The 72,089-nt window shown below is 44.5% G+C and overlaps 3 protein-coding genes across 3 annotated transcripts; 2 read left to right on the plus strand and 1 right to left on the minus strand.

Annotated features, from left to right (window-relative positions):
- Positions 1 to 11,426: 11,426 nt before the first annotated feature.
- On the minus strand, positions 11,427 to 19,232 carry LOC140493934 (probable G-protein coupled receptor 139). The gene is made up of 2 exons (XM_072592892.1): positions 19,166 to 19,232; positions 11,427 to 12,337 (listed from the first exon to the last, which is right to left on the minus strand). The coding sequence occupies exons 1-2, from the start codon at positions 19,230 to 19,232 to the stop codon at positions 11,427 to 11,429; spliced, it is 978 nt and encodes a 325-aa protein (XP_072448993.1).
- Positions 19,233 to 33,922: 14,690 nt separating this feature from the next.
- LOC140493976 (histone H2A) lies at positions 33,923 to 34,875 on the plus strand. Its single transcript, XM_072592914.1, has one exon. It carries the CDS (start codon positions 33,941 to 33,943, stop codon positions 34,319 to 34,321), a length of 381 nt encoding a protein of 126 aa, XP_072449015.1. The 5' UTR covers positions 33,923 to 33,940; the 3' UTR covers positions 34,322 to 34,875.
- Positions 34,876 to 52,236: 17,361 nt separating this feature from the next.
- On the plus strand, positions 52,237 to 58,639 carry LOC140494054 (histone H2A). The gene is made up of 2 exons (XM_072592971.1): positions 52,237 to 52,980; positions 57,701 to 58,639. Exon 1 carries the CDS (start codon positions 52,255 to 52,257, stop codon positions 52,633 to 52,635), a length of 381 nt encoding a protein of 126 aa, XP_072449072.1. The 5' UTR covers positions 52,237 to 52,254; the 3' UTR covers positions 52,636 to 52,980; positions 57,701 to 58,639.
- Positions 58,640 to 72,089: the final 13,450 nt, after the last annotated feature.

Raw genomic sequence — 72,089 nt, forward strand, 5'->3', positions numbered from 1 at the left:
ATAAATGTCCGTGTTGATTCGGTCGCCAGAGATAGAAATGGAAAGGTCTAGGAAGGGGAGGGATGAGGCTGAGACGGTCCAGGTGAATTTGAGGTCGGGGTGGAAGGTGTTGGTAAAGTGGATGAACTGTGCAACCTCCTTGTGGGAGCACGAGGCAGCGCCGATACAGTCATCGATGTAGCGGAGGAAAAGGTGGGGGGTGGTGCCAGTGTAGCTGTGGAAGATGGACTATTCCACATATCCCATGAAGAGGCAGGCATAGCTGGGGCCCGTGCAGGTGCCCATGGCTACTCCTTTGGTTTGGAGGAAGTGGGAGGATTGGAAAGAGAAGTTGTTCAGGGTGAGGACCAGTTCAGTCAGTCGAAGGAGGGTGTCAGTGGAAGGGTACTGGTTGGTACGGCTGGAAAGGAAGAATCGGAGGGCTTTGTGCCCTTCGTGATGGGGGATGGAGGTGTACAGGGACTGGATGTCCATGGTGAAGATAAGGCGTTGGGGACCGGGGAAGTGAAAATCATGGAGGAGGTGGAGGGCGTGGATGGTATCCCGAACATAGGTGGGGATTTCTTGGACTAAGGGGGACAGGACCGTGTCGAGGTATGCAGAGATGAGTTCGGTGGGGCAGGAGCAGGCTGAGACAATGGGTCAACCGGGGCAGTCCAGTTTGTGGATTTTGGGCAGGAGGTAGAAACGGGCGGTGCGGGGTTGTGGGACTATGAGGTTGGAGGCGGTGGATGGGAGATCCCCTGAGGTGATGAGGTTATGGATGGTCTGGGAGATGATGGTTTGGTGGTGGGAGGTGGGGTCATGGTCAAGGGGGCAGTAGGAGGAGGTGTCCGCGAGCTGGCGTTTAGCCTCAGAGGTGTAAAGGTCGGTGCACCAAACTACTACCGTGCCTCCCTTGTCTGCCGTTTGATAGTGGGGTTGGGGTTGGAACAGCATTGGCATTGGGCCAATCAGATGAGGGAGTGACATTGAGACTCAAAGACTGGTGTGGGAGAAATGGGTCTGAGTTCTCTCATCACAGACCTGCTGAGGTTATATTTCAGATTTACAGGAACAGAACTTTTCTCTCTTTATGCATTTTCTGTTTTGTTTTAACTTAATGCGTCACTTGTAATATCTAAGATCCGAGATGTTTGCTAATTCCCCCTTCAGCACATCTTGTCACATTAAAAGACCAATGTACATGACCCTGTTCACACTTAAAACTCTCCACTTCAGTCGATGGTGCCCCTTCTTTAATCTTTCCTGCCAAACTCTGTTACTGCAGCCTTCAGCCTGTTAAATTCCCTCCAGCACTTTCTGCTATCTCCTGGTAATATTATTGTGACCCTATCTGTGCACCGAAGCAGTTGACCGATATCATCCTGATTATCTGCACCAAATAAACACTTGGCATCAAAGCATATGTCGATTTTATTTGTATATTTGAATATCATTTGTACACAGCAAAACAAATGAGAATGAAATACCATAACCTTGCATTAAAAAACCCTTCTGCTACCTGCAAGTTGCAGTAATTTATAATCACTCAGCATTGTTCTGTCCTAACACATTACTTCTCCATGGCAAAGCTGAACCATTGATTAAACTTGCTTTAGTTTTCATCCAGCTTCTTATGCAATAATTTGTGAAACACATTGCACGGCTTTGTCTTCATTAATCAACAATTCTTTTTAATCCGAAACAGTTGTTTGATTTTTAATCCACACTGACTCCCCTTAAACAGATCTGTCCTCTCCAGTTGGATTTGTGTTGATCTGCTCCTGGTTCTTCCCAGTGTACACAGCACTGGTGCCAAACTGAGCCACCTGTAGTGTTAGAAATGTACTCTCATGGTACTTGAGAGAAGCATATCACATTTTCAAGTTTGCCTGGTGGGGCGGAAGTATGGGGTTATGGTGTGGTTTGTCATGTAATGATGCAGAAAATAAAATGTGACACGGAGTTAGTGACAGAAATGCTGCTGATCTCATCAGCTTGACCCTGTTCTCTTGTTCTTCCTTCTTCAATCCATGGATTTTCCAGGTTCGACTACAGATTTCCTGGATCTCTGTGACTGGCCTGGAACAGTGTGCTGAATGGACTCCTCCAATTCACAAGAGGAGCTTTCCCCACTGCACTGCTACCATGGGTTGAATGCTGCATACTGAGGTCCCACAGGCCCACTCTCCTCCTCACTGACTGAAGACACTCACTAGAAACAGGTTGTGTCTCATAGGTTAGCCTGGAAGCATTGAATCTGTATCAGTGAATGAAGGCTGTACTCAGGAACAGAAATGAAATAAACTTTCTATCTGAGCAAAAGAATGCTGGCATGCAGGTGCAACAGGTAATTAAGAAGGCAAATGGGATTTTGTCCTTTATTGCTAAAGGAATTGAGTTTAAAAGCAGGGAGCTTATGTTGCAGCTGGATAGGGTGCTGGCGAGGGCACATCTGGAGTACTGTGGGCATTTTGAGAAAGGATGACAGGAAATGATATCACCATGGGAAATGATATCACCAACCCAAAGAAACCAAAATACATGAATAGAAAGCAGGAAGATCAGCAATGCTTTGTCCAGAGGCTCACTGATGTTGTTACCAAGTATGGTGACGAAATGTCTGAACATGAACCATCCAGCGTAGTGAGAAAACCTGCATCCAGAACCTCAACCTGAGCTACAAATCTTCTCAAAACTCAGTAAAGACTATACGGGCACTACGGGAGGTGAAGGGAGAGGTGAAGGTGTGGTAGGAGGAGGGCAGGTGCTGAGGAAAGTGACATGGCTGTAGTACCGGGTTTGATTCAGGATGTGGCTGAAGATTGGAACAGAGGAAGTTCACTGGGTTGATTCTGGAGTTGAGGGGGATTGCTTATGAGGAGAGACTGGGTAGACTGGGATTATATTCGTTGGAACTTAGAAGAATCTGGTGGGGGAGATCTCAAAGAAACATATGAAATTATGAAGGGAATCGATCAGCTAGAAGTAGAAAGGATGTTTCTACTGACGGGTGAAACTCAGCCAGGAGGGCATAGCCTCAAAATTATAGGAAGCAGATTTAGTACTGAATAGAGAAGGAATGTCTTCACCCAGAGGGTTGTGAATCTGTAGAATTCCCTGTCCACTAAGGTAGTTGAGGCTTCCTTAGTAAATGTTTTTAAAGCAAAGATAACTAATTTCTTGAACAGTAAAGGAATTAAGGGTTATGGTGGGAGGATGGGTAAGCGGAGTTGAAGACACGAAAAGATCAGCCGTGATCTTCTTGAAGGGCCAGACAGCCTCCTCCTGCTCCTAGTTGGTGTATGTTCTCATGTTCTTCTTATTATCGCTCTTAATGATCCACTTGTCTGAGGTGAAGTCATTTAATTGGGGAATGAAGGCAGAGGGCATGAAGGCAGAGGAGAATGAAGGCAAAATGAATGACATTTTGAGAATTCTGGAGGAGCTCACTGAAGGGCATCTCTGAAAGTTAGAATCAGAAAAATGCTGTTCTGCATTTTAAGAGTTTCAGGTGAATCATAGTTACATGGAGATCGCAAACGTAGATTCTTTCAAAATTGCCTTTGAACGAGAAAGGAAGAAACAATCTCAATTTGTTCATCCAGTTGTAATACTGTGATATTGTGAAGACTTTTTCCTCTAGTATCCCTCACCCTTCAGGTTTAATGCACTGCATACAGGTTCAGAAAAACCTCGTGGTTTGGACAAAGTAAGTCCATATTTTTAAAGTTTGTTACAATGTGCTGTTACAACAACTACCTGATGAAGGAGCAGTGCTTTGAAAGCTAGTGCTTTCAAATAAACCTGTTGGACTTTAAGCTAGTGTTGTGTGATGTTAAACCTGTTACAACGTGACAGTGAACCCCTCTGTTGATTTATCCAAACACGCAGAAAAGTTTACCTTGTAATCTGTTAACGTATGAGTTACAGAGAACTCCTCAAATTCCACTATTAGATTAGATTAGATTACTTACAGTGTGGAAACAGGCCCTTCGGCCCAACAGGTCTACACCGACCCTCCGAAGAGCAACTCACCCAGACCCAATACCCTACATTTACCCCTTCACCTAACACTATGGGCAATTCAGCGTGGCCAATTCACTTAACCTGCACATTTTTTGGACTTTGGGAGGAAACCAGAGCACACGGAGGAAACTCATGCAGAAACGAGGAGAATGTGCAAACTCCACACACACAGTTGCCTGAGGCAGGAATTGAATCCAGGTCTCTGGTGCTGTGAGGCAACAGTGCTAACCACTGTGCATATCAATTTAAGCATTAAAGCATATCAATTTATTCTTTAACTCTAAAAGTGAGCATTAAACAACAACCACAAGGTGTATTTACAACGCTAAAGCTCCTTTCCCTTAAATACTTGTTACCTACATCTCACATGATAACAACGTACTGGTCCAATAAAAGCCCTTGTTAAAATTACATCAACTTAATTTTCAAAACCACACATCGGTTGTTGTCTCTGTTGTCTGTCTTCCTCTAGCTGTGGATCTCCCTGGCTCGTCATCAGTCTTTTGTAACAAAGATGTTTCACATGAAAAAAATACCTTCGATAAGGAGTGTTTTGAATGGCAGGTTGTCACTCCGGATGGCAGGTTGTCATTCTCTCTGGCTAATTCTCAAAATGCCTCCTTATTTATATCCCAAACATCAGATATTGGCAAAACAGTAAAATTCAAGTTAGATTGGGTTTTCGTCTCCTGGGGCATAATTTAAACTGATGGTTTAAATTCAACTGCTTGTCAAAACAACTGAGGTATTTAGTTTACACCAACTGTTGCATATTTTCAATTTTCCAGTCCATTTTGAGACTGCTAGTCAGTCACATGACAGTTGCCTGCATTCTTTCACTGCCAAAACAACTTTCACTCTCTCTTAAAGGTACAGTACACACCTTCAACTTCACAACAGTGAAGCCAAACAAACAAGAAATGATATTCTCCACTTCTACATTTTCAAGCTGCCAACAATCATTTATGTGTTAATTCTCCATATACCTCCTATCCATTGTCAAAAGTAAATTGGAGCATGTATTTGTCTGGGTTTACATCTTTTACTGGGCACTGAATATTATTTCTCAGTAAAGTTCTAACAGTGTCCTGGTTACATTGGACCCTCTGATATTCCATTGGTTTGTAGTTTCCTGACCCAGCTGAGAGTCAGTACAATTGAATTTTGAGCTGTTAGTAGGTAACTAACCAGAGGCCTGTCTACCAAACATGCACACAAGAAACAAGCGGAGGCCATTTGGCCCTTCGAACCTGCTCGCCATTCTGTAAGATCGTGGCTGATTTGAGTTTAGATGCAACTCTACATTCCTGCAAAATACATTGCCTCACACTTCCCCACATTTCTATAGCTACATTCATATTCACTCTGAAGAAGCCCCACCTAACAATGGATCTCCTCTGGACCTTGTATTGAATGAAATACTGACCTACATTTGTATGAGGGCACTCTCAGTCAGTAACAGAGAGACCACAGGGAGCCTGTTTTAGGATGGTCTGGAGTAGTTGGAACAGATGCAACAACTTGAAATAACATAGCGACCAGTCAGTGAGAGAATTTCAAAGGAGAGCAGAAACTTTCAAGAAGGGGCTGCAAAGAGAAAAAGAAAAGTCCTGGGAACTATCACTCAGTGAGCTGGATTGGAGTGTATCAGCTCAAACAGGTTTCACAACTTCCTTTTTATTCAAAGGAGTACAGAGGCTGATGGGTGACCTGATAGAAGTACATAAAATTGTGAGAGGGATAGATAGCGTGGGTAATCGGAGTCCTTTCCCCTGGGAGGCAATGGCAAACACTAAGAGGTATCGTTTTAAGTGAGAGGTGGAAACTTTAAATAAGATGTAAAAGACAAGTTCTTTAAACAGAGGGTGTCTAGAACACGCTGCCTGGAGAGGTTGGAGAAGTGGTTCCAGTAGCAACGTTTAAGAAGGGTAACACCATGAGCAGAGAGATGGAGTTGGTTGCCATGGCATCATGGTTGGCACAGATGCAATGAGTTGAAGGCCTGTTCCTGTGATGTACTGTTCTATTCTCTATGATTGGCAGGTTTCCAATGTAACACCTTCATTTAAAATAGGAAGGAGATTATGTTACAGATGGAACAAATATAGATTGGATGGCAAGTGCACAGGGGAACAGATAAGTGGCCAAAAGCACTCCAGATAAAATGTAATATGGGAAGATGTGATGTCATGCACTTTGACAGGAAAAATGGACAAGCTGAATATTACTTAAATGAAGAAAACAAGGTAACATCCATGTTCAGCAAGCACTAAAAAAGCAAAGAAGCACTGGCCAATTTTTGAAAAGAAATGGAGTATAAAAATAGGTCGATCTCACTATAATTATATCAGGTACTAATTAGATGACAATTGGAATATTGTGAAATGCTATGTGCCCCTTCTGTAAGGAAGTACATATTGGCATTGGAGACAGTCCAGGGAAGGAACACTGGGTTGAACCCAGTTATGAAGAGACTATCTGATGAGGAAAGGTTGGGTAGGTGTGGACCTCTACACACTGGAGTTGAGAAGAATGAGAGACTACCCTACAGAAACCTCTCAGAGTCTTAGGACACATTACAAGGCAGATGTGGAAATATTATTTCTCATTCCAGGCAGTTATAGGGTCAGTAGGTGTAATCTCTGCAAGGTGTTTCCTATTTAAAACAGAGATGAAGAGGGACTTCTCCCCTGTCTCTGAACCACTAGGCCCTGGTTCAACTCCCACCTGCTTTAGAGGTGTGTCTTCACATTGCTGAGCAGGTTGGGTAGAAAATAGGTTTAAAACAACTAGACTGCAGCTAAGGTAAAGCAGTTTTTTTAAAAATTACTTACCGGTAGCGGACAGCAGTGTTTTCCCTTTCATCGAAGGAGCGGGAGCAGTGGGGGAAGTGACGGGGACCAGAGAGGCAGCCGGGAAGGAAAGCAGTGACTATATATATCAGCAAGGTGGCTATGGGTGGAAATTCGGAACAGCAAGGGAGTAGTCACCTCGTTAGGGGTTTACGACAGGCCCCTCAATAGCAGCAGGGAGATGGAAGAAAGCATAGGTCGGCAGATTTTGGAAAAGTGTGGTGGTAGTAGGATTGTTGTAATGGGTGACTTTAACTTTCCCAATATTGATTGGAACCTCCTTCGAGCAGAAGATTTGAATGGAGCTGTTTTTATAAGGTGTGTTCAGGAGGGTTTCCTAACTCAGTACGTTGACAGGCCGATGAGGGGAGAGGCCATTCTGGACTTGGTGCTCAGAAACGAACCGGGGAAGGTATCAAATCTTGTGGTGGGAGAGCATTTTGGTGACAGTGACCACAACTGCCTCACATTCTACATAGTTATGGAGAAGGAGAGGATTAGGCAAAATGGGAGGATATTTAATTGGGGAGGAGGAAACTATGATGCGATTAGACATGAGTTAGGAAGCATGGATTGGGAGCAATTGTTCCATGGTAAAGGTATTATAGACATGTGGAGACCGTTTAAGGAACAGTTTTTGCAAGTGATGAATAAATATGTCCCTCTGAGACAGGCAAGAAGGGGTAAGATAAAGGAACCTTGGATGACGAGAGTGGTGGAGCTTCTCATCAAAAGGAAGAAGGTAGCTTACATAAGGTGGAGGAAGCTAGGGTCAAGCTCAGCTCTAGACAATTACAGGCAGGCGAGGAAGGAGCTCAAAAATGGTCTGAGGAGAGCCAGGAGGGGGCATGAGAAAGGCTTGACAGAAAGGATTAGGGAGAACACAAAGGCATTTTACACTTATGTGAGGAATAAGAGAATGGTCAATGAAAGAGTAGGGCCGATCAGGGATAGTACTTGTGTGTGGAGTCTGAGGAGGTAGGGGAAGCTCTAAATGAGTTTGTTGCTTCTGTCTTTACGAAAAAAATAAACTTTGTAGTGAATTAAACCTTTGAAGAGCAGCTGTGCATACTGAAATGGATAGGGATAGAGGAAGCTGATGTGCTGAAAATTTTTTCAAACATTAAGATTGACAAGTTGCCAGGCCCAGACCAGATTTATCCTCGGCTGCTTTGGGAAACGAGAAATGCAATTGCTTCACCACTTGCGAAGATCTTTTCATCCTCGCTCTCCACTGGAGTCGTATCTGAGGACTGGAGAGAGGCAAATGCAATTCCTCTCTTCAAGAAAGGAAATAGGGAAATCCCTGGCAATTACAGACCAGTAAGTCTCATATCTGTCATCCGCAAGGTGTTAGAAAGGATTCTGAGGAATAGGATTTATGACCATCTGGAAGAGCATGGCTTGGTTAAATGCAGTCAACACGGCTTTGTGAGGGGCAGGTCATGCTTCACAAACCTTATCGAGTTCTTTGAGGATGTGACTAAAAAAGTGGATGAGGGTCGAGCTATGGATGTGGTGTAAATGGACTTCAGCAATGCATTTGATAAGGTTCCCCATGAATGATCTCCTCATTCAGAAGGCCAGGAGGAATGGGATACAGGGGAAGTTAGCTGTCTGGATGCAGAATTGGCTGGCCAACTGTAGACAGTGAGTGGTAGTAGAAGAAATGCATTCTGCCTGGAAGTCTGTGGTGAGTGGTGTTCCACAAGGATCTGTCCTTGGGCCTCTACTGATTGTAATTTTTATTAATGACCTGGATGAGGGGATTAAAGGATGGGTTAGCAAGTTTGCAGATGACACAAAGGTTGGTGGTGTCGATGACAGTATAGAGAGCTGTTGTAGGCTGCAGCGGGACATTGACAGGATGCAGAGATGGGCTGAGAGGTGGCAGATGGAGTTCAACCTGGAAAAATGTGAGGTGATGCATTTTGGAAGGTCGAATTTGAAAGCTGAGTACAGGATTAAGGATAAGATTGTTGGCACTGTGGAGGAACAGAGGGTACATCATCAATTAAATGGCCACCCAAGTGGACATGGTTGTTAAGAAAGCATATGGTGTTTTGGCTTTCATTAACAGGGGTATTGAGTTTAAGAGTCGTGAGATCTTGTTGCAGCTCTATAAAACTTTGGTTAGACCGCACTTGGAATACTGCGTCCAGTTCTGCTTGCCTTATTATAGGAAAGATGTGGATGCTATGGAGAGGGTTCAAAGGAGGTTTACCAGGATGCTGCCTGGACTGGAGGGCTTATCTTATGAAGAGAGGTTGACTGAGCTCTGATTTTTTTCATTGGAGAAAAGGAGGAGGAGAGGGGACCTAATTAAGGTATACAAGATAATGAGAGGCACAGGTAGAGTCGATAGCCAGAGACTATTTCCCAGGGCAGAAATGACTAACACGAGGGGTCATAGTTTTAAGCTGGTTGGAGGAAAGTATAGAGGGGATGTCAGAGGCGGGTTCTTTACACAGGGAGTTGTGAGATCATGGAATGCGTTGCCATCAGCAGTTGTGGAAGCAAGGTCACTGGGGACATTTAAGAGACTGCTGGACATGCATATGGTCACAGAAATTTGAGGGTGCATACATGAGGATCAGTGGTCGATATAACATCGTGGGCTGAAGGGCCCGTTCTGTGCTGTACTGTTCTATGTTCTAAGTTCTAAACAAACTTCTCTCAGAGTGTATCTGTGGAATTCTTTAATGTAGAAGGCTGCAGAGTCCTCGGTGTCTTTTTTTTATGGTTCATTTAGAGATCAATAACTTTAGTTCCAATACTTTGTAACTAATGGCATAGTCCAATTATGCAAAGAAATGCTCTTTTAATCGCAAATAATCAATATACATTCAGCACCATTCAGTTTGAACAGGGTTATGAAGTATATGGAAATTTAAGCTAATCAGATTTCTAATTCGTAAAAGGTTAATATGGTCAGTACTGCAAACTGTGTGATTAACGATTATCACTGCAACCATGAGCTTATTGAAGGAAGGAAGAGATTCAATTGGCTAAATTGTCTAATTCTTCTCCTTCCCCCAGTGGTCTTATGGTCTCAATAGCGATAAAAGAAACACGATATTGTGATGATAAGAGTCCAACCATCCGACAATTAATAGCAGAACCAGTGCCTTCCAAAGGCAAGACACAGCATGAAGATATAAATGTTGGCTTTCATGCTTCAGGTTTTTTTAAAGGTTCATTTGGAGACATATAACTTGAGTTCACATATTTTATAACAAACAGTATGGTCCAATTATTCAAGGAATTTATCCGTCAATCAAAATTCAGCAACCATTCAGATTGGACAGGTTTCTAGAAGATAAAGTATCACCTGTAAATGTGAGTTAAGGACATTTGTGTAGAAGACAGGGCCACAAATTAGAATGACTTTCAGAAACAGAACAGCTGAAGGAGGGAGGTCATGTGCAGATAGAAACACTTTTGCGTCTTCACTTTGCTGAACAGCCAAGTCATCAATAAATATCAAAATACATTCATGATTTATTTGCATCTGTGCAAAATTGAAAAAGAAAAGAGTTGAAGTTATATTATCATGATAGAACATCAGTGTCAGCTGTAAATTAGAGTTTATACCTTTGATTCTCATACTCAAGAACGCAAAGGTAAAGAACCACTGGAAAAAGCAGAATAAAAGATTTCCAAGATGACAGCACATCAGAGAGTTCACAGCTGTCTGAAAAGATTGCAAATGTTTGTATTTGGTCCCTTGTTTTCGAAAGTGAGACACCAGAATTACAAGACGATGACTAATAGATACAATAGAGCAATAGGAGAAAAATGTTCCATTAGCCAAGAGGTTACAAAGTGGAACTCACTGCCACGTGGTATGATAGAAACACATAACTTTCAATTCATTAGCAGAAAGTTGGAAACATATCGACAAGATCAAGAAAATGGTTGAATTGGAGTATTCTGTAGACCATTGACAAAAGCATGGAATAATAGAACAAATTTTCCATAATCTGTTATAAAAGTGAAAGTGCTGACAAAACTCAGCAGGTCTGTGAATGCCTGTGGAGAGAGAAATAGAGTTGACATTTGGAGTCTAATATAACTGTCCTTCATAACAGAAGAACTGCACATTTGTCTTATACAGCCAAATTCTACATTGTATGTATCTGGTGATTTACGCCTCTGAACTGTAACTCAGATGTATTGACCAAGCAAAAGATGAATTAATTACAAAAGGAATGTGATATCCATTTCAGTACAAAATAGTTGAATCAGAGAGCAAAAGTCACGATGTCCTTCCACAAACAAAATGGTATAAACATTATTAAATTCTTGAATTCCTGAAGAAGGGCTCATGCCCGAAACATCGATTCTCCTGTTCCTTGGATACTGCCTGACCTGCTGCGCTTTTCCAGCAACACATTTTCAGCTCTAAACATTACTAAAGAAAATCATGCTATTTCCTAAAGCATGCAATTGTTCTGCTATTGTTCAACATTTCAGAATACTAGTAATTCCTGGTATCACTCATTCTGTGGAATTGGGCTACACATTTCATTCAATGACTGGAAACAACAGGATAGCTTGTGCTCAGTTCCTTACTTTATTGATTAATTCAACAAATGACAACAATGGATATTTCAATGCATTCATGAACTGCTCTCTAAACTTTGACTGAGTCACCCCATAAATAAAAGTATTGGTGCAGCAACTCAAACTCAGCAGCATAAATCCAGCCTGCTGAAATAAATATAATGAGCCCTCATAATGTTCAGGATTTGTTCCTGTAATATTATAGTATAAAAAATGTAGAACAGCCACTGACCACAGCAGTATGAAGCTGGCTGATATACTGAATAGTAAAATTGCTGATTTCCGTCTGCTCTCCACCTCTGGGTCTTTGTGATTTCCTCCCTTACACTGCCCCCTCAGTTGCTTACGGACTCGACTGGCTACCAAGATGTGTCTGACTGTCAGTGCATTGAGCAATAAAATTAAAGCAAATGGAAGCAATGGGGTTAAAACTGTGGCAAACCAATCAAAACCCACCCATCCTGGCTCAGTATAATAGCTTGCTTTTGAATCACAAAACCATGACACATTGTCTATTATTTCTTTGGGTTCAATTACAAAATACAAAGGAATATTTTTTAAACTGAGCAAAATCCAGGTTGATGCTAGAACCACAGCTGCAGTTCTGTTTGTACAATATTTAGTTTTCAGCTTCTGGCAACAAATGGCAACAAATCGGTCAAAGGAGAAAGTGATGGTGAACCAGACTGAACAATCTATTGATGTATGAACTAGAAGAGTGAGAAAACTACACACAGGAGTGATTTCCAGAAAAGATCGTGGAAAATAATAATGGGTCACCTGTGACAGTATGACATCAGTTATAATGACCAAAAGATCTGCAGCTGCCATAGCCACGAGATAATATGTAGTACACGTGGATAGTCCACATTTCCCTTGGGACAGGATCATAATCGCAACTAAGTTAACTGTAAGAAAGACAAGAGGAAAGAGGCACTAAATTACTTATAAAACAATCACCACATCTGAGTCCAGAGAATAGAGATTGGATACTTACCCTTAAAATTCATTGATTTGGGAGAGTAAAGAGAATCTTTTTAAAATGTAAATTTCCACACTGGCATGATACAACCTTCTTTCTTTTCCTTTTAACAGTGTCAAGATGCAATGTTATTGAAAAGGAGAATTGGCTGCATTATTTCAATGTGACTGGCACCGTGCAAGGTAACCTTTAGCTGTGATCTACCCACACTCACTGACTTTGAAAACTGGGTCACTGAAGAGATGCAGAAGCAATTTTTCTCACTATTTGAAATTTCAAGGATGGCCAGACAATGAAGTGCCAGACTAAAGTAAGGTTTTTTCATAGATATTCAGTACAATTTTGTTCGAGATCCAGCAAAAGAAAATGTAAGCATAAGTAGGTTTTAGACCAAAACTGGAAGGGGAGAGGCAGTTGCTGAAGGAATAAGGATCATGTGCTGAAGGAGCATCGAATGGTCAACAACTCAGTCACTGAATTTATGTCTAGACTTGGCAGATGCACAGGAAACCTCTTCAGGACTAGAGAAGTGAACATATTAAATTCATAGAAGTAGAATTACTTAGTTATTTCAACCAGAAGGACTTTGTGGCCTGGGCTCCTGGACAGGAAGGAGGTGAACATTTACCCAAAGGTAACAGAAGGAACACTCTACTATAAATAAGAGTTTGTTCTCCAACAGGGGAGTTCTGATTCCACTAATATTAAATTATGTGAATACAAATCGTAAAGAGACAATTAACATCATTGTGTTCATGTTACATACTTTCTTTCCTAATTGGTAAGACGCCACACATACAGGTCACGACTTTAACTGAGTTTGGGGATAACGCTAAAACATTCAACAAGCTGCCTGTTAACATTTTATTTTGCAAATTGCTGAATGAGGATAAATGGAGCTTCATCAAAGTTGGTATTGGGACAATATTTGCTCACCATTAGTACAAACAGATCATTCAAGCAGTTGGATGTATTAAAATAGTTTATTCAATGAACCAAGCATTTCATTATTAAGAGTTTACCATTATCATTTATGGCTCTGGGACTCACATCATTATTGTGAAAAGACAGCACATTTGTACTTCAGTTACACTTTCCTGAACTCAGAGGGACACTTCATTGAGTTATACCTGAAAGTGTGAAAGCCTATATGAAAGTTGGTTGAATCCTATTAAAGGACTGGTTTATCCAATCTTACTTCCAGAAGTGGAATGAGCAAGAAATAAAACAAAAGCTTCACTCAATATATTAGTGAGAGAAAAAGACACACTTATGGCTGAGAGATTGGAGCGTCTCCATGTGCATAAAAAAATAACATTATTATTTAATTAGATTAGATTCCCGACAGTATGAAAGAGGCCCTTTGGCCCAACAAGTCCACACCAACCCTCCAAAGACCAACCCATCCAGACCATACCTATAGCCTATATTAACCCCAGACTAATACACCTAATACTATGAGCAATTTAGAATGGCCAATTCACCTGACCTACATACTTGGGGGAGGAAGGGTAGGAATGAAGGGTATGTTGATGAGTTTGATCTTAGAGTATGATAGAGTAGCATTGATGGCTGAAGGATCTGTACTGTGCTATACTGTTCTATATTCTTAGAATCACTGTTACTTTAATATTTTTGCAAGTAAGCGCATTAAGGGATTCAATGTTAACTACTCGCTGGCAATTAAAACATTTAGGGCAATACCCAGAGGAAGCCCACACAGACACGGGAAGAATGTGCAAACTCCACACAAACAGTTGCCAGAGGCGAGAATCAAACCAGGATCCCTGGCACTGTGAGGCAGCAGTGCTAAACATGCTGCCCCTATACTGGGAAAAACATGTCATTGCATTGGTAATTTGACTACTGTAAGAGTACTGAGTGTGATGTTGGAAAAGCACTGCAGGTCAGGCAGCATCCAAGGAGCAGGGGAATCGATGTTTCGGGGTTTGTCCTGCTCCTCGCATGCTGCCTGACCTGCTGTGCTTTTCCAGCATCACATTTTAAACTCTGATTTCCAGCATCTGCAGTCGTCACTCTCTCCTACTACAGGAGTATTGCCCTGAATGTTTTAATTGTCAGCGAGTAGTTAACATTGAATCCCTTAATGTGCTTATTAGCAAAAATATTAAAGTAACAGTGATTCTAAGAATATCGAACAGTATAGTACAGTACAGATCCTTCAGCCATCAATGCTACTCTATCCTACTCTAAGATCAAACTCATCAACATACCCTTCATTACTATCATCCAAGTGCCTCTCCAAGAGTCGCTTAAATGTCCCTAATGTCTCTCGCTCTGCTACCACTGCCGGCAGTGCATTCCACTCTCTGTGTAAAGAATCTTCCTCTCAGATCTCCCCTAAACCTTCCTCCAATCACTTAATAATTACACCCCTTATGATACACATTTCCTCCCGGGGTAAAAGTCTCTGGTTATTCAGTCTATCTATGTCTCTCATTATCTTGTACACCTTTATCAAGTCTCCTCTCATCCTTCTCCGCTCAAATGAGAAAAGCCCCAGCACCCTCAGACTTTTTTCATTCGATATATGCTCCAGTTCAGGCAGCATCCTGGTAAATCTTCTACATAGAACATAGAACATAGAAAAATACAGCGCAGTACAGGCCCTTCGGCCCTCGATGTTGCGCCGATCCAAGCCCACCTAACCTACAGTAGCCCACTATCCTCCATATGCCTATCCAATGCCCGTTTAAATGCCCATAAAGAGGGAGAGTCCACCACTGCTACTGGCAGGGCATTCCATGAACACTTGACTCGCTGAGTAAAGAATCTACCCCTAACATCTGTCCTATACCAACCTCCCCTTAATTTAAAGCAATGCCCCCTTGTAATAGCTGGCTCCATATGTGGAAAAAGGTTCTCATAGTCAACCCTATCTAAACCCCTAATCATCTTGTACACCTCTATCAAGTCACCCCAAACCTTCTTTTCTCCAATGAGAACAGCCCCAAGTGCCTCAGCATTTCCTCATACGATCTTCCTACCATACCAGGCAACATCCTGGTAAACCTCCTCTGCACTCGTTCCAGTGCCTCCACATCCTTCCTATAGTATGGCGACCAAAACTGCACACAATACTCCAGATGCAGCCACACCAGAGTCTTATACAACTGCAACATGACCTCAGGACTCCGGAACTCAATTCCTCTACCAATAAAAGCCAGTACGCCATATGCCTTCTTCACCGCACTATTTACGTGGGTGGCAACTTTCAGAGATCTGTGTACATGGACACCAAGATCCCTCTGCTCATCCACACTACCAAGTATCCGACCATTAGCCCAGTACCCCATCTTTTTGTTACTCATACCAAAGTGAATCACCTCACACTTACCCACATTGAACTCCATTTGCCACCTTTCTGCCCAGCTCTGCAGCTTATCTATATCCCGCTGTAACCTGACACATCCTTCCTCACTGTCAACAACTCCACTGACTTTTGTATCATCCGCAAACTTGCTCACCCAACCTTCTAGCCCCTCCTCCAGGTCATTTATAAAACTGACAAACAGCAATGGTCCCAAAACAGATTCTTGCGGAACACCGCTGGTAACTGCACTCCAAGATGAACCTTTACCATCAACTCCTACCCTCTGTCTTCTTCCAGCCAGCCAATTCCTAATTCAAACCTCCAACTCACCCTCAATGCCATACCTTCATATTTTTTGCAGTAGCCTACCATGGGGAACCTTATCAAACGCCTTACTAAAATCCATATACACTATGCACTCTCTCTGGAGCTTACACATCCTTCCTATAATGAGGGGACTAGAACTGACACAAATTTCTAAGTATGATCTAACCAAGGCTTAATAGAGATGCAGCATGACTGCATGATTTTAAACTCAATCCCCCTGCTAATGAAAGCCTACACACCACACCCCTTCTTAACAACGTTATCAACTTGGCTCGCAAGTTTTAGGGATCCAATATCCCTCTGTTCCTCCACACTGCCAAGAATCCTGTAGTTAGCCCTGTACACTGCATTCAAATTTGACCTTCCGAAGTGAATCACCTCACACTTCTCCAGGTTGAACTCTATCTGTCAATTCTCAGCCCATTCTGCACCCTGTCAACGTCTCCCTGTAACCTACGACAGCCCTCCACACTATCCACAATTTCACCAACCTTCATGTCATTGGCAAAATTACTAATCCACACTTCCCCTTCCTCATCCAAGTCATTTCTAAAAATCACAAAGAGCGCAGGCCCCCAAACAGATACCTACGGAATACCCCGGTCACCGAGCTCCAAGCTGAATACTTTCCATCTGCTATTACACTCTGCCTTCTATAGGGCAGCCCATTCTATATCCAGCTGGCTAACTTGCCCAATATCCCATGCCTCCTTATTTTCTGAATGAGCCTACATTGGGGAACCTTATCAAGCGCCTTGCTAAAATCCATATACACCACATCCACTGCTCTCCCTTCATCAATGTCTTTTGTCACATCCTCAAAGAATTCTGTAGGGCTTGTGAGGCATGACCTGCCCTTCACAAAGCCAAGCTGACTATCCCTAATCAAGCTTTGCTTTTCCAAATAAACATAGATCTTGTCTCTCAGAATCCTCGCCAATAATTTATCCACCACAGATTGGTGATTAAGACTGACTGGTCTTTAATGCCAGGGTTATCCTTATTCCCTATCTTGAACAAGGGAATAACATTTGCCACCTTCCAATCATCTGGTACTACTCCTGTGGGCAGTGAGGATGCGAAGATTATCAGCAAAGATGCAGCAATCTCTTCCCTTGCTTCCGGTAGCAACTTTGGTTATATCCCGTCTGGCCCAGGGGACTTCAATATCCTTATTTTTAAAAGCATTTCCACTACATTCTCCATCTTACCACCAACATGTTTGAGCATATCAGCCTGTTTCACACTGTCCTCACAAATGACAAGGTCCCTTTCACTAGTGGATGCTGAAGCAAAGTATTCATTAAGGACCTCCCCACCTCCTCCAACTCCAGGCATAACTTTCCGTCATTATCCCAGATCTGGCCATCTACTGTAATTCTGGATATCCTCTTGTTCCTCACATAAGTATAGAATGCCTTGGGGTTTTCCCTAATGCTACCCGCCAAGGCTTTTCATATCCCCTTCTAGCACTTCTTCAGCTCTTTCTTCAGTTCCTTCCTGGCTACCTTGTAACTCTCTAGAGCCCTGTCTCATCCCTTGTCACCCAAGGTTCCTTCACCCTACCAACCTTTCCTTGCCGGAGTGGGACAAACCTATCCAGCACTCACAGTAAGAGTTTCCTAAACAACTTCCAGATTTCCGTCCTGCATTTCTCGAAGAACAACTGTTTCCAATTTATTCTCCACAGCCCCTGCTTAATATCACTATAATTCCCCCTCCCCTAATTAAATACTTTCCCAAACCATCTACTCCTATCCCTCTCCATGACTATAGTAAAGGTCAGGGAGTTGTGATCACTATCACTGAAATGTCCTCCCACCAAGAGAGCTGATGCCTGACTTGGTTCATGGCCAAGCATTCAATCCAATATGGCCTTCCCTCTTGTTGATTCCTTCCTGAACATACCTGACAAAATCTGCTCCATCCAAACTATTTGCACTCAAAAGGTTCTAACCAATATTCACGAAGTTAAAAATCACACAACACCAGGTTTTAGTCCAACAGGTTTATTTGGAAGGACTAGTTTTCGAGGTGCTGCCTCTTCATCAGGTGGTTGTCACTTTTTACCTTTGTCCACCCCAGCCCAACCCGACTCCTCCAAATCATGAATATTAGCGAAGTTGAAGTCACCCACAACAAATCTGTTACTTCTGCACCTTTCCAAAATCTGTCTCTCCATCTGCTTCTCCTGGTCTCTGTTGTGATTTGGGGGTCTGTGGAAAGCTCCCAACAAAGTGACTGCTCCCTTCCTGTTTTCTGACTTCCAGCCTCTTTGATGACCTCCCTTTCTGCTGCTGTGATACTATCTCTGATGAGCAATGCCACGCCCCTCTCTCTTTTACCTCCCTCCCTCTTCCTTTCGAAACATCTGAGCCCCGGACCATCCAACAACAATTCCTGTCCCTCTGATACCCAACTATTAAAATAAAATCTTAAATTGCCCATTGTTACCTTCATTGAACAAGAATGAAAATCTGTGGATGAGAAATCAATCATCTGCAACCTGGTACCATCGTAACTTCATGTCTATACTGAACCAAGCAGTATTGGAGAAATTGAATACATTTCACACCAGTGGGTAACCTGCACTCAGTACTGTTCGACAAAGGGAAATGTGGTTAATACACAAATACTATTGCAAGGTGTTCCCCTCCTGTTGGCCAACCACACTCAATATAATTTGACAGTAACAAAAATGCTCAGCTATTCCTTCATCATAAGGGCTGACTGAGCTAAGATCTGAGTCAATGATGCAAAATGTTTCAGCACAGACAGAAGGTTATTCAGTATACACAGGAAGTTAACAAAAAATAGAGTTTTATATTCACTAGAACATAATTAAGAAAAAAAACTCTGTTAGCAATTCAGGACACTTGAGTTCAAGAAAAACTATTTTGCTGAATGCATATACAAAGCTGGTCAGTGGAACACCATGTTCCAGTATAAATCTGAAAAGTAGGGATAATCTTCACCCACCAGATGTACGCACATACTCTCTCACACACACACACACGGGCAGACACACACGGACAGACGGACCCACACAAACAAAAGCATATTTAAAGACCATCAATTATTACCCACACTTACCAGGAACACCAATAACAGCAATAATGGTGTTGTATATTTTTTCAACCTGTTCAAGTGTATCAATCATTCTCTCCTGCCAATTCTCTGAAATCCGTTCTGAAGGTATATATGCCTGCAACTGGTAATTTATGTACAGTGGGTTAGACATGGGCCATTGAGTTTACATAGAGGCGTAAAAATTAGATTGTTTCTGTCTAACTGAGCGGATGACGACAGCCTAACTAAATCCCTTCTGTGATTCATAATAATGAAGCAATTGAATTGAAAATTTAAAAAAAACAACAGGCTGGAGAATTCTGTTTGCACTTGTCAGGTAATGATAATTGCAGCATATATTTTCCAGCAATGGCTCTGTCCTTTGTAATATGACCAGTGTCAATTCTAGATTTCATTGTTTCAGGGTTGCCTTCACTGTATTGTGTATATTAATTAAGTGATTATCAGATCACAGAGCCCCCTCTTTGTCATATGACACTGAGTACTTCATGTCTATGGAAACTTTTATTGATATGAAATCACGACATATTACAATACCTTGAGCAAACAGATTTGACTGATACAGCATCTCAGGCTAACAGAATTGCCAAAGAGGCAATGCAGAATTGGCAAAATAAAAACTAGCATTATGGAGCCATTATTGCGAGGGTTTCCCTGTCACTAAAGAAAGAGAAGGTTGCTGATTGTTTCTCTAAGAAATAGAAGGCAAAAGGGTGGCCTTATAGAATCAATATGAACACAATATGAAAGTGTGTGATGGGGCAAGGGAGGACAATATGGTTTCTGTTACAGGCAGGACTAACATGCACAGCCATAAATATTAAATAGTCATTCCAAAAAGGAATGGAAGATTACTCAGGGAGTGGCTATTGTGGCAATTCTCTTTCATAAGTGTCAATTGATACAGGAGCATTGTGCCATCATGAGGAAGCACATCAGGAACAAGCAGAAGAAAAGATTATTTACCCCCTTTGACCATGTTCCACAATGCAAGTTAGTTACAGCAATTCTGCAGCATTCCTTAGGTTGGCTGCCTTTGCCTCATATTCCTTACTGCTTGTGCTGATTAAAACAAAACTGACAAACATAGTTCACATGGATCAATTAATCAAGGATTCATTTCTGATTGGTGGCAGAATGTACTAAACATCTTTATGGGTTAAAATGTTTCCAAATTTCCTCCCTGTAATATCTGTTTGCAGATTTTAGATTATTCTCCTGAGTTTTAGATTCTGAGCAGATGGAAATTGTTGCTCACTCCTGAAGTGATTATAATGTGGCCGGCCAGATGGACTCCGTGGAATCTGAGTTCCCTGATTGGGGCTGTTAATCTGGTCCAATCAAGGAGTCCTGGCTGACAGATATAAACAGGAATGCGAGGGGTTCTGCTCACTCTAGGCTCTGAGCTAGCTGGGTCAGTGTCATGTACTATGCATGGGTCAGTAAAAGGTGACTTGGTGATGGGATACCAGCCTTCATGGAGATTCTTTTTCAGTTTTCATCTGTGCCTCCAATATCAGAGACGCCTCATTGATGACACTGCCCCGTCTTCTCTCACTGAGGCCTTTCATTATCTTATCCAGTGACCCTGTATAAAGGCCATAAGTCTGGCTTTGAGCATCTGCTGCATGTAACTGTCAACCCCTTTGAGCCATCTTGTGTTAACTAAAAAAAACCCTGGCAGCTATTTTAAGTCAATTTTAGTCATAGGTAGCTGCAAGAACCACCCCCCCCCCCCCCCCCAAAAGTCCCTTGGCCCAGACACCAGGTGAGCGTATGTAACTTATGGGACATACCTGCTACCTCTGCTATCATAACCAGTAGTGGGGGGGGGGGGGGGGGGGGGGTCCCGTGTTATCATTCTTTGATACTTCAAATGATCATACAGACCAGTGTTACCAACACAATCTAAATTACAAATCGTGTTACTATAGTTACAGGAGTTATGATCTTGATCCATGGGTGTACTTGGGTATTGAGTCCCAAATCTGATTCATTCAGCTTGTTTTTTTCAGATGCACTGTCAGCCTGATCTATATGAGGTATAATCTCCTTGGTATGTGCTGACCATTGATGAATAACTTCTTTGGCTCTTTCCATGACCTTTACCCAATCTGCCGTCACATGCAGGATCGGTGGTAATTCCTTTGCCATGTATTGTATTCATTCTAAAACTGCACCAGTTTGTTGGATGGTGAGATTAATCACTGCTTGTCTTACCAGCTTAGACAGGGTCTGTCCATTCATAGTGAGACTCTCGGTCAGGTTACTGAGAGCAGGGTTACATCTGTTCAAGTTGCATCACTTTGTCCCTTCTGATAATAGCTGGCTGCTGTAGGTTGGTAATGCACTGATCTGGATTAGTGGTGCTGGAAGAGCACAGCAGTTCAGGCAGCATCCAACGAGCAGCGAAATCAACGTGTGTGAGTGCGTGTTTGTCAGTGTATGTGTGTGTGTGTCAGTGTGTGAATGAGTGCGTGTGTATGTGTGTTTGTCACTATATGTGTGGGTGTCAGTGTGTGAGTGAATGTGTGTGTGTCAGTGCATGTGTGAGTGTGTGTTTGTCAGTGAATGTGTGTGTGTCAGTGTATGTATGTGTGTGTGTTTCAGTGTGTGTGTGTGAGCATGTCAGTGTGTGTGTGTGTGTCAGTGCGTGTGTGTGTGTTTGTGTGTGTCAGTGTGTGAGTGAGTGTGTGTGTGAGTGTGTGTATGTGTGTGTGTGTCAGTGTGTGAGTGTGTGTATGTGTGTGTGTGTCAGTGTATGTGTGTTTGAGGTTTATTTTATAGGGGTTTTTGGGTTTTAGCAGTAGAGTTATATGTTGACAGTTTGTAATTATTTATCTGGAGGTAGGATCTATGGAAGTGTCAAAAAATGTAATTATTCAGGACAGCAATGTGGTCTGTGCTTTCTGTCAACCTGAAAGACAAGTAGATTAGGGTTTATTCCTTGCCCTTATAAAGCCTTCATCTTTTGGGACTACTCCAGGAACAGGAAGGTGTGATTTCCAGCATGCCACCCAGGTAAGGCATAACACATTTTGAACATTTATTTCTTCTTTTGAGTGGGAGCAGCGGCCGAGGAAAAACGAACCCGGGAGACTACAGCTAAGGTAAGACAGTTTGTTTCAAAATTACTTACCTGTAGCGGGCAGCGGTTTTTTTTTCTCTCTTCACAAAAAGAGCGGGAGCAGCAGAGGAAGTGACGGTAAACAGAGGGGCAGCCGGGAAGGAGAACGGTGAGTATAAATACTCCCCCTTTAATTCACCAACGGTCATTTGAGTGGGAGCAGCGGCCGAGGAAAAACGAACCCGGGAGACTACAGCTAAGGTAAGACAGTTTGTTTCAAAATTACTTACCTGTAGCGGGCAGCGGAAGTGAGGTTGGAGCGCATAGCTGGGCGGGAAGGCAAGTGATTAGTATTTGAGTGGGTGTGTTCTAGACCCCAGGTCCTACCTTCGTAGGGCCTCCTCTAACCTAACTTTAAAGTCCACAGGTTATTGACTCAGTGTTCTTGTTTTTGGAGACAGTGTACAGTCATGGCAGCACAGGCGGTGGAATGTTCCTCCTGCAGGATGTTTGAGGTAGGGGTGACCACCGATACTCCTGCCGACTTCGTCTGCAGGAAATGCAGTCAGATCCTGATCCTCACCGAACGAGTTAGGGAACTGGAACTGGAGCTGGATGAGCTGAGGATTATTCGAGAGGCTGAGAGGGTGATCGATAGAAGCTACAGGGACATAGTTATGCCGGAGAACAGAGGTAGCTGGGTAACAGTTAGAGGTGGGAAGGGGAAGAAACAGGCAGTGCAGGGTTCCCCTGTAGTCGTTCCCCTAAAAAATAAGTATGCAGCTTTGGAAACTGTTGGGGGGGACAGCCTTGCAGGTGTAAGCTGCAGTGAAGGGGTCTGTGGCTCTGAGATTCAGAAGGGAAAGGGGGAGAAGAAGAGAGCGCTAGTTATAGGGGACTCTCTAGTTAGAGGGACGGACAGGCGGTTCTGTGGACATGGGCGAGACTCTCGGATGGTTTGTTGCCTCCCGGGTGCTAGGGTCCGAGACGTCTCGGACCGTGTCTTCAGAATCCTTAAGGGGGAGGGTGTGCAGCCAGAAGTCGTGGTACACATTGGCACCAACGACATAGGTAGGAAGAGGGGCGGGGAGGTCATTCAAGAGCTCAAGGAGTTAGGCTGGAAGCTAAAAGCTAGGACAGACAGAGTCGTCATCTCTGGGTTGTTGCCGGTGCCACGTGACAGAGAGGCAAAGAATAGGGAGAGAGTGCAGTTGAACACGTGGCTGCAAGGATGGTGTAGGAGGGAGGGCTTCAGATATTTGGACAATTGGACTGCATTCTGGGGAAGGTGGGACCTGTATAAACAGGACGGGTTGCACCTGAACCAGAAGGGCACCAATATCCTGGGGGGTAGGTTTGCTAGCACTCTTCGGGGGGGTTTAAACTAATTTGGCAGGGGGATGGGATCCGGACTTGTAGTCCAGCAAGTAAGCTAGCTGTGTGTCAGGATGTCCAAGACTGTAGGGAGGCTGTGGAGAAGGTAGCACTGACAGGGACTACTTACAGACACAGAGATGGGCTCAAGTGCGTATACTTCAATGCAAGGAGTATCAGAAATAAGGTGGGTGAACTTAAGGCATGGATCGGTACCTGGGACTACGATGTTGTAGCCATCACGGAAACATGGATAGATGAGGGACAGGAATGGCTGTTGGAGGTTCCTGGGTACAGATGTTTCAGTAAGATTAGGGAGGGTGGTAAAAAAGGAGGGGGGGTGGCATTGCTAATTAGAAATGGTATAACGGCTGCAGAAAGGAAGTTTGAGGGGGATCTGCCTCTGGAAGTAGTATGGGCTGAAGTCAGAAATAGGAAAGGTGCAGTCACCTTGTTGGGTGTTTATTATAGGCCCCCCAATAGCAGCAGAGATGTGGAGAAACAGATTGGGAAACCGATTTTGGAAAGGTGCAGAAGCTCACTATCCACATGGTTAAAAGGTGTAGCTGAAGCTCACTATCCATATTGTTAAAGGGTGTAACTAAAGCTCACTATCCACATGGTTAAATCCCACATAATGTTTTTATTTCATGATAGCAATACAATCAGAGAGTTTTGGCACCATCATACCACAAAGTGGACCAGAACATATGGCCTTGCAAAAATCATTTGGTACGATAGAAGTATGACTGTAACAGTAGCATAAATAACTCCGAATCACAACAGTAAAGCATAAGATAGCAGCTCACTAAGAACTCCAAACACTGCAAGGATTGGATAGTAAACATTTTTGATCTGAATCATTACTGAATCCATGTATCCCATTTCTGTGTTCAGAAGTAACTTTCACACATCTGGAAACAAGAGCGCTGAGAAATACTCTAGGCTGAGACCTCCTAATGAGACCCCATTTATACAGAGTGTAGGTCTCCACTGGAACGGTTCTCCTCTTGCTAACAATTACAATCATTGAAAACAAAACAAATTGCATCATTAATATTGAAGTTTGTCAAAATGACTAAAAGACACCTCAACATCCAAGATATTGTCCTAAAGAGCAAGCAGGTTGATGAGCTTCCCTTTCTTGGCTGTTTTTCACCTTCATGAAGAAATTTTCACTGATCTTCTGAATGTCGACAGAAAACAAACTGAATCCAAGACCAGAACAGGACAAGTTTTATTCTGTTCATGAAAATTTGCAGTTGGAATCCACAACAATATAGGGTATAACTGAAGCTCACTATCCACATGGTTAAAGGGTATAACTAAAGCTAACTGTCCACATGGTTAAAGGGTATAACTGAAGCTCACTATCCACATGGTTAAAGGGTATAACTAAAGCTCACTGTCCACATGGTTAAAGGGTATAACTGAAGCTCACTATCCACATGGTTAAAGGGTATAACTAAAGCTAACTGTCCACATGGTTAAAGGGTATAACTGAAGCTCACTATCCACATGGTTAAAGGGTATAACTGAAGCTCACTATCCACATGGTTAAAGGGTGTAACTAAAGCTCACTATCCACATGGTTAAAGGGTGTAACTAAAGCTCACTATCCACATGGTTAAAGGGTGTAACTAAAGCTCACTATCCACATGGTTAAAGCGTGTAACTAAAGCTCACTATCCACATGGTTAAAGCGTGTAACTAAAGCTCACTATCCACATTGTTAAGGGGTATAGCTAAAGCTCACTATTCACATTGTTATAGGGTGTAGCTAATTGTAGGAGAGAGGAGAGAGGGAAAGTGAGAACCTGCACAGTTACTGCCTTTGCTGTTTTTGATTTTATGTGTCACTGGACATCGGAGTGCACCTGGGGAATTTAAGAAACAGTGAATTTCACAACTAATCTTGGAAGAACCGGTTTGGGCAAAGTTCACTAACACAGAATCAGATAAGTTAATTGTTGTTTTAGGTGTGTCCAAGAGAAAGGCTCTATTTGTAAGTACAGTGGGTTCTTTCTTGATTATGTTTTTGGAGATAAGTATCTTGATTAAACTTAAAATATAAGTCGTAGCTATTATTTTAACCTGGTGCAGTGTTTGTAGAGGAATTAGACGGTGTTATTGTCTGGGTCTGTAGATTGTGAAGGAGCAAAAATGGCCTTTGCAGTGATATCTACTTCTTGTCAGATGTGGGAATTTAAAGAGAGTTTAAGGGTTACTGCAGATTATATCTGCCATAAATGCTGTTGGATGCGAATCTTATCAGAACGAACGGGTCAGTTGGAGAGACAGATAGAAGCGATGAGGAATTTGCAACAGCAACAGTATGTGATGGATGGCAGTTATAGGAAGGAGGGAAAGTCTCAGATACAATCACATAGATGGGTTAACTCCAGGAAGGGTAAGAGAGGTGGCACCTAGTGCAAGAGTCTTTTGTGGATATACCCATTTCAAACGGGTATGCTGTTTTGGAAAATGTAGGGAGTGATGGATTCTCAGGAGAATGTCGCACAAACAGCCAAGTTTCTGGTATTGAGACTGGCTCGAATGCAATGAAGACACGTCAGCTTCCAAGAGATCAATTGTGTTCGGGGATTCTGTAGTCAGAGGTACAGACAGACGTTTTTGTGGCCAGCAGAGAAAAAGCAGAATGGTGTGTTGTTTCCCTGGTGCCAGGATCAAGGATGTCTCCGAGAGGGTGCAGAATGCTCTCACGGGGGAGAGGGGCCAGCAAGAGGTCATTGTCCACATTAGAACCAATGATATAGGAAGGCAAATGGTTGAGATTCTGAAGGGAGATTACAGAGGGTTAGGCAGAAATTTAAAAAGGAGGTCCTCGAGGGTATTAATATCTGGATTACTCCCAGTGGTACGAGCCAGTGAGGGCAGGAATAGGAGGATAGAGCAGATGAATGCATGGCTGAGGAGCTGGTGTATGGGAGAAGGATTCACATTTTTGGATCATTGGAATCTCTTTTGGGATAGAAGTGACCTGTACAAGAAGGATGGATTGCACCTAAATTGGAAGGGGACTAACATCCTGTCAGGGAAATTTGCTAGAACTGCTTGGGAGGATTTAAACTAGTAAGGTGGGACCCAGGGAGATAGCGAGGAAAGAGATCGATCTGAGACGGGTACAGCTGAGAACAGAAGTGAGTCAAACAGTCAGGGCAGGCAGGGACAAGGTAGGACTAATAAATTAAACTGCATTTATTTCAATACAAGGGGCCTAACAGGGAAGGCAGATGAACTCAGGATATGGTTAGGAACATGGGACTAGGATATCATAGCAATTACGGAAACATGGCTCAGGGATGGGCAGGACTGGCAGCTTAATGTTCCAGGATACAAATGCTACAGGAAGGATAGAAAGGGAGGCAAGAGAGGAGAGGGAGTGGCATTTTTGATAAGGGATAGCATTACAGCTGTGCAGATGGAGGATATTCCCGGAAATACATCCAGGGAAGTTATTTGGGTGGAACTGAGGAATAAGAAAGGGATGATCACCTTATTGGGATTGTATTATAGACCCCCTAATAGTCAGAGGGAAATTGAGAAGCAAATTTGTAAGGAGATCTCAGCTATCTGTAAGAATAATAGGGTAGTTATGGTCGGGGATTTTAACTTTCCAAACATCAACTAGGGCTGCCATAGTGTTAAAGGTTTAGATGGAGAGGAATTTGTTAAGTGTGTACAAGACAATTTTCTGATTCAGTATGTGGATGTACCTACTAGAGAAGGTGCAAAACTTGACCTACTCTTGGAAAATAAGGCAGGGCAGGTGACTGAGGTGTCAGTGAGGAGGCATTTTGGGGCCAGCGACAATAATTCTATTCCTTTTAAAATAATGATGGAAAAGGATAGACCAGATCTAAAAGTTGAAGTTCTAAATTGGAGAAAGGCTAATTTTGATGGTATTATGCAAGATCTTTTGAAAGCTGATTGAAGGCAGATGTTCGCAGGTAAAGGGACGGCTGGAAAATGGGAAGCCTTCAGAAATGAGATGACAAGAATCCAGAGAAAGTATATTCCTGTCAGGGTGAAATGGAAGGCTGGTAGGTATAGGGAATGCTGGATGACGAAAGAAGGGCTTATGCCCAAAACGTCGATTCTCCTGCTCCTCGGATGCTGCCTGCCTGATGTGTTTTTCCAGCACCACATTTTTCAACTCTGGAACTCCAGTATCTGCAGTCCTCACTTTCTCCTAAAGAAATTGAGCGTTTGGTTAAGAAAAAGAAGAAAGCATACGTCAGGTAAAGACAGGATAGATCGAGTGAATCCTTAGAAGAGTATAAAAGAGGTAGGAGTATACTTAAGAGGGAAATCAGGAGGGCAAAATGGGGACATGAGATAGCTTTGGCAAATAGAATTAAGGAGAATCCAAAGGGTTTTTACAAATGTATTAAGGACAAAAGGGTAACTAGGGAGAGAATAGGGCTCCTCAAACATCAGCAAGGCGGCCTTTGTATGGAGCCACTGAAAATAGGGGAGATACTAAATGAATATTTTACAAAGGAGGAAGTGCTGGATGTCTTCAAAGGGTTAAAGGTGGATAAATCCTCAGGACCTGATCAGGTGTATCCAAGACCTCTGTGGGAAGCTAGAGAAGTGATTGCTGGGCCTCTTGCTGAGATATTTGTATCATCGATAGTCACAGGTGAGGTGCCGGAAGACTGGAGGTTGGCAAACGTGGTGCCACTGTTTAAGAAGGGCGGTAAAGACAAGCCAGGGAACTATAGACCGGTGAGCCTGACCTCGGTAGTGGGCAAGTTGTTGGAGGGAATCCTGAGGGACAGGATGTACATGTATTTGGAAAGGCAAGGACTGATTAGGGATAGTCAACATGGCTTTGTGTGTGGGAAATCATGTCTCTCAAACTTGATTGAGTTTTTTGAAGAAGTAACAAAGAGGATTGATGAGGGCAGAGCAGTAGATGTGATCTATATGGACTTCAGTAAGGCATTTGACAAGGTTCCCCATGGGAGACTGATTAGCAAGGTTAGATTTCCTGGAATACAGGGGGAACTAGCCATTTGGATACAGAACTGGCTCAAAGGTGGTGATGGAGGGTTGTTTTTCGACTGGAGGCTGTGACCAGTGGAGTGCCACAAGTATCGGTGCTGGGTCCTCTACCTTTTGTCATTTACATAAATGATTTTGATGCAAGCATAAGAGGTACAGTTAGTAAGTTTGCGGATGACACCAAAATTGGGGGTGTAGTGGACAGCAAAGAGGGTTACCTCAGATTACAACAGGATCTTCACCAGATGGGCCAATGGGCTGAGATAAATGCGATGTGCTGCATTTTGGGAAAGCAAATTTTAGCAGGACTTAATGATAAGGTCCTAGGGAATGTTGCTGAACAAAGAGATCTTGGAGTGCAGGTTCATAGCTCCTTGAAAGTGGAGTTGCAGTTAGATAGGATAGTGAAGAAGGTGTTTGGTATGCTTTGTTTTATTGGTCAGAGTATTGAGTACAGAAGTTGGGAAGTCAATGTGCGGCTGTACGGGACATCGGTTAGGCCACTGTTGGAACATTGCATGCAATTCTGGTCTCCTTCCTATTGGAAAGATGTTGTGAAACTTGAAAGGGTTCAGAAAAGATTTACAAGGATGTTGCCAGGGTTGGAGGATTTGAGCTACAGGGAGAGGCTGAACAGGCTGGGGCTGTTTTCCCTGGAGCATCGGAGGCTGAGGGGTGACCTTATAGAGGTTTACAAAATTATGAGGAGCATAGATAGGATAAATAGACAAAGTCTTTTCCCTGGGGTCGGGGAGTCCAGAATGAGAGGGCATAGGTGTAGGGTGAGAGGGGAAAGATATAAAAGAGACCCACGGGGCAACTTTTTCACACAGAGAGTGGTACGTGTATGGAATGAGCTGCCAGAGGAAGTGGTGGAGGCTGGTACAGTTGCAACATTTAATAGGCATTTGGATGGGTATATGAATAGGGAGGATTTGGACGGATATGGGCTGGGTGCTGACAGGTGAGACTAGATTAGGTTGGGATATCTGGTCAGCATGGACCGAAGGGTCTGTTTCTATGCTGTACATCTCTATGACTCTATGACCTGGGCCATCTTCCATTCTATATGGAGGTCAAAGATGGACCAGGTCCAAAGGGACTCGATGTATAAAGATCTGGGCAACGGGGGAAAAAATACACCCAATGCCACCCTCACCCTGATGGCCACCCTTGTGTGTGGCTGCATCAAGCTGTGCATGGAATCCTGGTACGCAAACACCAAGTGTCACTATGTACTGAGGTTCTACCTGTCCCCGGTGTTGTGAAGGATGTGCCTGGCCTCGTTGCCACGGAACGCTCCGAGTAGTTGGATCGTTCCGTATCACCTGTCCTTTGTGGAGAAGTTTATGAAGAATGCAGTGGTGTTTGTCGAGGTTCTTTCCGAGCAGCTTAGTGACACAGGGCTCTGTGGTCTACGGTCTGTTCCCCAGGAAGCACACCGATACGAGCTGTGCCTGTAGGATCATCAACTCAGTGAAAGACGCTCTTTGGTGTGTCCGAAACCTGTTGATCTTCCAGCTGAAGGTGTTGACCCCAGCTGAGTGTTGTGGACTGGCACATTCCAAGGTCCAGGACTACGTGTTGAGGGACACAGCTGCCACCAAAGTGCGATGAGGAAAGGCCATCGTGCAACATCCGTCTGCCTAAAGAGGAACAGGGGGCCCACCCAGTATGTGGGTTCCGCTAAAGCCTCAGCTAGGAATATGGATAGTAAACGTACGGACCTGTATATACAAATGATTAATTCCCAACTCTGTATGTAAAGAAATGCAAGGTGCATCTATGAATGGCACCACCAATTGTACAGATCATCCAAATATTTTTTACGAATAAAGTGTATTTTTGAAATAAATAAAACTTTTGGGCAAAAGCCCTTCATCAGGAATACAGGCTGGGAGCCTCCCTGGCCTCATTCCTGATGAAGGGCTTTTCCCCGAAACGTCAATTTTCCTGATCCTCAGATGCTGCCTGACCTGCTGGGCTTTTCCAGCGCCACACTGATCTCCAGCATCTGCAGTCCTCACTTTCGCCTATATGCCGATTAATAGCTATGCTCACACAGTGACAACAGAAACTGAATAATGACTGTCACGTTCACACAGCAAAAACTGCCAGGTACAGTTTGAAAACTACACTCAGACAATCACCTAGCATAAACTGACAGAAAAACTTATAATCACACACATTAATACAGCAAAATCTGACAGGTACAACTTGATAAACGCCTTCACATGTTCAAAAACCAGAAACTGATGTGCAGACCAATAATGAGACTCTCAGATTCACTCAGTTGAAACTGTCAGGGACAGATGAGTACATACGCTCTCACATTCATATTGCAGAGACTGATATGGATAGGTTGATGACTAAACTCACTCTCCGATAGCAGAAACTTCCAGGATAGATGGATAACTCTCAAGCATAGTCACCAAGCATAAACTGACCGGTAGAGACTGACAACACCTTCTCACAGCTGAAACTGGCAGATAGAAGAAGCTGAGAGGTACAGATTAATAACTACACTCTCGGATACGCACAGCAGAAACTGACAGGCAAAGGCCAGTAAATAAGCTCACACGTGCACATAGCATTAAATATCAGAGAAAGACGGATAACTGTACTCTTACATTCAAGGAGCAGGGTTGACAGGGACAGTAGATAACTTCACTCACATTCAAGCAGCTACAAATTGATTATTTGTCTCTCCCATTCATAGAGCAGAATCTGACAGGTACAGATCGATAACTACATCCTAATTTCATATAGAAGGGACTTATTGGTAGAGGAATTGAGTTCCGGAGTCCTGAGGTCATGCCGCAGTTGTATAAGACTCTGGTGCGGCCGCATCTGGAGTATTGTGTGCAGTTTTGGTCGCCATACTATAGGAAGGATGTGGAGGCACTGGAACGGGTGCAGAGGAAGTTTACCAGGATGTTGCCTGGTATGGTAGGAAGATCGTATGAGGAAAGGCTGAGGCACTTGGGGTTGTTTTCATTGGAGAAAAGAAGGTTTAGGGGTGACTTGATAGAGGTGTACAAGATGATTAGGGGGTTAGATAGGGTTGACAGTGAGAACCTTTTTCCACGTATGGAGTCAGCAATTACAAGGGGGCATAGCTTTAAATTAAGGGGGGGGGGGGGGGGGTAGATATAGGACTGATGTTAGGGGTAGGTTCTTCACTCAGCGAGTCGTAAGTTCATGGAATGCCCTGCCAGTAACAGTAGTGGACTCTCCCTCTTTATGGGTATTTAAGTGGGCATTGGATAGGTATATGGAGGATAGTGGGTTAGTGTAGGTTAGGTGGGCTTTGATCGGCGCAACATCGAGGGCCGAAGGGCCTGTACTGCGCTGTATTCTTCTATGTTCTATGTTCTATGAGATGGATAGGGCAAACCAACCCTCAATAATCCTGAAACTCTAAGCAGCATAATACAGATCATGCTAATCCAGAAATCGCAGGCTGTGATAAAACAAAATAACACACTTCGACACAAGAGGTTGTCATAAGCCGGATAGAATCAATGTTAAATTGTATGGATTTATCAGAAAGTGATATTTTTGTTAATTAAAGTCAGTGCAGAAGACCAGTTACTGGCATGTACAGCTAGAAACACAAACTCCCACATCATCATAACAAAGAGCAAAAGGTACAAACCAATAACACAGTGTTATTCAGTGTCAGAGACACAGAATAAAACTCCCTCAATCAGATTGACAGGAATAAAAACAAGTTCCACTTCACATTTCATTGCAGAACCTGACAGATTCACTGGGAGTCAAACAAGAGACTACACTAACCAATCAGGAACGGGTCTTTCCCCATCCCTCATTTGCATTGCTGACGCTGTCAGGTTAGAAATAGCCAGCTCCAGGCCTGGGTTCTCTCAGTCTGTGTCTGACATTATCTGGTAACATGGTTGAGGCAGGACAAGTTCCCAAGAAGGCCGCTAAGAAAGTGTTGAAGAAGGTGTCAGCGAAGGGCGGCAAGAGGAAGCGAAGGTCCAGGAGAGAAAGTTACTCCATCTACATCTACAAAGTGTTGAAGTAGGTTCACCCCGACACCGGTATCTCCTCCAAGGCCATGAGCGTCATGAACTCGTTCATCAGCGATCTTTTCGAGCAGATCGCGAGGGAACCTTCCCGTCTGGCCCAGTACAACAAGCGCTGCACCATCAGCTCCCGGGAGATCCAGACCTCCGTGTGGCGGCTGCTGCTGCCCGGGGAGCTGGCCAAGCACGCCGTGTCAGAGGGTACAAAGGCAGTGACCAAGTACACCAGCTCCAAGTGAAACACCGCATTGGACTGAAACACACACCCATCCAGAACCCAACGGCTCTTTTCAGAGCCACCCACCACTTCCCTGAAACAGCTGAACCGTTTTAGTTTGCAAATGATACTGGGAATGTATAACTCATGTCTCCATGAGATTTGTGTTTTTATAAATGTGCTATACATTAATGAGTGCCCGCTGACCCAGTGCATTCCTTAGTCTCTAACGCATTCGTATGAAATCCTGTTTTCCGGCCTGTAGAGAGACAGCATAGAACACACAGCGGGGAGTTATTCTTCAGCGACTTCCCCAGTCCACGTTACCCTGGGACACTCGGTCAGTTCAGGAGCGATCAGCCCCTGTGGGGAATGAACCATGATTATCCCCCAGGGCAAACAAAGAAAAAAATCCCCTCTCCTTGGGTCCTACGGATAGATTTTACATTTGAGTTCTGTTTTTTTTTTATTTCCAAATGAGAGACTTTCAAACTGAACCGAGATAAAGCCAGAACAGCTGCCGAACTGGAACCGCAAAGGGGAGCTTTTGCTGAATTCAGATCGAGTGCAAGAAAACAGAATTAGTTGTGGAGTGCAGATTTGGCGCTCTTGTATTTCCGCTTGTTTTAAAGGTTCTGAAAACCGCACTCAATGTCAGAAATGGAGAGATTCAAGTAGATAAGGGAAAGAGATAAAGGCAGATTCTATATTTGTAACCTAAAGTAAATTATCTCTTAAGTATTGATCCATTGTACTTTGTAAAATTCCCTTTTTTGTACATATTGACAGGTCTTTAAATTGGAGAGAAAGTGGTTGATGATTTGATGTTGATGTTTTCCGCCCTCCCTCTCCGTGCCCCCTCCGGATTGGGCAATGAAGCAACTATCTGATTGGCTACTGAAACAACTTTAGGAAATGCTGAACAATGTGACCAATCAGCAACGGCCGCCCCACCATTCCTCCCGAAGGTATAAACAGGGCGCAATGTGGGCGGATTGGAGTATTCTCGGTGACAGTGTTTCTGGGATTAGGGAGTAATGTCTGGAAGAGGAAAGGGCGGTATGAAAGCGCGCACCAAGGCGAAGTCTCGGTCGTCCCGGGCTGGCCTGCAGTTCCCGGTGGGCCGTATTCACAGATTCCTGAGAAAGGGGAACTATGCTGAGCGTGTGGGGGCCGGAGCCCCGGTCTATCTGGCTGCGGTGCTGGAGTATCTGGCGGCTGAAGTCCTCGAACTGGCCGGGAACGCGGCCCGGGACAACAAGAAAACCCGCATCATCCCCAGGCACCTGCAGCTGGCCGTGCGCAACGACGAGGAGCTCAACAAGCTGCTGGGAGGGGTGACCATCGCTCAGGGAGGGGTGCTGCCTAATATCCAGGCCGTGCTGCTGCCCAAGAAAACCGCCCCCACGAAAAAGTGAAGAGACTGATCTTGATTCTGACAACCCAAAGGCTCTTTTCAGAGCCGCTCACAATATCAGAGAAAGAAACTAGACCCCCACCTCTGTCAGGTTGATTTTTCCTTTTGATTACTAACAGTTAGTTATTGCTCTGTTAATATGAATATTGGAGAGTCAGTGTGTGTGTTTTCTAATATCCACATCCTCTTGACCGCCTGCAGTCAGCCAGGTTCACAGTCAGAGCTCGGAGGCAAGGAGTTTGAGGCGTTTATGATGATATATTATACATTGCTATTGTAATGGAGTGGGGTGTGCATTATTTACTATTGTACTGTGTCTCTTTATTCCTTGTCCTGTGCATGTGTCACCTAGCCCCTGTGCACCTCGTTCACAGCCAGTTTCACATTTCCTTTAACCACATTCGGAATAGCTGAAACGACCCAGTACCACAAATAGGCCACGAATTGATCATAACGGGTGGGCGCTGTCCCTCTGCGGTTTATTTTCGGGTGAATTCATGTCCACTGTTGTACCTTGCCCGTTGACAGAGAGCACATTAAACCTTTACTGAGTCATTTTCAGATCGGTCCATGTTCCTCTTTAACACTCGATCATTTCAGGAGCTCCAGCTCCCAGTGGGGCATGAAGCCTGGGTTTCACCCCTGGCCAATTAAAGAAGTGTCCCATTTTTGAGTCCCACGGACAGATACAATGTACATGTTGTTACTTAATTCCCAAAACTCCGCGCCGGGGTCTGTCCGGTTGCAGAATGAGGCTTTCTGCTGTTAGATAGAAACTTTCAAAACGAACCGAGAGCAAAGCAGAACAGCTGTGAGACTGCAATACTTTAATATGGAGTCAATTTGCAAGGAAGGAGGGGTCTTAAAAACTGTCCATATTAATATGCTCCCGGGAAGAATGTTGGTGGAGTCCCTGCGAAGCACACAGGACACTCGGCCCATCGAGTTTGTACCGACCGTCCGTAGAACATCTAGTCAGGGAGACTGGGGAAGGGGAGATTGGGTGAACGAGTGTACACTTTCGTTATCTGAAAGCAAGTCAATCAAATGCGTCTTCTCCGTCAAACTGCCACTTCCTTTGTCGGGCTTTTCAAATCTGAAAGAAAGTGGTTGATTATTTGGCGCTAATTTGTTTCCATTCCATTATGTAACTCATGCAACATAAATGCAACAGGCAGATCGTATTTACTGAATTCTCAGCCAAGTTCATTTCCTTCAATGACACCTGCATTAACCCAGTGCAACAGCAGCAACTCTTCGCTTTATACCTATCCAGAAGCAGCTCCGGAAGATTCCTGGAGGCCGATTGGTTCACTTGAAATGACGGTGTATCAATTTCAAAAAGCCCACTGATTTCATGTTCAGTATTCCTGAGATTCAATTAAAGATTAAAACACAGACCGCCAGCAATTATGATCAAACCTGACCTTTTATAAGGGATTGTTTAAAACTCGGAGTGCAGACAGGTCTCGGGAGCACTGTGTGATCATGTCTGTGAGAGGCAGGAGGAGAGAGGGAGTGTTAAAACAGCCCAGACAAACTGTACAGCCCAGTATTTAACCGCCGTTCATCAAACAAACCCTCCGAGTGAAGCACCTTAATACAATGTACCCCGATAAAGTTACAGAAACTCACTCCATCAGTACATTATTTTACCCAGATTATAAGGAGGCCGAACACAATTTGCAATTGCTGTCAGTCACAGGAAACTGGAAATAATACCTCCCTAAAACATCTGCAAACCCAAGAATCAAAACGGAACACAGTAACACTCCTGGAAGGGGGGGGGGGGGGGGGGGAGAAAGTACAAACACCCCAAGATTGAACATTAGTGTCTGGGCGGTGTGGCAGGTCGCGCTGTGATACATCATACCTGAAATAACCTACTGCAGTGTATTATACCCTCCCTGTGTGCTGCCATACCCATGACCAGGTCTCCGCTCTCAATGGGAGGGGTGGGGTGGGCTCTGAAAACAGCCTTGGGTTCCGCTGGAGAAAGGGTGGATTTGTTCCGCCGCCGAATCCATAGAGAGTGCGGCCCTGGCGTTTCAGAGTGTACACAACATCCATGGGGGGGAACCGTCTTGCGTTCAGCGTGCTCAGTGTAGGCGACTATATCCCTGATCACATTCTCCAGGAAAACCCTTTAATACCCCGCGGCTCTCCTCGTCGATCGAGCCCGAGATGCGCTGGACCCCGCCACGGCGAGCCAGGCGCCGGGTGGCTGGTTTCGTGATGCTCTGGATGTTATCCCGGAGCACTTTGCGGTGTCGCTTCACTCCACCTTTCCCCAGGCCCTTTACCTCTCCCAGACATCACGCTTCTTCACTCAAACCGCTGCTGAATGAGAGCGGAGCTGCCTCCCCTTCCCTGATGATACAGCCTGGCTCGGGCCCTGACTGAGAAAGGGACAGAGAGTGAGAGACAGTCCCGGCAGGAAAGTGAGGGACAGACAGAGCCCATGAATGGCTCTGACCATCCAGCTCCTCCTCCAGCTCCTCCTCCAGCCCCGAACTGTGTCTGTAACTGAACCTTTGCACACAGTGGCCGGGGACTCAGTGCTCAGCCTCATGTTCATGGAGAGGAAAAACAAGAGCTTCATAAAAACAGTTTGTTCCGATTAATCGCCATGTGCCGGCCTCCCTCTAACAAGAGGAGAGTGAGGACTGCAGATGCTGGAGATCAGAGCTGAAAATGTGTTGCTGGAAAAGCGCAGCAGGTCAGGCAGCATCAAAGGAGCAGGAGAATCGACATTTTGGTCATAAGCCCGTCTTCAGGATTCCTGAAGGAGGGCTCATGTCCGAATAGTCGATTCTCCTGCTCCATTGATGCTGTCTGACCTGCTGCGTTTTTCCAGCAACACATTTTCAGCTCTCTCTAACAAGACAACACCGCTGTTCCCATTTCAATACCAGCTTCTCCTCCTGCCGCTGAATTCCACCAAGTCATTTCTTGGGGACTCTGTGTGAAGCGGGGTTTCTGCCCCAGTGTTCCTCTTCTTAAGGCACTGTTTCTCTGAATGTGGGAAATGGAAACACTGGAAGTGTCCCTGAGCTGGTGGTCAATGACAGTGAGAACGGGACCTCACGCTGATTTATTGTAGAGGGTGGGAGAGGGGCTGGATTAGGATCAGGGCAGGGTTGACATCGATGAACATCAAAGGGCTGTCTGTACTGGGTGGCGGGACAGGGATCATTAGATCGGGCCTGAGCTCTTCTCTGAGAGGTGTGTGCGTGTCAGTGTGTGTCAGTGTGTGTGTCAGTGTGTGTGTGTCAGTGTGTGTGTATGTGTGTGTGTGTGTCAGTGTGTGTGTCAGTGTCTGTGTGTGTGTGTGTCAGTGTGTGTGTCAGTATCTGTGTGTGTATGTGTGTGTGTGTGTGCGTTTGTGTGTATGTGTGAGTGCGTGTGTATGTGTTTGTGTGAGTGTATGTATCAGTGTGTATATGTCTGTGTGTGTGTCAGTGTGTATGTGTGTGTGTCAGTGTGTGTGTGTCTGTGTGTGTGTCTGTGAGTGTGTGTGTCTGTGTGTGTGTGTGTGTGTGCATGTGTGTGTATGTGTGTGTGACTGTGTGTGTTTGTGAGTGTGTCTGTATGTGTGTGTGTGTATGTTTGTGTCTGTGTGTGTGTGTGTGTCAGTGTGTATGTGTATGAGTATGTGTGTGCGTCTGTGTGTGTGTGTATGTCAGTGTAAATGTGTGTTAGTATGTGTGTGTGTCTCTGTGTGTGTCTGTGTGAGTGTGTGTATATGTGTGTGAGTATGTGTGTGTGTGTCAGTGTGTAAGTGTATGACTATGTGTGTGTGTGCGTGTGCGTCTGTGTGTGTGTGTCTGTGTGTGTGTGTGTGTCTGTGTGTATGTGTATGTGTATGTGTGTGTATGTGTGCGTGTGTGTGTCTGTTTGTGTGTGTCTGTGTGTGTGTATGTGTGTGTGTGTGAGTATGTGTGTGTGATTGTGTGTGTGTGTGTATGTGTGTGTGTGTGAGTATGTGTGTGGGTGTGAGTGTGAGTGTGAATGTGTGTGTGTCAGTGTGTATGTGTGTGTGAGTGTGAGTGTGTGTGTGTGAGTGTGTGTGTGTGTGTGTGTGTGTGAACTGGGTCAGTAATGAAGCTGCTGATGGCGACACTGAACAACTTCAAGGCAGCGAGCGGTCGGCGCCGACACACCATTGGGTAAAAACAGTGACTGCAGATACTGGAAACCAGATTCTGGATTAGTGGTGCTGGAAGAGCACAGCAGTTCAGGCAGCATCCGAGGAGCAGTAAAATCGATGTTTCAGGCAAAAGCCCTTCATCAGCCGACACACCATTGCCCTTCTGCCCCTCTGTGTTCCTCACTCAGCCAAAACTCTCCAATTCCTGTGGAATTCGGCATCTCCAGACGGTTCGGGCTGGATCTTCCTGTTCCAGACACGGGAAGTTACCCGCCAGAAAGGTTTTATTCGAATTGACGGCTCCGTTTTCCGTGTGAAACCCATTTTGCTGCTGTTCTGATCGCGCTCTCTGAGCCGAGTGCTCACATTGTCGCTACTTTCCGACTGAAATCTTGAAATCAACAAATATATTGTCTTGATTTCTGCCTTTGGGGTTTAGGAGGGGAGCAAGGGGATAACTTCAAATGAAAACCTTTCTGATTTGCGCGAGAGAGACTCGGAGATTCAGTGATATGAACGTCCTCACAAACATAACTAGGTTGGACGAACCCACCCGCCCTCTTCCTCAGTCTGTCTTACACAATGTTCACACCCACACATTCACAGGCCAGAAATATCACCAAATATGAACGTGAATGAATAGAATGAAGGACAGTGACTATCTTAGCTGTAACACACCAGGATTGTTTCCAGGGTGAGTACTACATGTTCTGTCACTCACAAGTGCCGATGCAGCACCACGGAGAGTTGGGGCTGTGGATACAGTGAGGAGTTTGGATTTGAACCATGGGATTGCACATCAAGCATTCCCAATGTATCACTGTAAACCTGAGTGAAAACACTGCAGCAGAATGCACCATTAAAACAGTTTGGGAGGGTACCAGTCTCCTGGAGCAGATCACGGCCCAATTCAACAAGATCTGGAGAAAGGCAGCCTTGGGCTGCAAAATCACAAGGTTATATTCCCATCACAGAAATTACTGCAACACCCAGCTCCGATAAGAAACTGTCTCACCACAACATGTTTTAGAAAATAGGTTTTTGGTACCTGGACAGTTCGTGAACTTGCTCAGATCTGTACTCTTTTTACTTACAGATGGCAACTTAAATCTTTCATGTCCATCATACTCTATATTTACAGACAACCTCTTGGCTTATAGCTGAGGTGGCAGCAGGGCCCAACTACTGTATGCACACACTCTTATCCTTCGGCAGAGGGACCATACACGGTGGTCTTTCCCCACTGCGCCTTAGCAGCAGCTGCCCCAAGCTTCAGCGTGTCCCTCAGCATGTAATCCTGGACCTTGGAATATGCCATTCTGCTACATTCAGTCTGGGTTAATTCCTTCAACTGGAAGGCCAGCAGGTTTCGGGCAGACCAAAGTGCATCTTTCACCATGTTAATGGTCCGTCAGGCACAATTGATATTCATCTCAGTGTTCATCCCAGCGAACACTGCATAGAGCAGTGTCTCATGTCACGGAGCTGCTCGGGACAAACCTCGACAAACTCCACTGCATTCTTCTCCAGACGTCCTTTGCATAGGCACATTCCAGAAGGAGATGTGTGACAATCTGGTCCCCTGCACAGCCGCTTTGAGGGCAGCGTGCAGTGGGGCAGAGAGTCCGGGCGTACATAAAGTAACTCACAGGCAGAGCCTTTCTCCACACCAGCCAAAGGATGTCTTTGTGCTTGGTTGAACGTTCTGGTGATGATGTATTCTGGCAATGAGTTTGAAAGACTGTGCAGTAAACTGGCCCTCTCCTTTTCCCGAAGCGTCACAAGGACACTACGTTTGATCACTTCCTGATGGACTTGTGGTCAGAGGTGTTATTCTTCACAAGTTTCTTCATGAAGGACAGTTAGTACGGAACAGTCCAACTCTTTTGAGCATTCCACGGCAGTGAGGCCAGGTCCATCCTTCCCAACACCGGGGACAGGTAGAACCTCAGTACGTAGTGACACTTGGTGTTTGTGTGGAGGGGATCCACGCACATCTTGATGCAGGCACACACAAAATTGGCCAAAGAGGGTGAGGGTAGCATTTGGTGTGTTTTTTCCCACTTTCTACAGATCTTTATGCATGGTGTCTCTTTGGACATGGTCCATCTTTGATCTGCACATGAAGTGGAAACAGCCAGGGGGACTGTGACGGTGCACTTTTGGGGAATAGGCCAGGCATGCACCACATACAACAACAAAGAGTACCTCACACCGAATTACCAGGTTTTTACCCAAGATGGAGAGCAACTGTTTCTCCCATCTCCTTAGTTTCTGCCTCACTTTGGTGACATGTTCCTCCCAAGTCTTGGTGCAAGCCCCAGCCCCTCTGAACCAAATACCCAGCACCTTCAGGTGGTCAGCCCTGACGGTGAAGAGGATAGGCGATTGATCAGCCCAGTTTCCGTCGATCATGGCCTCGTTCTTGCCTCAATTTACCTTGGCCCCCCCGAGGCCCATTCAAACTGGTCACAGATGCACCTGAGTCTGTGCACTGGCAGTAGATCCAAGCAGAAAATAGTTCATCATCCATGTACAGGGAGGCCTTAATCTGTCGGGCCCCACTGCCAGGAATAGTCACCCCTCTCCGTTTCTGTTAGGCGAGGAGACTAGGACCCGTGTTCACAGCCTTAGAATTAGAGGGGGTCAATTCAGAACAGAAATGCGGAGACATTTCTTCAGCCAGAGTGGTGGGCCTGTATAATTCATTGCCGTGGAGTGCAGTGGAGGCCAGGATGCTAAATGTCTTCAAGGCAGAGATTGATAAATTCTTGATGTCACAAGGAATTAAGGGCTACGGGGAGAATGCGGGTAAGTGGAGTTGAAATGCCCATCAGCCATGATTAAATGGTGATCTCGATGGGCCGAATGACCTTACTTCCACTCCTATGTCTTAAGGTCTTATGGTCTCTCAGAGTCGCATCCTTCTGATCGTCTCACGAAACGGCTCTCCACAACATACAGTTAAAGCAGGAGAGACTGGGCAGCCCCTCCTGACTCCGGATCTGATTGGGAAGCTTTCTAATTCCTACCCAGTGATTGAGACAATGCTGACAACGTTGGTGTAAAGCAGTCAGATCCAGTTGCAGATTCCCTCTGCAAAACCCATTTTGGCAAAGGCTTTCTCCTGGTCCAGGCTGTGAGGCAGGTGTGTGGTGGTTTACCGCACTGAATGAGCTCATAACATTTCAGACATTCAGGACAAAGCAGCGTCCATTTCATTGGCAGCATATTCTCAAACAACCATTCTCTCAAGCAGCAGCAACTTTTGGACGAGGTGGGACTTTAACCCGGGAATCCTGACCTACATCTAGGGAGACTACCACTGCACAATATGACACCTTCCAATAGTAGCATTCCACCTTCGTAAAAACGTACAATTTATTCTATCTCTCTGCACAGTAGATTAGATTACTTACAGTGTGGAAACAGGCCCTTCGGCCCAACAAATCCACACCGACCCGCCGAAGAGCAACGCACCCAGACCCATTCACCTGCATTCACCCCTTCGCCTAACACTATGGGCAATTTAGCTTGGCCAAGTCACCTAACCTGCACATTTTTGGAATGTGGGAGAAAACCGGACCACCCAGAGGAAACCCACGCAGACACGGGGAGATTGTGCAAACTCCACACAGAGAGCCGCTCTAGGCTGGATTCGAACCTGGTGCTGTGAGGCAGAAGTGCTAACCACTGATCCACCATGCCGCCCAGTACTTTTGACAGGATTTAATATTTATCGGACGAATGTCAGGAGCTTGGAATAATACATTTAATGGATCAATGAGATCAGACGAAATGTTACTGAATGTAGGAGCTTTATGGATGGACCGAAGAGCCGTCAGCGTCTCCAATTCCTCGTCAGACTCTCAGAGCGCCTGAGGGAGGAGTTGTTACCGTAACCCGGGTATGAGCGACATTGGATCTTCATTAAGGGGCAATTCCCCAATTTGAAACGGTCTCTGTCCCTTCCCCACAGTCCCAGGTCCATTGTTCCCACTGGGAGTAAGAGGAATTGGGGTAAATGACTGATTGATGTTTGTTTCAGGGAATCATTTGGGAAAGCAGCACATGTGCAACGCTGTCCCTCTCCCACCCCCCCAGCCTGACACTTCCCGAACAGTGGTGTGCATGCGTGAGCACCCCCCACCCTCCCCCCCCCCCCCCCCCCCCTCCCGGGGGTTGTCCGTGAGGAGTATTCCCTCCGGGAGTGGAAGGGTCTTGTGAGAAACACACTGCAATGGAGAGATCAGCACGTTCCTTCTAGCAGCTCATCGGGATGTGAGCCTGGGACACAGAGGGGGCTCAGAGACCAGGACTGATTCAGGGTAAGGTCCGGGAGAATCGGGGGCTGTCTGTAAGAGGCCGAGCGGAGCAGAGACTGGTCCCGGAACTTGGAGTGAGCGGCCTGGGGTGTAGAGAGAGGCTTTTCTTGGGCTGTGTGTGGGCCTGCTGAGGGAGGCAGAGTGGGAAGAAGCTGCTGTGGATCATTCTGGTGGTTTTCAGTCCTTTAGACACTGAGGACAATACAGCTTTTGTACCCACTGTGTGTTGGCATTGTGCAGGGAAATTATGGAAACGTGACAGTCCTGTAAATGAGATGTATTGGAGGCGCTAGATTAATAGTTTCGAGTAAAAACATTTGAAGTGGCGTCTGTTGTTGTGCTCTTCAGTGGTTAGTGGATTGGGAGCTGGAGATCGAACTGGGTAAGCATCTCGGTTCCTCCGGATTCATGGTGCTGTGCATTTGTTGCTCAGTTTCTGCATTTCATTCCATTGGTGTAGAGTTATGAAAACCTACGCTAAAAATTTCACAACGCCAGATTATAGCCCAACAGGTTTATTTGGAAACTCTAGCTTTCGAAGTGCTGCTCCTTCATCAGGCACCTCCAAACCATGCCTTTTGATGAATGATCAGCAGGTATGTTCCCACTGCTAGAGTGCAGATCATCCACTCCACAGTCACATAGCCGATTGAGTCAGCCTACTTTCCAGAGAGATATGTTTAAACCAAGAGTCAAGCACCATGTTAGCAATGTAAGTTTTTTCCCCTCCATTCACAATGCACACTACCCCAGTTCCAATAAACGTCATCATTCATAGGCCATTGATGTTCTCACTGCTTTTGAAAAGGGGCAGACTTATTCCCGGTCTAAAATAGATACTTGGGATCAGCAGTAAATCGACATTAATTCTAAGCCTTTTTTAAATTTAGAAACAAAATAAACAAATAGATCATTCTGTTGCATAGTTTCAACAACCTTACATACGGTAGATGTTAAATACTGACAGAGAAGGAAACTATGCTCAGAGGCAGGACAAGAGTCACAAAAGTGGATGCTGAACATCAGAATTAATCCTTTAGTGAATAGATGAGATGTATATAGATACAACATTAAGTAAAGTGAATTCAAAACACACATTGTTAGCCAATGTCTGATAAAATGGGAGAAAACACATATTCACACACACACATTGTATTAAAATAAGTCCCAAGTACACACACCCAAGTCCCAAGACACATTATAAAATTGAACAGCTATGTTGCATAAACTGGCAGGTGTAGTTTGGTAACTACATTTTTGGAAGGTCAAATTTGAATGAACAATACTGGGTTAGAGTCAGGATGCTTGGCAGTGTGGAGGAACAGAGGATCTTGGGGTCCAAGTCCATAGATCCCTCAAACTTGCCACCCAAGTTGAAGGGATTGTAAAGAAGGTGTATGGTGTGTTGGCTTTAATGAGCAGGGGAATTGAGTTTAAAAGCCGTGAGATCATGCAGCTGTATAGACCCCTGGTTAGACCACACTTGGAATATTTTGTTCAGTTCTGGTTGCCTCCTTATAGGAAAGATATGGAAGCTTTAGAGAGGGTGCAGAGGAGGATTCCCAGGATGCTGTCTGGATTGGAGGACATGGGTTATGGAGCTAGGGCTTTTCTCATGAGGGTGAGTTGACAGAGGTGTACAAGATGTTGAGAGGCATAGATAGAGTGGATAGCCGGAGACCTTTTGCCATGGCAGAAATGTCTGTCACGATGTGGCATGATTTTAAGGTGATTGGAGGCAGGTTTCGGGGAGATGTCAGAGGAGGTTCTTTACACAGAGAGTGGTGGGTACTTGGATTGCACAGACAGCAGTGGGAGCCGAGTCAGAGACATTAGGGACATTTAAGCGACTTTTGGATAGGTACATGGAAGATAGTACAATGTGGGTTAGTCTGAGCTTAGAGTAGGAGAAAAGTTTGGCACAACATTGACAGCTGAAGGGCCTGTATTGTGTTGTACTGTTTTATGTTCTAAGTACACTCACATATTCGCAGAGCTAAATCTGACCATAAAAATTCATAACTACACTCATATACAGATTGAGCAGAAGCTGATAGGCATAGATAGATAATCGCACTCACATATTGACATAGCCAAATCTGACAGGTATAAATTGACATCGAACTGCACATATTCACTTCTGAGAAACTGACAGGTACTGACTGACAACTACATTTACATATTTGTGCAGCAGGCTCTGACAGGGACAGATTAAAAATTAATCTCACATATTGAAAAGCAAAGTCCTAGCTGGAGACGAATAATAACACTTGCATTCCCAGAGCAAAAAAAAAATCACAGGTATCAAACCATAAGTGCTTTAGCTTGTTCATAAACCCAGCAATGGATTGATGTATTCATTCACATGCATAGGGCAGAATCTGTAAGGAAGACGTGCAGAACATCACTCATGCTTTCAGATGGCATAAACTGATATGTACAATTTGATCACCACCAGACGCCTGGAGGAAGAACGCCTCATCTTCCGCCTCGGAACACTTTAACCCCAGGGCATCAATGTGGACTTCAACAGTTTCCTCATTTCCCCTTCCCCCACCTCACCCTAGTTCTAAACTTCCAGCTCAGTAACTGTCCTCATGACTTGTCTGGACTTGTCCTACCTGCCTATCTTCTTTTCCACCTATCCACTCCACCCTCTCCTCCTTGACCTATCACCTTCATCCCCTCCCCCACTCACCCATCGTACTCTATGCAACTTTCTCCCCACCCCCACCCTCCTCTAGCTTATCTCTCCACGCTTCAGGCTCACTGCCTTTATTCCTGATGAAGGGCTTTTGCCCGAAACGTTGATTTCGAAGCTACTTGGATGCTGCCTGAACTGCTGTGCTCTTCCAGCACCACTAATCCAGAATGTACAATTTGATAATTATACTCAGAGTCACAGAATCTGACAGGTTAAAAAATTGATAACTAAGGACGTAGGTTTGCTTGCTGAGCTGGAAGATTCACTTTCAGAAGTTTCATCACCATACCGGTTAACATCTTCAGTGAGCCTCCAGTTTCATCTGGAAACTGACAGAGCAAGTGAGGACTGCAGGTGCTGGAAATCGGAGTCGAGATTAGAATGGTGCTGGAAAAGCACAGCAGGTTTTGGGCAAAACATCGGTTTTCCTGCTACTCGGATGCTGCCTGTCCTGCTGTGCTTTTCCAGCGCCACTCTAATCTGGAAACTGACAGAGACAGTTGATAAAAAGAATCAAATATTAGAGAATAACAGGTACAACTTTACTGTTACACTAAGCAGAAACTGACAGTTTCAGATTGATACTAACACTCATATATTGGGGATATTCACAAAGTAGAAACTGATAGGTACATGTTAATGATTGCACCTAAATATTCACATGGCAAAATGAACATATCATGATTTGGAGATGCCGGTGTTGGACTGGAGTGTACAAAGTTAAAAATCACACAACACCAGGTTATAGTCCAACAGGTTTAATTGGAAGCACACTAGCTTTCGGAGCGACATCCTTCATCAGGTGGTTGTGGAGCCTATTCAGCATCTCACTATTGCTCAAATCCTCCAACCCTGGCAACATCCTTGTAAATCTTTTCTGAATCCTTTCAAATTTCACAACATCCTTCCAATAGGAAGGAGATTCCACATGTGGCCTAGCCAATGACCTGTACAGCCATAACATGACCTCTCAGCTCCCATACTCAATGCTCTGACCTATAAAGTAAAGGATAACAAATGCCTTCTTCACTGCAACTCTACTTGAATCTGCACTCCAAAGTCCCTTTGTTCAGCAACACTCCCTAGGATCTCAGCATTAAGTGTATACGTCCTGCTCTGATTTGCTTTTCCAAATTGCAGCACCTCACATTTATCTAAATTAAACTCCATCTGCCACTCCTCAATCCATTTGCCCATCTAATCAAGTTGTCCATTCTACTCTGAGGTAACTTTCTTCTTGTCCATTACACCTCTAATTTTAGTGTCATCTGCAAACTCACTAACTATACCTATGTTCACATCCAAATCATTTATATAAATGACGAGAAATATTGGATCCAGCATCAATCCTTGTGGCACACCACTGGTCACAGGCCTCCAATATGAAAACCAACCCTCCACTACCACCCTCTGTCTTCTTCCTTTGAGCAGATTCTGTATCCAATGGCTAATTCTCCCTGTATTCCATGAGATCTTTCCTTGCTAACCAGCCTCCCATGTGGAACCTTGCCAAACACCTTACTGAAGTCCAAATACATCACATCTAATGTTCTGCCCTCATCAATCCTCTAATTATTTCTTTGAAGAACAAAATCAAGTTTGTTCGACATGATTTCCCAGACTCAAAGCCATAAGGACTTTCCCTAATCTGTCCTTGCCTTTACAAATACATATAAATCCTGTCCCTCAGGATTGCCTCCAACAACTTGCTCATCACCAATGTCAGGCTCATCGGTCTACAGTTCCCTGGCTTTCCCTTATTACCTATCTTTGATTAAGCAGTCTTAAAATAAATTGTCACCCTATAATGAAAATAACAATGGTATCATTCTGATGACCAGACTGTGATATCCCGAGTCCTAGTTGGACCCTGCACTATAACATTTTCAAAGGTCCATTGCTTTCCCCTATTCTACTCTGAAGAACAACGTAGATTTATTTCTGTTGCAATTTGTTGTGTTTTCACTTGACTATTAATCCTTTTGGCACAAACACCCAAAGAGCGTGGGCTATTTCCCAGCCAAAACAGAAGACATGAATTGAGAACTGTCTCCTCTCTCACTTTGGTAACTGGCTTTCTACTTTACAGGCAGGATTTAAACTGCTCAGTAATGCAGAGTAGGTAGATTAAAGTTGATCAATCCAATGTGGGCATCCCTCTTGTATGAAAAGAATGGCTCCTTTAAAATAACATTTTTTAAAGATAAAATCAGTGCATTTGCACAGCAGCGAGCAGCCTTCGGCCTCTATGTTAAAATTTAGTTTCCAAGACCTTCACAAAACATTCTGACAGTTCTCTATTGACAGTCTGTCACAAATGAGCGGAGTTTTGCAGGACAATAAACTGAATCCTACAGTCCCACTGAATAACACATAATGACAGATAGAGAATTAATTAGTGAGTGCACAAAGTATACAAGCAAAGGGAACAAACAAACTTAATTCTGCATTCACTTAGAAGATCAAACAGATCCTGAAGAATCTGCCAGTTATTCTTCTTATTCATGCATTTAAGGACTAAAGTGTTAGGTTCTTTTTCCTGAGATTCATACACACTTGATGCAACTGCAATACGCTAACTTCTATGAAGCCAGTACAGTACAAACTTTCTGGAGGAACACTTTCACAGGCTCCTGCGAAGGGGTTATTCTGCTGAGCGTGTGGGTGCTGGAGCGCTGGTCTATCTGGCTGCGGTGCTCGAGTATCTGGCAGCTGAGAACCTTGAAGTGGTGGGTGACACTGGTCTGGACAATAAGAAATCTGCATCCTCCCCTGACTCCTCCATAATGACAATAAACTCAACAAGCTGCTGGGATGAGTGACCATCGTTCACGGCGGGGTGCTGCCTAATCTTTAGGCCATGCCGCTGCTCGAGAAAACCACTACTGGGGACACCACTAAAAGGTGAAGAGACCATTCTTTATTCTGACAACCCAAAGGCTCTTTTCAGAGCCACTCACGACATCAGTGTAAGAAATGAGGCCCTTACCCTGATTGATTTAGACTCCTAGACCAGATATCCAACATAAGCTGGTAAATGGGACTAGATTTATGGCCCGCATCCCATTCATCTGCCTATCCTGATGCCTTTTAAATGCTGTAAATGTACTAGTGTCCACCACTTCCTCTCAGAGCTCATTCCATATATGCACCACTCTCTGTGTTCAAAAAGTCCTTTTGGTCCTTTTTTAAACATTTTCCTCTCTCACCTCAAGCCCATGGCCTCTCATTTTGGACTCTGGATAAGATATTGGGGAATCAACACTCCCACACCATGGGGGAAGAAAGACTTTGGCTGTCCATTCTATCCGTGTCCCTCATGAACTTATAAACCTTGGTAAAATGACCCTTCAGCCTCCGATGCTTCGGGGACATTATCCCCAGCCTATTCAGACCCTCACAACAGCTCAACCCCTCCAACCCCGCCAATATCTTTGTAATTATTTTTGAACCCTCTCGAGTTTATCAACATCTTTCGTATAATTGGGAGATGAGAATTGAACATGGTATTCCAAATGTTGCCCAATCAATGTCTTGTACAGTTCCAACATGATATCACAACCCTTCTACTCACTGCACTAACTGCATTCTTCAATACTCCATCACCTGCAAGTCCATTTTCAAGGAACAATAAACCTGCACTTCAAGGTTTAATTAAAGCCCTGCCCGAATTTGTGATATCAAAATGCAGTACTTCACTTTTAGTTGACATAATCTCCATCTGCCATTCCTCGCTCTTCTGATCAACATCCCGCTGTACTCTGAGATAATCTTCTTCACTGTCAACAACATCAATCTTGATGTCATCGGAAAACTTACGAACCATGCCTCCTTTATTCACATCCAAATCACTTATTTAGGGTCAAAAATGAGTGGACCCAGTACTGACCTTTGCAGCACACCACTGCTCAGAGGCCTCCAGTCGGAAAAATACCCTTCTACTATCCTGACTCCAAATTAATTTTGTATCCAAATGACTAGCCCTCCCTGGAATCCATGCGATCTAACCTTGCAGAGCCTTGTCAAATACCTTGCCAAAGTTCATATTGACCACGTGCACCACCCTGGATTCATTAATCTTCTTTGTCACACCTTCAAGATCGTAATCAGGTTACTGAGACATAACTTTGCACAAACAAAGCCATGCAGACCACCCCTAATCAACCACTGCCTTTCCAAATGCATGTTAATCCTGTCTCACACAATGGGGTGACATGATGGATCAGTGGTTAGCACTGATGCCAAACAGCACCAGAGACCCGGGTTCAATTCCAGCCTCAGGTGACTGTCCAAACTCCACACAGACATTCTCCTCGTGTCTGTGTGGGTTTCCTCTGGGTGTTCTGATTTCTTCCCACAATCCAAAAATGTGCAGATTTGGTGAATTAGACATGTTAAATTGCCCATAGTGCTTCAGGGATGTGTGGTGCATCGATCCAGAGTAAATGTAGAGTAGTAGGGTAATGGGTCTGGTTGGTTTACTCTTCAGAGGGTTGGTGTGGATTTGTTAGCCCAAATGGCCTGTTTCCACACTGTAGGAATTCTATGACCCATAGCCACTATTGGCCCACTGGTCTACTCTTCCCCAGCTTTTCCTTGCCACCTTCCTGAAGTAATAACATCACATTAGCCACCCTCCAGTCTTCTGGAACCTCACCCATGGCTATCCATAATAGTTAGCACAAAGTGCAACTTTTTCAGGCAGAGGGTGGTACGTGTATGGTATGAGCTGCCAGAGGAAGTGGTGGAGGCTGGTACAATTGCAACATTTAAGAGGCATTGGATGGGTATATGAATAGGAAGGGTTTGGAGGGATATGGGCCAGGTGCTGGTAGGTGGGACTAGATTGAGTTGGGATATCTGGTCGGCATGGACGGGTTGGACTGAAGGGTCTGCTTCCATGCTGGTCACCTCTGACTCTATGACCAGGTTATAGTCCATCAGGTTTATTTGGAAGCACGAGTTTGTGAAGTAATGCTCCTTCAACCACCTCCTGAAGGAGCAGCGCTTTGAAAGCTAGTGCTTCCAAATAAACCTGGTGTTGTGTGATTTTTAAACTTCATCCACCCCAGTCCAACACCGGCATTTAGAAATCACAGTTATCTCAGGAATGTGTCCAGCAATCCCTTTCCTACATTTCCACGGAGTTCTGGGATGCACCTGATCATATCCCGTTAGTTTCCCTTTTATTGTGAGACTTTATTGACCGTTTTAATCGCATGGATATTGGATGTTATAGTCAGAATCCAACATCCGCATCCCTTCAACCCCTGCACTCAGCCACTGGGAGACAAGGGGATTGAGGTGTTTATCATGGATTATCATATAAAGCTCCATTGTAATAACGTCAATAGATGATGCATTATTTGTTATTGCACTGTACGGGCCTCTGCGGTACAGGTCTTTATTTATGCATCACTGAGCTCCTATACACCTCGATCACAGCCAGTTTCACATTCCCTTTTCGCACATTAGGAAGAGCTGAAATGACCCAGTGTAGCAAAGAGTAAGGCTTATCACAATGAGTGGCCTCTGACCTCTGCCCTCAGCCTCGGGTGTGTTCACCTCCAGCCTCTTTTCCCTGTCCACAGAAGGGGAGCATATTAAAAGCTATTGAGTCATTTTCAGCTACTTTCATGTGTTCCTGTTCCTCTTTACTCCAACGGCTCTTTTCAGAGCCAACCACAACTTCCCTGAGACAGTTGAACCGTTTTAGTTTGCAAGTGATTCTGGGAATGTATAACTAACGATATTTATCTCGACGCTATCTCTGTTTTTTTAAAAAAATGTTCCCTACATTAAGAGTGCCCGCTGACCATACCTTCAACTCTAACGCGTTCGGATTAAACCCTGTTTTCCCTGCCTGTTGAGAGAGCATAGTGCACACCCGGGAGACATTTTTCAGCGACTTCCCCAGTCCACGTTGCTCTGACACTCGGTCAGTTCAGGAGCGATCCTGGTGGGGAATGAACCGTAAATTTCACCCAGAGCAAACAAGGAAAACGTCCCCTCTCCTCGAGTCCCACGGATAGATTTTACATTTGAGTTCTTTTTTTTTATTTTCAAAACTCCACGCGGGTTTTGTCCCGTTACAGAATGCTATCAATGAGAGACTTTCAAACTGAACCGAGATAAAACTGGAACAGCAAAGGGGAGCTTTTGCTGAAGTCAGATCGAGTGCAAGAAAACACGGCCCCTGAAAGTAGTCTCGAAAGATGCTGTTAATACGCTCACCTGGAGCAATATTGTCTGATGTATTATCAACGTATCGCATTTTATGAAATACGAAATAAAAGAATTAGTTGTGGAGTGCAATTTTTGTCGCGTTTTTGTTTCTGCTTGTTTTAAAGGTTCTGAAAACGGCACTTAGTGTCAGAAATGGAGAGAATCAAGTAGATAAGGGAAAGAGATAAAGGCAGATTCTATATTTGTAACCTAAAGTAAATTATCTCTTAAGTATTGATCCATTGTACTTTGTAAAATTCCCTTTTTTGTACATATTGACAGGTCTTTAAATTGGAGAGAAAGCGGTTGATGATTTGAGGTTGATATTTTCCGCCCTCCCTCTCCGTGCCCCCTCCGGATTGGGCAATGAAGCAAATATCTGATTGGCTACTGAAACAACTTTAGGAAATGCTGAACAATGTGACCAATCAGCAACCGCCGCCCCACCATTCCTCCCGAAGGTATAAACAGGGCGCAATGTGGGCGGATTGGAGTATTCTCGGTGACAGTGTTTCTGGGATTAGGGAGTAATGTCTGGAAGAGGAAAGGGCGGTATGAAAGCGCGCACCAAGGCGAAGTCTCGGTCGTCCCGGGCTGGCCTGCAGTTCCCGGTGGGCCGTATTCACAGATTCCTGAGAAAGGGGAACTATGCTGAGCGTGTGGGGGCCGGAGCGCCGGTCTATCTGGCTGCGGTGCTGGAGTATCTGGCGGCTGAAGTCCTCGAACTGGCCGGGAACGCGGCCCGGGACAACAAGAAAACCCGCATCATCCCCCGGCACCTGCAGCTGGCCGTGCGCAACGACGAGGAGCTCAACAAGCTGCTGGGAGGGGTGACCATCGCTCAGGGAGGGGTGCTGCCTAATATCCAGGCCGTGCTGCTGCCCAAGAAAACCGCCCCCACGAAAAAGTGAAGAGACTGATCTTGATTCTGACAACCCAAAGGCTCTTTTCAGAGCCGCTCACAATATCAGAGAAAGAAACTAGACCCCCACCTCTGTCAGGTTGATTTTTATTTTTGCATTTTTAACACGAGGAGCTTGGGCCTGAAGCGTACATCGTGGTTTATTATAACTCGCTGTTGTAGTAGAGTGCTGTGTGTATTATTTGCTGTAGTGCTATCCCTACCTGTGCGGTCTCTGAATTTAACCCTTGTCATATACATACACCGCCCAGCCCCTGAGATCCTCGTTCTCTGCCAATTTCACACATCAGCTCTTCCTCATGCGGTTGAAGGAAACGACCCAGTACAAGAAACAGTAAGGCCATGAGCTTATCTCTGGTTTATTCTTTGGTGTGTTCATATCAAGCCTCTTTTTTTTTTAAATTCCCTGTTCACACAGAGAGAAGATATTATCCAATACGGAGTCATTTTCAGCTCCTTCACTGTGTTCATGTATCTCTCGATCATTTCAGGAGCTCCCGCTCCCAGTGGAGCATGAACCCTGGGTTTCACCCTTGGCCAATTAAAGAAGTGTCCCATCTTTGAGTCCGAAGGACAGATATATTCTACGTATTGTTACTTAATTCCCAAAACTCCGCGCCGGGGTCTGTCCGGTTGCAGAATGAGAGGCTTTCTGCTGTTAGATAGAAACTTTCAAAATGGACCGTGAGCAAAGCGAGACAGCGAGACTGCAATACTTAATGTGGTGTCAATTTGCAAGGAAGGAGGGGTCTTAAAAACAGTGTCCATATTAATATGCTCCCCGGGAAGAATGTTGGTGGACTCCCTGCGAAACAGACAGGGAACTCGGCCCATCGAGTTTGTGGGTGGCAGGATGGTTCAATTCCCGCCTCAGGCTACTCTGTGTGGAGTTTGCACATTCTCCCCGTGTCTGTGTGGGTTTCCTCCCACAGTCCAAAAATGTGCAGGTCAGGTGAATTGGCCATGCTAAATTGCCCATAGTGTTAGGTGAAGGGGTAAATGTAGGGGAATGGGAATGGGAATGGGTCTGGGCGGGTCAGTGTGGACTTGTTGGGCCGAAGTAATCTAATCTAATCGTCCGTCCATAGAGCACCTACTCAAGGAGACTGGGTATGGGGAGGTTGGAGAACGAGTGTATAGATTTGTAATGTCAAAACTAATCAGTCATTGAGCACCAATGTATTCTTCCCCGTAAAACTACCACCTTATTTCCTCATATCAAATCGGAAAGAAAGCGGTTGATGATTTGGGGCCAATATGTTTCCATCGACCCCCCCCCCCCCCCAATCAGCAGAGGTTTTCCCGAGAATTTATCATCTCCTGCCCGCATTGAGATAATAACGATGTCCGCAGGACATCATTGAAGCGCTGGTGTCCCGGTGTAACTGAACTAAGATTGCTAAACATGTGTCTTTAACTCATGGGACATAAATGCCGAGGTACTGAATTCTCAGCCAGGCTCAGCTCCTTCAATAACACCTGGATTGTTCCAGTGCAACAGCAGCAGCAACTCTTGGGTTTATCATGAGGAGACCAATGTGCCCTGTGGGGCCCTGCTCTCTCTCTCTCTCCATGGTTCCGTGGCTCTGGTTTCTCGGGGTGAGTGTGCAGGGTCGGCCGGGCTCCTATTTCCGCGGATCCGGCCACCCAGCTTGATGTCTTTGGGTGTGGATGGCGCCCAGGTTGGTGTCCTCAAAGAGCCCCCACCAGGGTAAAGTCCCGCTGGCCTCCTGCAGGGCTATCACGGCCGAGCTCTGGAAGCGCAGGGCGCTGTGATCTGTCGCCCCAGGCCCTGGATCAGCAGCTCCCGGGGGAGATTTCTGGGAGTTCCCGCAGAGCCACCGAGCCAGGCCTGGAGTCATGAGGCTCCTTCGCTCCGCCATGCCCCGGCCTCTCTCTAACAAGACACCGCTGTTCCCATTTCAATACCAGCTTCTCCTCCTGCCGCTGAAGTCCACCAAGTCATTTCTTGGGGATTCTGTGTGAAGCGGGGTTTCTGCCCCAGTGTTCCTCTCTTAAGACACTGTTTCTCTGAATGTGGGAAATGGAAACACTGGAAGTGTCCCTGAGCTGGTAGTCAGTGACAGTGAGAACGGGACCTCACGCTGATTTATTGTGTTGTCTTGTTAGAGAGGCCGGGGCATGGGCGTTTCAATGAAACAAACTGTTTTTATGAAGCTCTTGTTTTTCCTCTCCATGAACATGAGGCTGAAGTCTGTGGGTTTCCCGCTGAGCACTGAGTTCCCGGCCACTGTGCGGAAAGGTTCAGTTACAGACAGTTCGGGGCTGGGGTGAGCTGGAGGAGGAGCTGGATGGTCAGAGCCATTTCTGGGCTCTGTCTGTCCCTCACTTTCCTGCCGGGACTGTCTCTCACTCTCTGTCCCTTTCTCAGTCAGGGCCCGAGCCAGGCTGTATCATCAGGGAAGGGGAGGCAGATCCGCTCTCATTCAGCAGCGGTTTGAGTGAAGGAACGTGATGTCTGGGAGAGGTAAAGGGCCTGGGGAAAGGTGGAGTGAAGCAAAGAACATTACAGCCCAGGAGCAGGCCCTTCGGCCCTCCAATCCTGTGCTGATCCACATCCTTTATCTAAACCTGTCACCTATTTTCTAAGGATCCCCCGCTCCCTGCCCATTCATGTATCTGTCTCGATACATCTTAAATGACGTTGTTGCGCCCTCCCACACCACTTCCGCTGATAATACATTCCATGCACCCACCACCCTCTGCCTAAAGAACTCTCCATGCATATCTCCTTTAAACTTTTCCCCCTCTCACATTGAACTCCTGACTCTTAGTAATGAGTTCCCCACTCTGGGAAAATGCTTCTTGCTTTCCACCCTGTCTATACCCAGCATGACTTTGTCGACCTCAATCAGATATCCCCTCAATCTCCATTCCTCTAATGAAAATATTCCTAATCTAATCAATTTCTTTTAATAACTAGCATGCTCCATATCCTGGTGAACCTCCTCTGCATCCTCTCCAAAGCATCCACACCCTTTTGGTAATGTGGTAACCAGAACTGTAGGCCGTATTTCAAATGTGGCTGAACCAAAGTCCGGCCACTGTAACATGACCTGCCAACTCTTGTACTCAATACCGCGTCTGATGAAGGAAAGCATGCTGTATGCCTTCTAGACCAATCCATTACCTGCATTGATGCCACTTGGACTTGAACACCTGGATCTCTCTGTACATCAATTTGCCCCCGGGCTTTCCCATTTACTGTATTGTTTGCTCTAGAATTGAATCCTCCAATTGCATCACCTCGCATTTGCCCTGATTTCTCTGTTCAGCTCTCCAATTTATCTATATTCTGCTATATTCTCTGACAGTCCCCTCCACTATCTCCACCAATCTTACTGTCATCTGCAAATTTGCTGATCAGACCACCTATATCTTCTACCAGATCATTTATGTATATCACAAACAACAGTGATCCCAACATTGTTCCCTGCGGAACACCACTGGTCACAGTTCTCCATTTTGAGAAATTCAACTTTGTCACTTCCTCAAAGAACTCTATTAACTTGGTAAAACATGACTTACCCCGCACAAAATCATGTTGCCCATCTCTGATAAGCCCATTTTCTTCCAAATGTAAATAGATCCTATCCTTCGTATCTCCTCCAGCAGCTTCCTTACCACTGACATCAGGCTCACTGGTCTATAAGCACCTGGATCATCCCTGCTACCTTTCCAAAACAAGGGGACAACATTAGCACAACTCCAACCCTCCGGGACTTCACCCATGTTCAAGGATGCTGCAAAGGTGTCTGTTATGACCCCAGCTATTTCCTCTCTCACTTCCCTCAGTAACCTGGGATAGATCCCATCCGCACCTGGGGACTTGTCCACCTTAATGCCTTTTGGAATATCCAGCACTTCCTCCCACCTTATGCCATCTTGACCGAGAATAAATCAGACATCTATCCCTAACCTCAACATTCATCATATCCTTGTCCTCAGTGAATAGCAATGCAAAGTACTCATTAAGAATCTCACCTATTTTCTCTGACTCCACACATAACTTTCCTCCTTTTTCCTTGAGTGGGCCAACCCTTTCTCTAGCTGTCCTCTTGCGCCTTATATATAAATAAAAGGCTTTGGGATTTTGCTTAACCCTGTTTGCTAAAGATATAGAATATAGAACATTACAGCGCAGTACAGGCCCTTCAGCTCTCGATGTTGCGCCGCCCTGTCATACTAATCTGAAGCCCATCCCACCTACACTATTCAATGCACATCCATATGTCTGTCCAATGATGACTTAAATGCACTTAGACTTGGTGAATCTACTATCATTGCGGGCAAAGCATTCCATACCTTTGCTACTCTCTGAGTAACGATATTTCATGACCCCTTTTAGCCCTCTGAATTCATCATTTCAGATTGGTCCAATATTCCCGATAACCTTTCAAAGCTTCGGCTGTCCTCAGTCACCTAGACCTTATGTATGCTTCCTTTTTCCTTTTCGCTAGTCTCACAATTTCACCTGTCATCCATGGTTCCCTAATCTTGCCATTTCTATCCCTCTTTTTCACAGGGCCAAGTCTGTCCTGCATGCAAATCAACCTCTCTTTAAAACCCTCCCCACATATCAAATGTGGATTTATCTTCTAACAGCTACTCCCAATCTACATTCCCCAGCTCCTGTCGAATTTTGGTATAATGGCCTTCCCCCAATTTAGCACTCTTCCTTTAGGACCACCTTTGTCTTTGTCCATGAATATTGTAAAACTTACGGAATTGTGATCACTATTCCAAAGTCAGCCCCTACTTAAACTTCAACCACCTGACCGGGCTCAGTCCCCAACACCAGGTCCACTATGGACCCTTCCCGAGTTTGAACAACCGCCAAACCTCAAACAGATCATTGTTTGTTGCAGGCTGCCCAGCTCTCAGGACAACTCCATACAACCCTGTCACGGTAGGCGTTGCAAGATGTGTTAGAGTGTGGACATGGATACCAACATTACACGTGGGGACACCTCCCACCTTGTACATGGCAGGTACTCGTGACTCAATGAACGTTGTCTATCTTATAGTTGCAGGCAAGGATGACCTGTGGTGTGGTGCATTGGGGAAACCGAGCAAAGGCTACGATAACGGATGAATGGGCACCGCAATCAACAGACAGGAAGGTTCCCTCCCAGCTGGGGAACACTTCAGTGGTCCAGGACATTCGACCTTGGACTTTTGGGACAGGCAGCCGTGAAAAGTGGCCAAGTAGAGACTGATAGTTAAGTTCGGTACCCATAGGGAGGACCTCAGCCGGGACCTTGGGTTCATGTCACATTACAGGTGACTACCATTCCATTATACACACAAACACTCTCTCTCTCTCTCACACACACACACACACACACACACACGGACACACGGACACACATATATACAGACGCTCACACAGACACCCACACACACTCCTACACTCACACGTGCACCCCCTCACAGACTTAAGACACTCTGCACTCGCTACACGCACATAGACTTTCTCACACCCACAACCCCCACCCCAGACACACACACACAAAGACCCACATGCACACATATATTTTGTGGGGTGAATTTGTACTTGCAGAGTTACATTTTACTTTGCTCAAAAACTGCATACATTCATGTCGAACTCTGAGCTCAAAAACTGCATGAATTTATATAAAACTCCGTTATCTCACTTTTTAGATTAGAATCAATCTAAACATCATGGCACAGACAGAGAACACAGGGGGCTAACACCTTCAACATATTGTCGAGCTATCATTCATTATTAACAGCTAACCTGAGAATGCAACTTTGAAAAAAAAGGTTTTGTGATTTACACATGAAAGAAGTGAAACTATCTTGGTATTCAAACAGATGAAAGACTCAACAGACAATCAAGTTATCAATGCATAATTTCAGTTACATCACACTAAATCTTTTGCTATAAATCCTGTGTGTTAGGATTGAGCCCTCCACTACTACCTGATGAAGGAGCGATGCTCCAATAGTTAGTGTGCTTCCAATTAAACCTGTTGGACTATAACCTGGTGTTGTGTGATTTTTAACTTTTTACACCCCAGTCCAAAATCGGCATCTCCATTTCGTGGATTCAGATTGCTAGTTTTCTGCCTGTTTGTCCTATATTGTGTGTCCTGCAGTCTTTGGATGGAATCGTGTAAGTTTGTTTGTTTTCCATATGATGGGTATAGGGTCTTTTGTCCTGCTGAGTTGTTGTCTGAGCTTGACTGTCAGTTTAGGAGCTGTCAGAATCCCTGTGGATGGAGAAGTCTGGCTGTCAGTTCTGAGATATGTCTTAATGTAAGATGAAGTTGCATGTCCTCATTGCGTTGTTTGTCTGTTAGGTAGGTGCAGATGAAGTTATGAGAATATCTGTTTTTGGCGAATACTCTGTAGAGGTGTTGTTCTACTTCCCTTCGTAGGTCAGCAGCGCTCAGTGTGTGGAGCCCTTTTGTGCAGGGTCCTAATGCAGCTTCTCTTGTGAGCGTGTTCAGTGCAGGATCTTGTTGGTGTGTATGGTACAGTTTTGTGGTGCATTCACTGTTTTATGTTCTTTCGACCATCCCATCCATGGGAGTTGATTGTTATAGAACATAGAACAATACAGCGCAGAACAGGCCCTTTGGCCCTCGATATTGCGCAGACCTGTGGAATTTTCTTAGCTCGTCCCGCTACACTATCCCAAAATCATCCATAAGCTTATCTAAGGATTGCTTAAATCTCCCTAATGTGGCTGAGTTGACTACCTTAGCAGGTAGGGCATTCCACGTCCTTACCACTCTCTGTGTAAAGAACTTGCCTCTGACATCAGTCTTTAATCTATCAACCCTCAATTTGTAATTACACGCTGATGTCATCATCCTCGGAAAAAGTCTTTCTCTGTCTACCCTATCTAATCCTCTGATCACCTTGTATGTCTCTATCAAATCCCCCCTTAGCCGCCTTCTTTCCAGGGCTCTCAGCCTTTCCTCATAAGACCTTCCCTCCAGATCAGGCAACATCCTCTGCACCTTTTCCAATGCTTCCACATCCTTCCCGAAATATGGCGACCAGAACTGTACACAATATTCCAAGAGTGGCCGCACCGGCGTTTTGTATATTTGCAGCATGAATTTGTGGCTCCGGAACACAATCTCTCTACCACTGAAACCTAACACACCGTATGCCGCCTTAACAACACTATCCACCTGGTTGGCAACTTTCAGGGATCTATGCACATGGACTCCAAGATCCCTCTGCACATCCACACTACCAAGAATCTTTCCATTGACCAAGTACCCTGCCATCCTGTTATTCTTCCCAAAGTGCATCACCTCACATTTAGCTGCATTGAACGCCATTTGCCACCTCTCAGCCCAATTCTGCGGTTTATCCAAATCCCCCTGCAATCTGTAACATTTTTCCAAACTATCCACTACTCCACCGACTTTATTGTCATCTGCAAATTTACTAATCCACCCATCTATGCCTGTGTCTAAGTTATTTATAAAAATGACAAACAGCAGTGGTCCCAAAACAGACCCTTGTGGCACACCACTAGTAACCGGACTCCAGACTGAATATTTTCCATCAACCATCACTCACTGCCTTCTTTCAGAAAGCCAGTTTCTAATCCAAACTGCTATATTCACCCTCAATTCCATGCCTCTGCATTTTCTCCATCAGCCTACCATGTGGAACCTTGTCAAAGGCTTTACTGAAGTCCATGTGTACCACGTCAGCTGCCCTACCCTCATCTACATGCTTGGTCACCTTCTCAAAAAACTCAGTGAGGTTTGTGAGACATGACCTGCTCTTGATGAAACCATGTTGACTATCTGAAATCAAATCGTTACTTGCTAGATGATTATAGATCTCATCTCTTATAATCCTTTCCAAAACCTTTCCTACAATAGAAGTAAGGCTCACTGGTCTATAATTACCTGGGTCATCTCTGCTACCCTTCTTGAACAATGGCACAACATTTGCAATCCTCCAGTCCTCAGGTACTAAACCCATAGACAATGACAACTCAAATATCAAAGCCAACCGTTCTGCTATTTCCTCCCTAGCTTCCCAGAGAATCCTCAGATAAATCCCATCCGGCCCAGGGGACTTGTCTAATTTCATTCCTTCTAGAATTGATAACACCTGTGCGTAACCATCCTCAATCCTTTCTAGTCTAATATATTGTACCTCATTCTTCTCCTGTACAATATTCTCCTTATCCTGAGTAAACACCGATAAGAAATGATCATTTAGCACCTCTCCAATCTCTACAGAGTCTACCTTCAACTTCCCACTTCTGTCTTTGACTGGCCCTATTCCTACCCTAATCATCCTTTTATTCCTCACATACCTATAGAAAGCTTTAGGGTTCTCCTTTGTTCTATTTGCTAAAGTCTGCTCGTGTCCTCTCTTTGCTCTTCTTAACTCTCTCTTTAAATCCTTCCAAGCTGATCTGTAACTCTCCATCGCCTCATCTGAACCATCTTGCCTCATCAACACATAAGCCTCCTTCTTCTGCTTAACCAGAGATGCAATTTCTGTAGTAAACCACGGTTCCCTTACCTTATCACTTCCTCCCTGCCTGACAGGGACATACCTATCAAGGATCAGCAATATCTGTTCCTTAAACCAGCTCCACATTTTGATTGTCTGCAGTTTATCCAAATCGTACCCCATTCTATGCATCCTAATTCTTGCCTAATAGCATTATAATTTCCCTTGCCCCATTGATAACTCTTGACCTGTGGCATATACCTATCCCTTTCCATCACGAAACTACACATAACTGAATTATGGTCACTCTCTCCAAAGTGCTCACCTACAACTAAATCAAACACCTGGCCTGATACATTACCAAGCACCAGATCCAGTGTGACCTCCCCTCTTGTCAGCCCTTTGACATACTGTGTCAGGAAACCCTCCTGTATACATTGGACAAAAACTGATCCATCCGATGTACTAGAGCTGTAACATTTCCAGTCAATGTTGGGGAAGTTAAAGTCCCCGATAATGACCACCCTGTTCCTTTCACTCCTACCCAGAATAATTTTGCTAATCCTCTCTCCCGCCTCCCTGGAACTCTGCAGAGGCCTATAAAAAAATCCAAGCAGTGTGACCTCTCCTCTCCTGTTTCTAACCTCAGCCCACACTACCTCAGTCGACGAGTCCTCAGCAAAAGTTCTCTCAGCCACCGTTATACTATCTTTGACTAATAAGGCCTTGCCTCCCCCTCTTTTACTGCCTTGCTTGTATTTAATGAAAGATCTAAACCCTGGAACCTGCAACATCCTTTCCTCACCCTGCTCTATCCATGTCTCCGAAGTGCCTACAACGTCGAAGTCCCAGGTACCTATCCATGCTGCAAGCTCACCTACCTTATTTCGGATACTTCTGGCGTTGAAGTAGACACACTTCAAACCACTTTGCTGTATGCCAGCACATTCCTGTGACCCTGAAATCCTGTCCCTGTCCTTCCTACTTTCATTCCTCTCTGCACTGCAACGACACCTCCGGCTCCCATGCCCCTGCTGAGCTATTTTAAGCCCACCTGAATAGCATCAGCAAATGTCCCGCCCAGGATATTAGTATCCCTCTGGTTCAAGTGAAGACCATCCTGTTTGTACAGGTCCCACCTTCCCCAGAATGAGCCCCAATTATCCAAGTACCTGAAACCCTCCCTCCTGCACCATCCTTGTAGCCATGTGATCAGCTGATATCTCTCCCTATTCCTTGCCTCACCAACCGTCTCGTTCGTTCCCAACAAACCTTCTATCTGAGCCTCTAACTATTGAGTCCACAATGACTAACACTCTCCACCTTTCCCTCCTTCCCTTCTGTGCAACAGGGATAGACTCTGTGCTAGAGACCTGGGCCCTACTGCATACCCCTTGTAAGTCGTCCCCAAACAGTATCCAAAACGGTATACATGTTTTTCAGGGGAACGACCACAGGGGAACCTTCCACTGCTGACTGTATTTTCCCGTTTCAAACTGTCACCCTGTTGGTTTCCTCTTCTCTCATAATTCTCACCCTGTGAGCATGGTGTTGATAATCCAGTGTGTGTTCTCAATTTCTGTTCTCTTAATCATAAACAAAAGGTTGGCAGAAAACAGAGTGTTCATAAATGGGTCTCTTTTAGATTGTCAGAATGTGATAAGTCAGGACCCACAGGGTTTTACTGAGCCACATCTTTATACAGATTATACCAGTGACTTCGATGAGGGAAATGAAGTCATGGTTGTTACATTTTGTGATGATACAAAGCTAGGCAGGAAAGGTTGTTGTGAAGAAACCTTAATTTCCCTACTTCAGGCTGCAGTCTTTTTTGATTTGAATTTTTCAGGTAAAGTATGATACAGCAAAATGCGAAATTGTTCACTCTAGGAAAAAGAGGAAACAGAAACAGTCCGGGCGACAAGTGCAGGATTCTGTGGTGCAGGGGGATCTAGGGGGCCTACTGTCTGACACTCTAGTTACAGTAAGAGATGAAGAAGGTGCAGAGAATGTTACCCTTTGTCAGGAGCAGACTTGAACAGAAAAATAAGCAGTTTATGATTCAGTTGTATATGACAGTAGTAAAGCAATAACTCAGCAACAGTGTGTAGTTTTGGTCTTTTTATTAAGAAAGGATGTAAATGCAGTCAAGCCAGTTGAATGGGTGTTTACTGGACTGATACTTGAATGAGTGAGTTTGTCTGATATACTGGAGAGACTGTTATATTCACATGCGTGTAAGAGAGAGAGAGAGAGAGAGAGAGAAAGAGAGAGGTGACTTAGCTGATGTGTTTAATGTCCTGAATGGGTTCTGGCAAGATGAATGTGGACATATTTCCTCTTATGGCTAAGTCCAGAATGGAGACAAAATGCAAAGTCTTTGTTTTAGGACCGAGATGAGGTTTTTGTTTTCCCTGAGAGTAGTACAACTTCAGAGCTCTTTGCCTCAGAAGGCGGTGGAGACTAGGTCATTGAACATTTCTAAGATAATAGACAATAAACAATAGGTGTAGGAGTAGGCCATTCTGTCCTTCGAGCCTGCACCACCATTCAATGTGATCATGGCTGATCATCCTCAATCTGTATCCTGTTCCTGCCTTATCTCCATAACCCTTGATTCCACTATCCTTGATAGCTCTATCCAACTCTTTCTTAAATGTAATCTCCTAACATCCTCATCACATTTCACCCTGCCACCCAACTTAGTATCATCAGCAAATTTGCTAATGTTATTGCGAATACCATCTTCTATATCATTAACATATATTGTAAAAAGCTGCGGTCCCAGTACTGATCCCTGCGGTACCCCACTGGTCACTGCCTGCCATTCCAAAATGGAGCCGTTTATCACTACTCTTTGTTTCCTGTCAGCCAACCAACTTTCAATCCAAGTTAGTACTTTTCCCCCAATACCATGCGCCCTAATTTTGCTCACTAACCTCCTGTGTGGGACTTTATCAAAAGCTTTCTGAAAGTCCAGGTACACTACATCTATTGGATCTCCCTCGTCCATCTTCAGAGTTACATCCTCAAAAAATTCCAGAAAATCAGTCAAGCATGATTTCCCCTTCATAAATCCATGCTGACTCTGACCTATCCTGTTACTACTATCCAGATGTGTCGTAATTTCATCCTTTATAATGGACTCCAGCATCTTTCCCACCACTGAGGTCAGACTAGCTGGTCTATAATTTCCTGTTTTCTCTCTCCCACCTTTCTTAAAAAGTGATACAACATTAGCCACCCTCCAATCCACAGGAACTGATCCCGAATCTATCGAACTCTGAAAAATAATCACCAACGCATCCACGATTTCTCGAGCCACCTCCTTCGGTACCCTGGGATGTAGACCATCAGGCCCCGGGGACTTATCAACCTTCAGACCTAACAGTCTCTCCAACACTAATTCCGGGCAAATATAAATTCCCTTAAGTTCAGGTCTTTCAGCCACTGTTACCTCAGGGAGATTGCTTAAGTCTTCCCCAGTAAACACAGATCTGAAGTACCAATTCAATTCTTCTGCCATTTCTTTGTTCCCCGTAATATATTCCCCTGTTTCTGTCCTCAAGGGCCCAATTTTAGTCTTAACCATTTTTTTGCCTTTCACATAAAAAAGCTTTTACTATCCTCCTTTATATTTTTGGCCAGTTTACCTTTGTACCTCATTTTTTTCTCTGCGTATTTCCTTCTTAGTAATCCTCTGTTGTTCTTTAAAAGCTTCCCAGTCCTCCGTTTTCCCACTTATCTTTGCTATGTGATAAAGTTAAAAGAGAAAATGTATATGTTTCTTAACTTCCCTCATCAGCCACGGCCACCCATGCCTCCTCCTAGGATCTTTTTTCCTTTTTGGAATGAACTTATCCTGCAACTTCTGCATTATACACAGAAATATCCGCCATTGTTCCTCCACTGTCATCCCTGCTAAGGTATTGCACCATTGAACTTTAGCCAGCTCCTCCCTCATAGCTCCATAGTTCCCTTTATTCAACTGAAATATTGTCACTTCAAGATGCAAGTGGATAGACTGTTCTTCAGCCAGGCTTTCACAAGTTATTGAGTGTAGCTGAGAATTCAGAGCATGAACAGATTGGTCATGGTATTATTGTCTGATGGAGTAGACAAGAGGGGCCTGTGGTTCATATGTTGACTTTTGTGTTCGTACATGTCACACTGAATGGTATGAGGAGAGATTGGGACAGATGCATGACTGTGATTTTATGGGGAGACTCTCACTTCCATTATTCTTATTCTAAATCAATTCCACAGGATATTAGGAGAAGATTCACTGTCAGGAAACTGCAACCAAACATTACATCAGGATTTCATGGTGTCGCCCACTTCATTGTAACCTGAATCTCACTGGGTTTTGAACATGGATGGAGAAAACATTGCTCACAGAGATGAGAAACTGTACGCATGTTGTCTGTGTACACAAGCATTCAACCGATCATCTGACCTCTCGAAACATATACACAGCCACAAGGCAAAACTGTGGAAATGTGGGGACTGTGGGAAGGGATTCTGATCTCCAACTGAACTGGAAACTCATCGGCGCAGTCACACTGAGGAAAGGCTCAGCTGCTCAGAGTGTGGCAAGGGATTCACTCAGAAATCCCACTTGCTACGACACCAATGTGTTCACACTGGGAAGAGACCGTTCTCCTGCTCGGAGTGTGGGCAGGGATTCACTAACTCCTCCAACCTGCTGATTCACCAGCGAGTTCATACTCGGGAGAGACCGTTCTCCTGCTCGAAGTGTGGGCAGGGATTCACCAGTGAGTTCACACTGGGGATAGGCCATTCATCTGCTCTACATGTGGGAAGGGATTCACTTTGGCATCCAGCCTCCAGACGCATCAGCGAATTCACACAAGGGAAAAACCATTCACCAGTTCCTAGTGTGGGTAGGGAGCCCCAAGCAGCTGTAGAGTCCTGTGTGGAATAAATGGGAAATTGTTCTGATTCTGTTGATTTACAACACATTGGATATTGTTTTCAGTTCAGAATAATCAAGGATTAATTTTAGTTGAAAAATCTAGAGATTGAAAGTTTTTTATTCAATTTGAAGGAGATCTGACTGGACTTAGAATCAAGTTTAGTTTCTCTGCTGCATAGAGCTCAGAACAATTCAGGAAAAGCTGTCACCTCCAGTAGAATAGTGTAGTTTGTGCAACTTCTCATCCAGGAGCATCTGATTTGAGCTCTGAAAGTTTGAGAAGCAGAAAATGTTTAACATCTGAAATTTGAGAGTATTCATGAAAGAAACCTGTATAGTTCACAGGAAACATCTGGGACAAATCAATGTTAGCTTACAGATTTGATAGTGAGGTGTAATTTCTCTGTGTACATCACCTGCTACACCTGTGTGCTGGCATCAATCAGGAGGGCTAATGGAATATCAGTCCTTATTTCAAGGGGAGTGGGTGGGAGGGTGATGTATATGAATAGGAAAGTCTTACTGCAACTGTAGAAGGTGTCAGGGGGGCCTAATAGGAGAAAGTGAGTACTGCAGATGCTGGAGATCAGAGCTGAAAAATGTGTTGCTGGAAAAGCGCAGCAGGTCAGGCAGCATCCAAGGAGTGGGAGAATCGACGTTTTGGGCATAAGCCTGAAATATTCCTGAAGAAGGGCTTATGCCCGAAACGTCGATTCTCCTGCTCCTTGGATGCTGCCTGACCTGCTGCGCTTTTCCAGCATTACATTTTTCAGCTCAGGGGGACCTAATGTCAAGTACTGATAGTAGTTTTGGTTCCCTTTTTAAAAGAAAGATCCTTTTATTGGAGGCAAGTTGAGAGAATGTTCTTTAGGATGACCCTGGTATGGAGGGATTGTCTTATGAGAAAAGACTAAACAGATTGGGGTTTTGAACTGGAGTTTCAAAGAGTGAGAGGTGATCTCATTGCAACTTACTGGCTTCTTTCGGGGTTGACAGGGTAAATGCTGAGAAGACTGTTTCCACCTTATGGAAGAGTTTCTAGTCAGCGGGCATCGTTTCCAAATGTAGGGCTGCCAATTCAAGACAGAGATGAGGAGGCATTTCTTTTCTCAGAGTGTATAAGTGTTTGGAATTCGTTGCCACAGAGAGTCGTAGTCAGCCAGGCTGTCCAGGTATCCTGAACTGAACTAGTTCCATTTGCCTGCCTTTGGCCCATATTTCTCTAAATCTTTTCCTATTCATGAACCTGTCCAAATGTCTTTTCAATGTTGTAATAGTACCCACCTTTACCACTTCATCTGGTAGCTCATTCCATACACACATCACTTTCTGTGTGAAAAGGTTGCCCATCAGGTCCCTTTTAAATCTTTCCCCTCTCACCTTAAACCTATACTCTCTCCTTTCGGACTCCCGTACCTTTGGCTATTCACCTTATCTATGCCCCTCATGATTTTATAAACCTCTAATAAAGTCACCTCTCAGTCTCTGATGCTCCAGGGGACCAAGTCCCAGCCTTTCCTTATGATGTAAGTCCTTGTGTACATGGAAGGCTGAAATAGATAGATGCTTGATCAAGATTTATGGGGCAATTCACAAAGTGGACATCAAGAGTGTCAGATCAGCCATGAACCTGTTGATTGGCAGAACAGGCTCGAAGAATTGAATGGAGAGTGTGTTGCTGGGTAAACACAGCAAGTCAGACAGCATTCAAGGAGCAGGAGAATCGATGTTTCAGGCATAAGCCCCACAGCAGGAGGGGCTGAATGGCTACTGTTCCTATTCATGGTCTTACTATTGATGCCATTGGGAAATAGGCTGTAAACATTGTTTTACTGTGTTTAAACAATTGTTCAAATGATCTTTTGTTTCTCAACAGTTTTGTTTCTCTGTTTGTCTTGTGACTAATAAACATCTGCTTTTTCTTTGGTAAAGAATCCTTGCACCTGTTCCAGTGCCTCCACACCCTTCCTATAGTATGGCGACCAAAACTGTACACAATACTCCAGATAAGGCCGCACCAGAGTCTTATACAACTGCAACATGACCTCAGGACTCCGGAACTCAATTCCTCTACCAATAAAAGCCAGAACGCCATATGCCTTCTTCACAGCACTATTTACCTGGGTGGCAACTTTCAGAGATCTGTGTACATGGACACCAAGATCCCTCTGCTCATCCACACTACCAAGGAGCCTACCATTAGCCCAGTAATCCATCTTCTTGTTACTCCTACCAAAGTGAATGACTTCACACTTAGCTACATTGAACTCCATTTGCCACCTTACTGCCCAGCTCTGCAACTTATCTATATCCTGCTGTAACCTGCCACATCCTTCTTCGCTGTCCACCACTCCACCCACTTTCGTATCATCCGCAAACTTGCTCACCCAGCCTTCAAGCCCCTCCTCCAGGTCATTTATAAAAATGACAAACAGCAATGGTCCTAAAAGGATAGACTAGATTTAAAGTTGAAGTTCTAAATTTGAGAAAGGCCAATTTGGACAGAATTAGGCAACCCCATGTCCACAAAGAATGTGTGTGACAAATCTCAAAAAAAGTGTCACACAATCACAATTACTTGCATTTACTTAACAAACACGTAATCTCACTCAAAGACAGACAGATACATGATTAAACTGTCAAACAGTGTTCCAACATGTGTGGAATAATTAATTTGTTACAAACACGCTCCAACCTCTGTGAAAAGACTTTGCCTATTCATCTTAACTATGCCCCTCATGATTTTATAAACTTCTGTAACCTCTCCTTTGCTCCAGGGAAAAATGTCCCGGCCTATCCAGCCTCTCCTTATAACTCCAACCGCCTAGTTTCAGGAATATCCTTGTAAATATTTCCCATGTATTAACATTAAGAAAGATTAGGGTGAATCCAAAGGGGTACTTTAAGTATATTAATGGAAAAAGAATATCTAGAGAGAGAGAATAAGTCCCCTCAAGGGACAAAGTGGACTTGCATGAGCAGGAGATGGGCAAGGTCCTCAGTGAATATTTCCCCTCTGTATTCACTGTGGAACTTGGAGATGTTAGTGGTCATATCTTTGGAACAGTATCACAGCAAAGAAGGTGTTGTATGTATCAGAATAAATGAAGGTTGATAGATTAGATTAGATTAGATTCCCTACATTATGGAAAAAGACCAACAAGTCCACACCAACCCTCCAAACAGAAACCCATCCAGACCCATTTCCCTACCCGATATTTAACCCTGACTAATGGACAATTAAGCATGGCCAATTCACCTGACCTGCATATCTTTGAATTGTGGGTGGAAACACACAGACACAGGGAGAATGTGTAAATTCCAGACAGACAGTTGTCCAAGGCAGGAATCCTGGCACTGTGAGACAGCAGTACTAATCACTGAGCCACTGTGCTGGCCCAAATATCCTGGTCCTGACCAGATATATCGAAGAACACTGCAAGAGGCTAGAGAAGAAAAAAATGCAGGGGCCCTGGCTGATATTTTTGCATCATCATTAACCATGAGTGAGGTCCTGGGAGACTGGAGAGTGGCAAATATTGTGCCCTTATTCTAGAAAGACCGCAAAGAAAAAACTGGAAACTATAGACTCGGAAGCCTAACATCTGTAGTGGGTGGGTGTTCTGGGCATGGGAGATCCTGCCTCTCAAATTTGTGAGAGTTCTTCAATGAAGTGACCAGGAAGATTGATAAGAGCAGGGCGGTCAACATAGTCTATATGGACTTCAGTGAGGTCTTTATTAAGGTTCCACATGGAAGGCTGCTCTGGAAAGTTAGATTCATGGAATCCAGGGGGAACTGGCAAATTGGATACACAATTGGCTTGACGGTAGGAAGCAGAGGGTAATAGTTGAAGGATGCTTGTCAGACTGCAGGTCTGTGACTAGTGGAGTGCCTTGGGTAATGCTCAATCCATTGATCTATGTTATCAATATTAATGATTTGGATGAGAATATACAAATCATGGTTAGTAACTTTGCAGATGACACTAAAGTAGGTGATATCATGGACAGTGAGGAAGGTTATCAGAAGTTGCAGCAGGACCTTGATTAGCTGGGGAAGTGGACGGAGAAATGGCAAATGGAGTTTAATATAGATAAGTGCAAGGTCTTGCATTTTGGAAAGTCTAATCAAGATAGGAGTTTCATGGTGAATGGTAGGACCTTAAGGAATGTAGTGGAACAGCGGAACATTGGAGTACAGGTGCATGATTCTCTGAAAGTGGAGTCACAGATGGACAGAGCAGTGAAGAAGGCTTTTGGCACAATGGCCTTCTTCAGTCAGGGCATTGAGTAGAGAGGTTGGGAAGTTATGTTGCAATTGGTGAGGCCGCAATTAGAGTGTTATGTTCAGTTTTGGTCACCGTGCTATGGGAAGGATGTTATTAAACTGGAAAGAGTGCAGAAGAACTTGACAAGGATATTTCCTAAACTCAATGATCTGAGTTATAGAGAGAGGTTGGACAAGCTAGGACATTTTTCCTTAAAGCATAAGAGACTGAGAGGGGATCTTTATAGAAGTGTATAAGATCACGAGAGGCATGGATGGGGGAATGCACTCAGTCTTTCCCCCATGTTTGGGGAATCAAGGACCATAGGGTATCAGTTTAAGGTTAGAGGGAAAGAATAAAAGGGAACCTGAGGGGCAACTTCTTCACACAGGATGGTATGTACAAATATGGAATAAGCGCCAGTGGAAGTTATTGAGATGGGTCCATTAACAACATTTGAAAGGCATTTGGACAAATATGTGGATAGGAAAGGTTTAGAAGGATATGGGCCAAGTGCAGGGAAATGGGGTTCGTGTGGATGGACATTTTGGTCAGCTTAGACCAGTTTGAGTCAATAAGCCTTTCTCTGTACTGTATGACTCGATGACTCAAGCATCCTTCCTATATCAGGGCAACCAGAACTGTCCACAGTATTCCACAAGTGGCTCCTTGTAGATAATGTCTACCCTGCACTGTCTCAACTATCTTGATCACCTCTTCAAAACCTCAATCAAGTTAATGAGACACTATTTCCCATGCACGAAGCCATGCTGACTATCCCTCATCAGTTCTCAACATTCATGTAAATCCTATTTCTCAGAATCCTCTCCAAACCTACCCATCACTGATATCAGACTCACTGGCCTACAGTTCCCAAGCTTGTCTTTGTAGCCTTTCATAAATAGTGGCACAACTTTAGAAAATAGAAAGGCCTTCGACAAATTCTGGTAGACTTGACTACATTGCAGCACACCTCAATATTTGTCTTTCAAATGATTCTGTTCATGCCTCAAGGTAAGTTAAATGTAAGGTGATACATTTTCGAAGAAGATGCAAGACAATGGAATACTCAATGAATGGCCAGACATTAGGAAGCTCAAAGGAGCAGAGGGATCTTGGGCAGATTGTCCAGAGAATCCAGAAGGTGGCAGGACAGTTAAGAATACATATGGACACTTGCCTTTATCAGTCGCGGTGTAGATTATAAGAGGGGGGAAGTGATGTTGGAACTGGACCAGACTTTGGTGAGGCCACAGTTGGAGCAGTGTGTGTGGTTTTGGTCTCCACACTATAGGAAGATTAGATTAGATTAGGTTCCCTACAGTATGGAAACAGGCCCTTTGGCACAACAAGTCCGCACCAACCTTCCGAGGAGTAATCCACCCAGACCCATTCCCCTATCCTATTTTAACCCCTGACACTATGAGCAATTTAGCATGGCCAATTCATCTGACCTGCAGATCTTTGGATTGTGGGAGGGGGTGCAGAGGAGATTAGCCAGGATGTTGCCAGGGATGGAGCAGTTCAGCAATGAAGAGAGGCCAGAAAAGCTCAGGCTATTTTCTTTGAACCAGAGAAGGTTGAGGGAGGACCTACTGCAGGTGTGTAAAATTATGAGGGGCATGGACACGGGAATGGGAGGCAACTGTTCCCTGAGGGTCAACAGCAAAGAGAAAAAAAATTAACCCAGAGGGTGGAGGATTTGAGGATTTGTATTTTTACCCAGAGTCTGCAGTGCATTGCCTGGGAGGGT

The sequence above is a fragment of the Chiloscyllium punctatum genome, chromosome 23 (assembly GCF_047496795.1).
Source record: "Chiloscyllium punctatum isolate Juve2018m chromosome 23, sChiPun1.3, whole genome shotgun sequence".
In the NCBI taxonomy this organism is placed as follows: domain Eukaryota; kingdom Metazoa; phylum Chordata; class Chondrichthyes; order Orectolobiformes; family Hemiscylliidae; genus Chiloscyllium; species Chiloscyllium punctatum.

Excerpts from the sequence above, each read along its gene's own strand:
- LOC140493934 (XM_072592892.1), bottom strand. The coding sequence starts at position 19,232 with ATGATTGATACACTTGAACAGGTTGAAAAAATATACAACACCATTATT. Across the intron at positions 12,338-19,165 it reads TGCTGTTATTGGTGTTCCTG|TTAACTTAGTTGCGATTATG; the intron begins GTAAGTGTGGGT and ends TCTTTCTTACAG.
- LOC140493976 (XM_072592914.1), top strand. The coding sequence starts at position 33,941 with ATGTCTGGAAGAGGAAAGGGCGGTATGAAAGCGCGCACCAAGGCGAAG.
- LOC140494054 (XM_072592971.1), top strand. The coding sequence starts at position 52,255 with ATGTCTGGAAGAGGAAAGGGCGGTATGAAAGCGCGCACCAAGGCGAAG.